Source organism: Nuphar pumila, chromosome 2 (assembly GCF_984573655.1).
Source record: "Nuphar pumila chromosome 2, dmNupPumi1.hap1.1, whole genome shotgun sequence".
Lineage (NCBI taxonomy): Eukaryota > Viridiplantae > Streptophyta > Magnoliopsida > Nymphaeales > Nymphaeaceae > Nuphar > Nuphar pumila.
The window spans coordinates 3,332,947-3,405,035 of NC_143250.1; the positions used below are offsets into that span (position 1 = coordinate 3,332,947).

At 39.1% G+C, this 72,089-nt stretch overlaps 1 protein-coding gene and 1 pseudogene across 1 annotated transcript; both read right to left on the minus strand.

The window, feature by feature from the left end:
- Nucleotides 1-14,072: 14,072 nt before the first annotated feature.
- Nucleotides 14,073-21,080, minus strand: LOC149844503 (cysteine-rich receptor-like protein kinase 10). The gene is made up of 8 exons (XM_089997179.1): nt 20,543-21,080; nt 20,261-20,353; nt 19,467-19,616; nt 16,324-16,445; nt 16,028-16,238; nt 14,906-15,146; nt 14,622-14,772; nt 14,073-14,467 (listed from the first exon to the last, which is right to left on the minus strand). The coding sequence occupies exons 1-8, from the start codon at nt 21,078-21,080 to the stop codon at nt 14,162-14,164; spliced, it is 1,812 nt and encodes a 603-aa protein (XP_089853305.1). The 3' UTR covers nt 14,073-14,161.
- A 24,116-nt stretch (nt 21,081-45,196) lies between these two features.
- LOC149844504 (aspartic proteinase nepenthesin-2 pseudogene) lies at nt 45,197-46,324 on the minus strand (annotated as a pseudogene).
- Between the last annotated feature and the right edge of the window lie 25,765 nt (nt 46,325-72,089).

A 72,089-nucleotide genomic window follows, 5' to 3' on the forward strand; every position in this document is an offset into this window, starting at 1 on the left:
CATCCGAATGGAAAATTTGTCGTGCGTACTTTAATCAGTGATCATAATCATGATTTATCTGCATCATTTATGACTCCTATGCTAAGGTCACATCGTAAAATAACTGTAGCGCATGCTGCAATGGCTGAAATAGCCGATAGCGTCGGCATTGCACCAAGGAAGACATACAATTTGTTTACCCGCATAGATGGTGGTCGCGAAAATGTGCCATTCACACCTTTGGATCTTAGAAACCACTTGAGAAGGACGAGGACAGATAACATGAAGAACGGAGAAATATGTTGTTTGGTTCATTACTTACAGAATAAATCAAGCAATGAACATGGTTTCTTTAGTGCAATGCAAGTAGACGCAGATGGATATGCTGTGAATATGTTTTGGGCAGATTCAAGGTCTAGATTAGATTATGAATGCTTCAATGATGTGCTTGTATTTGATACTACAGTAAAGATTAACACTGAACAGTGGCCATTTGCGCAGTTTGTGGGAGTGAACCATCACGCACAGAGTTGTATATTAGGCAGTGCTTTTGTGTATGACCAGACCAAGGAAACCTTTGAGTGGTTGTTCAGAGTATTTACACAGGCAATGAACGGGAAACATCCTGAAATTGTACTTACAGATGGTGATCACGCAATTGCGGCTACAGTGCTTCATGTGTGGCCAGATGCACATCATCTCCTGTGTTTGTGGCATATCTTTCAAAATGCAGCAAAGAACATAGGACACATATTTAATCAGAATACAGGGTTTGACAAACATTTTACAAGGTGTGTACTTCATAGCGTAGACGAGGTCACCTTTAAGTCAGATTGGGACAAAATGATTAAGACATACGACCTTGCTGACTGTCTGTGGTTACAAAATTTATATGCAGAAAAAAAGAAGTGGGCATTGGCATATGGAAGACAATACTTTTGTGCAGGTATGATAAGCACACAAAGAGCCGAATCTATGCATGCCACGCTGAAGAAAACCCTGTATTCATGTTTAACAATGTTTCGTTTCATGGAACAATATGAATTATTTGTAGACGGTCTAAGACAGAATGAGCTTGAACAAGACGTGAAATGCTTCAATACATGACCTCTAACTTTTGGCATGAAAATATTGATGCGACTTGCAGCTCTGTATACACTAACTGTATTTGAATGGATTAAGAAAGAGGTGTTGCATGTCATGAATTGCAAAATAGAAGAACTCATGCAAACCAAGAATATGCACAAATACCATATTTTTTGTCAGGGCGAAAAGCATAAGAAAAGGCAAGAAGCACATGTCACGTACAATGTTGACAACGAAAGGGTAGAATGTTCGTGCAAAATGTATGAATTCAAAGGTATTCTATGCTGTCATGCATTAAAGGCACTCAATCAAGAGAAGATACCAGAAATACCTGAGTCTTACGTAATGCGAAGATGGACGAGACGCGCGAAGATTGAAATGCTTGTTATGGACAATGCGAGTAAATCTGGTGTTGACGAGAAGTGCCACATAGCCTCCCGTTACCAACAACTGTGTAGGTCATTCATGCATGTTGCTGATTTGGCATCGAGAAGTGAAGAAGGCTATGCATGTGTGAGAAAAGTTGCAACGGAGTTACTTGAAAATGTGGAGTTAATTCACATTAAGTGCATTGCAGCGAATGAATACCAGCCGAAGATAATGGGATCGAACAACGTAGGTCAAAATCATGTTTCGCTTGACACTCCCGAGAAGTTGCGCCGAAGCGTAAACATTATCTTCAACAAGTCAGTAGTGAACGTTGTTGATTATGAAGGACATATTCATGAAGCGAAGGGTATCAAAAGAAAACCTACCTCTGATCGCAGTCGTCGGAGGGCAAAGGGTGCAGAATTGGTTGGCAAAAACAGGACTAAGAAACAACCAACCTTTAATAAAAAACAACAAAGCCCTTCGAATGAACAGGTATGTAAAACATTATATTGCTTCCCATTGCGTGAAGCTTGTCAAATAGCTAACTCGTGTAATGTCCATCATGCAGCAATACCCTGCATAAGTACCAGCAAACGCCCAACCTACATTCCTCCCGATCAGATTTCCGGCAACGATCGCTACAGTTTTACAAGGCTTTTGGTATGTAATCGATGTTGCGAGGAGGTATGCATTTCTTGTGAAACTTAATTCAGTGTCTAATATTTTCTCTTTCATGACAGGCTATGATGCAGTCGACAGATAGGTATGGGACACAGGAATCTCGTGTGGGCTATTAATTTAGTTGTCATGCCTCTTTGCATGACCCGATCTCCACAATGCCAGATTTGTTGCGAGTTTATAGTCGTTTGTCATTGATGACTTGCGGTCCGTGGTTGGATTTGCTCAAATCGATAGATAGCGGGTTTTTGCTTCTACAGGAAGTCGATTGATGACATCACTGTATGGCAATTTGTGGTTATCGTTGAATAGCGATATGTGGCATCACAGCGTAGTGATTTGAGGTTATTGTTGGACTGTCAATCTTAGCGTGATGCGAAGGATTGTTCAAGTAAGTTTTTTTGCGGCATTGAGCAAGGTTGCGCTTCATTTTATGATCTAAGTAAGCTATCACCAGCGCGGTTGACAACCTACTTAGATCATAAATTAAAGCGCAACCTTGATCAATGCCCCAAAAAAAATTACTTGAACAATCTTTCGCATCCCGCTTAGATTGACAATCGAACAATACCCTCAAATCACTGTGCTGCGATGCCACAAATCGCTATTCAACGATAACCACAAATCGCCATACACTTCATTTCTTCGTAGCTTACACTTCTTCGGCGCCATACCTGGACGAAGAGAGATCAACCATGGAACAAAGAAGGAATTCCGGTGAATTTACCAAGTTTAGTTGGCAAAGCTATGACATAGCGTCGATTCAACTTCTTCTTCAGCAAATCTTTCACGTTCCCGACACCTCCAATTGCCTTTTGAAATCATTATTGTTATCTTGTGAAAAGTTGTATCCATATATTATAAATAAAAGGCTACTCAATGTGTATTTTCTCTTCTTCACTTCATTTCTTAAGAGGTAAGTAAACCTCTTCATCTGGTAAAGGGGGAACTTTGTTCGCTTTAATAGTGGAAGTGCAAGTGTGAGTGGTATGCCACAATTTCTCACAATCGCTATGTAGTTCAACCTGTGGGATCTATCTAATCCGTCGGGTTTTTATCAACCAACGTTCAGTCTTGCTGCACAAGTCGTTTTCCCGCTATAACCACAACTCGCTATGCTGCGGATATGAATTCGAATTACGCGGTTCCAACGGGTACCCATAAATGTTTGAGTTGTCGTACAATATTCATTAATCATGTTGGTTGAGCAGTACATCTTTTAGGTCATAAATAGTCGCACAAGCACTGGAAGGTGTGTTTGTCTTCTACTTCGTGAACCAGCAACAACCAAACCGACGGTTCTTTCATAAACCTGGAGATCCGCCCTCGAACATAGAAAATTGTAGTTGTTGAGGCAGACGAAGACAACTACACGACCAACAATGGCGAATCATGGGTATATTGTCTACAATAGTCTACATGTTTAGCAAAATCTGTCTCTTTCATGCATTTTTTGCGATTTGTTTTTGTGTACTATATAATATAATTTAAATATCGTTCGTTGCAATGTCCGCATTCATTTCAGTCGAACATCCACCGACGAAGTTGGGTGAAAACTTAGTCAATCACTCCTGGAGGACATCAACCGAATGCGCAGTGAATTCGCACAATACAACATGATTAGTAATTTTGTTAGTATGAAACTAGTAGTAGTTGTCTATATACGTAAGCCATGTGTACGTGCGTTAATAACACCATATTTGCTGCAAACAGACTATATCCGATTTCGTCAATTATATTAAAAGCAACGCACCAAGCCAGACTGTGAGAGTCGTCAGCCCATATTTCATGGTATATCGGTTGTATTTTGTGTTGCTTTTCATTATTGATTTAGTCCAATTGATTCGTATGTTAACGTTGGTGTTAGCAATGTTTCTTTCGGTTTGCAGACTATCTTACGCCGTTTGCCATACTCCAGTGGATTTCAAGACGGCATACCTTATTGGGTTAACGGTAATCACTGCAGAGACCTTTTGTCAAGTGAAAAGGTAAGCAAACAAACCTACAGTGCAATATTACAGCGTAACAGTGCTAACAACATTTTTTTGATCTATTTGCAGATATTGATTCCTACACTCTGGCAGTCTGAAAAGCATTGGGTCTTATACGTGATGGATTTAAGCGAAAAACAACTATGGTGTTACAATTCGTTGGAAGTTGACAGTGGTTTACGGCTAGACATTTCCCATCTCGTAAGATTCCATCTATATGAGTATCGTGTCGTGTACTGGGGTCATGAATTTACTTTCGGTCGCATTATTCTCAGATCGGTTTCCTCATAGCCATTTTGGGAGTCGATGTCAGCGAGTGGATCTATCGCACGACATACCATGCTCCTTTACAAGATAATGGCATTGATTGCGGCGTATTTGTAATGAAGTACATTGAAGCGATATACAATGATGCAGAACCCTGTTTCGACGCTGTATGCCATTCCTTGGCCTCTGTTATTGGGGATTAAGGGCATGTCTATTGCTTCTACTTTACAATCTGTTTTTGCAGGTTGATATACCCGGATTCCGCGAAAAACTCTGCAAAAATTTGACATCCTTTCTAATTGCGGAGGAGAAACTGACGGAGGTGTCGCGAGGATCTAAAAGGCTTGTAATTGATAAAAGATGTGCGCTCAACCCGCGTGATTGACAGTCGCAGAGTGAGACTGCGATGTGTGCAATGAACAAAGACTTCTAATGTTCGAAACGATAATATTCAACATCGCTATGAAATGTTGTAAGCTTAAACATCGCTTTATTGCTGGCATATGAAAAAAGTGGTGAATAAGAGCCATTAATGTCGCGTTCGTATTTTACGAATAGTACAAAGCGATACGCTTGGTGGTCTAACGTCAAACTACACTGCTACGACCATGAAAACTTGTGCCAGCATTTGAAAATTGCTTGAATTTTAAACGACGGTTTCTTCAATTATGATCTTGCAGACGTATGAAAAAGGTATAGACGGATACAACAACTGCGTCGAAGCCGCCTATGTACTCGATTCAAGAACAAGTCGTTTATGCAGGAATTGTCGATTTTGTCGGTTCCTTATTCGCGAAGCAAAGTGGAACTGTGTGTTGTGTCATTCAAATATTAATGAAACGTCCTATCACTCTCCGTCAGTTTTCGAGTATATACGTCAGTTTCATTAAACCAAAAGCAAATCTTAAATAAAAATGCACTCTGCATTAATGAAATTGAATAATGTCATGCTAGAGGGCTATTCTGAATCGCAGTCAATGCGATTGGACCAAATTTTTGGGTCTCAAATAAATCCACAAGTACGTCCACACGCGTCTCAAGAAATCGCCTTAGGTGTACATTACCGTCGGTTCAGCAATACAGCGATTTCTGAGAACAAACCTTTCTTATTGATAAGTTCACGTAATGCGATATTTAGAAATATCTTTCGCCGTACATTATTCTTCATTGCTGAAGAACAACTTTACCAGCATTGGTTATGCATATACAACACAAAACTATTTCTGAATACAATTTACTTTTCATAGAACACCCGTCACCGGAACGAGATGAACACCCGTCACCGGAACGACAACTCTGCTGAGACCTCGCTAGGGAGAGGAAGAGGACGTGGTGGAGCTCCTGCTGGCCACCCTTAGCGCGACTGCACCGACTGGGTTGCTGTCGAGGAGGACAGCGAGAACGGTGATGGAGGGGCTCGTTAGGTTATACAGACAGAGCAATCGATAGGTTTCACTTTATACTATTCTGTCTGTCGTTCCTTTTAAAATCAATCAATTTTCCGCATATTTCGTTGCGTATTTCCGACATATGTTCCTGCAACAAAACAGGTAATGTGAAACCAATATATAACAGGAATACCCAATAACATCAGATACAAAGCTCATACAGCGTGGAAACAAGGTTCTTCTCCATTGTATATTGCTTCAATATGCTTCATTACGAATATGCCATAATCGACCCCATTACTTTGTAACGGAGCATCGTCAGCACAGAGCAACATCCACTCGGCAATGTCGACACCCATAAGCCCATTAAGGAATCCCACCTGTGAAAAAGGGATAATATATTACAGTCCGGTCCACCTCGGATAGCTACTTCACCTTTGAGCACAAACTTACCAAATGCATAGCATCGCGTTCTACGCCACTGTGGCAGTCCAATGAGTTGTAGCACCATAGTTGTTTTACCTAAAAATTTATCTCGTATAGGACCCAATGGTCTGGATGTTGCCAGAGTGTAGGAAGTAAAATCTGCGAATCGATAAAATAATTTTTCGTTCCAGAGACATATCGTGATGGGGATGTTACGAATAAACCTTGGAGAAGAGGTTTGTTCACTTACCTTTCCAAATTTCGAAATGTCTACGCACTCATCATCGTTGTTCCAACAAGATAGTGCATCTGTGAATCCTATGCTGTATGGCTTTCGCCGGACGTACATCTGTTGCACGAAATAGCAAGGTTTAACCACCAAGAAACGTGAGTACGTCATGAAAGCAAACAGAACAACAACGGCCCAGACATACCATGAAATACGGGCTGATGATGCGTAGTGTATTGCTCGTTGGGTTGCTCTGAATGTAATTGACAAAATCACACATTGTCTGGTTGCACAAATTTACAAACTTCAGAACATGCAAACCGATGACCTAGAAATTGATAGTGGACAAATACTTACAAAATTACTGATAGTGTTCCCATCTGCAAATTCATCTTGCATCTGCTCGATGTCATCTACGAACTCGTCAGGGCGTTGCCGCCCACCCGAGCCTGTGGATGTTGCACTGAGTGCACCATGAGCGTGGTATTCAGGATTCGACATTGAAATTATTGTCTACACTAAACAACACTAGTCCAAATACGACATGAAAAGGCAAATGTTCACTAAACCGCTCAGGCGTTTCAAAAAATATACCTCTTAAGCGCTAGTCCTGGTACTGTGGATGTGATTGTCTTCTTGTTCGGCGCCGTTACTGGCCGTTTTGCTCCCATCGTCCTCTCCATTGGCGCCGTGCCTGGTCGTTTAGCTCCCATCCTCCTATCCGTTTGCTTCGTGCCTGGTCGTTTTCTCCCCTCGTCCACTCCTGTGGCGCCGTGCCTGGTCATTTTGCTCCCATCGTCCTCTTCGTTGCCGCCGTGCCCGGTCGTAGTGCTCCCATCATCTTTGGCGTCGTGTCGGGTCGTATTGCTCCAATCGTCCTCTTCTTGGCCGCCATGGCTGGTCGTACTGCTCTGATTGCCCCCTTCTTCGGCGCCATGCCTGGACGGAGATATCGATGGCACCTTTGCAACGCAGATACTGAAACGCCGTCCTCAGTCAACTACAAAGGTAAAGTCCTTTAGCGTGCCACCATTTTTTGAAAACAGCCCACTAATTAATTGATTGCGTTTAAAAAAAATATAAATACGTCTTTTCGCATGCCGCCTTTTTTCAATAACCGCCGCCAAATTAAATGCTTGCGTTCAAAGTATTTAAAAATACGTCTTTCCAAGCCGCTCATTAAGTTTTAAATATTTAAAAATACGTCGTTTCCCAAGCCGACCTTTTTCGGAAACACCCCACAACATAAATGATTGAAATTTAAATAATTAAAATAACTCGTCGTTTGTCGGTCGCATTATACTGATCTTTCAGTGGGAGATTGACACGACCCGAACAAACCCATTTTCCAGGTGTGATTTGACAGTCGAACAATACCCACAAATCACTATGCTGCGATGCCACAGATCGTTATTCAACGATAACCACAAATCGCCATATCGTGATGTCATCAATCGACTTCCTGTAGAAGCAAAAAATCGCTAACAGCCGCTACAAATAAATCACTCTTCGACTCAAAGCACGAAGTATCCAGCGATGACAACAAATCCTTTCCTTATCTATTGATTATCTAGCATCAACCTTTTCACGATTATTGTATATGGATACAAACAACGTTCGCAACAAATCCTTTACTTATCTAGCAATTACAAACCACGTTTCGCGGTTATTATATTGATTATCATATATGGATACATCGAAATATTCATGCAACATACTTTCCTTATCTGTTTGTTAACATTAAACGTTCTTTATCGCGGTTTGAATTGAAGGTGTCCCTGCCAGATGAATAATTGCTGACCGGGAACCGTATCGTACAGTTTTTGGAGCATCAACCTTATCTTATCGCTATTGACTGTTATCATTTACGCCGTCAGAACTCGTTAAAATATTGTTCATGACTTACATCGCCAATCCTTTGTGCGATATTCTTTCAAGGCGAAGACAAATACAGCGATTGCTAAACAGAAATGTTATATCTTAGCGATGCCAAAGAGGTTAGGCAATGCCACGATTTCTGAACAAACATCTATTTTCGATTAAAGTTTATTTATTACTGAGACCCACAGACGGAAAGATGTAATAATAAAGAATTAAACAGTAAAAGAATTTCACGTTACTATAAGTCATTATACAATTACAACAAAAACCTAGCGTGATAAAAATGAAAATCTAGGATTTATTCTGAGGCACTGGACGAATCTGATGAAATTTCATAGACTTGTCTCTCACTTTTTATTGGTGGACTGTCTATCCTGCGTGGCCTCTTCGTTGCGAAACCTTTCCTAAGAAGACTGGTCATCATGTCTACCACTGCATTCAATTGAATGCCCATAGTGCTTACTTCTGTCCTTAATTTCTTATTCTCCCTCCATAAGTTCGAACCTTGCGGCAGAGACAATGTTCTCTTTTGGAGCAAGTATTCGGTCTTCCTCGGGCTTTGTTACTGAGGGACTAGTCGTATTAACCAGAGCGAGACGACGTTTTGGTTGTAGAGGCTGGGCTACAACATGAGAAGGGGCAGTTGGGAGGCATGGGTTCACAATTTTCTCAATCTTCTGATTTCGCCGCATTGGTTCCCAATACCTTTCGAAATAGAAGGGATCAAATTGTCGTCCTTCATGATCATACGATACGGCAGGGAAACCACCAGAGTTCCAATTTAATAATTCGTCCCTGTAGCGATCGCGCCAATTCACGTGCCTGCCCCCACCACTATTCATTTTCCTTCTCACCTCCAAAGGCTTATTTGGGATAGACTGCCCCAAGCCAGATTGTAGGAGAACTCGACTACCTTGCTGTAACTCGGCTTCAAAATTGCAGAATAGCCACAAATCACGGTCAGACAATCTGGCAGCCTCCGCAACAACGTCTTCATCATCGTCCTCCCCATCTTCATAAGGTCTCCACAAAACCTGTACATTGGTTATTCTTTTTAATAACGAATGACAAATATATTAAAATTTATTTACGCATGATATGACAACAACGATATGCACTACGGAAGACAATCCTGCAGCGATGTATACTTAAGAATGCTGAATATTACAACGATTTATAATACTCAATGGTAAATGCTGACGCGATTGTAAACAATTTTAGAACGTTTACCTCGTTTAATTGCAGCCCATCTAAAATGGACTTAGCATTATAAACTGCGATGTTTATTCTGGCCCAGCGACCGATCTTTGAAAAACCACAAATCGAAGGGTCACACCGTGGACGCAATGGGATAATATGTTCCAACGCCCAGGCCTACCAAAAAAAATATTATTAGCAACGCCACAGCCTGCAATGAGATTTGTCTACAAATACTAAGTATGTAATCAACAAATACCTGAACAAATGGCCAAAATCCGCCAACTGTTTTCGTACCATTACTTGCACGGTGGAGTTGACTGTACAGGTGTGCGAGCATAGCGGCACCCCAGGCATAGTTGTCGACTTCGTCTAAGTCTGCCAGGTACTGCAGTCACATGGAACTTATTCTCGAACCAGAACAATCAGAAAATAATGTAAGACCAAAAAAATATAGAAGGAAGCCGCACAACTCTTGGTCAGCTGTTTCAGATGCATAAGTAGCGGAGTGACCTTCCCATTTATTACGAAAAAATGAGACCTTCATTGATGTGGAATTGATTCCACCAGAAATACATTGACTCCATTCGTCCATCGACATTCTTAGAAGGGCCGTGCAGTTTTTCCTTGCGTTATAGTTTGAATGCCGTAATAGGACAGCACTGCCATCGCACTTAAGGCCAGTGATCCTCGCCACATCTTCTAGAGTCATGGTGATCTCAAAAGAATCAAACTGGAATGTGTTAGTCTTATCATTTCACTTATTTACCAGGTGAGTCATGGTATTCCAGCAAGTTTCAAAATATTGCTGGTCCAAAAGGCCACCGAAGTGCATATTTCGTAGTCGGTTCTTCTGATATGCACTCACTTGACCATACCAAGACAGAACTACAGGCCATTGACACCGACCTCCAAGCTTTTCACCTGGTGCTCGACCTCCATGTAACACAAAATAACATATTATTCCTACCAATTATAAATTACTTCCATTTGTACTTATAAATACTATTCTACTAACCATTATAAATAATATCGGTTGCAGACAGACTATCACAGTAATCGCTATAAATATCAATACCTAACACACTAATCGCTATACCAAAATCGCTAAACATATTATTAAATCTTTGCAGACAGGACAAATATATTTACCTTGGTCGCTATTTTCTGTTGTTCTCCCTCCAACCTGGGACTTTCTGGTGGGTCCACTGCCTCCAACTGCCTTTCAATCTCCATCTCTATCGGCTCCACCATCGCATGCCTTTCTCTCGCCTTCCTTTTATCATCCTCCTTCTGCTTCCTTTCTCTCTCTCTATTCTCCTCCTCCTCCTTCTGCTTCCTTTCTCTCTCCTTTTTCGCCTGCTCCTTTTGATTCCTTTCTCTCTCCCGTTTCTCCTCCTCCTTCTCCTTCCTTTCTCTCTCTCTTTTCTCCTCCTCCTCCTTCTGCTTTCTTTCTCTCTCCCTTTTCTCCTCCTTCTCCTCCTTCCTTTCTCTCTCCCTTTTCTCCTCCTGCATCCTTTCTCTCTCCTTTTTCGCCTCCTCCTCCTTCTTCTTCCTTTCTCTCTCCTTTATCTCCTCCTCCTTCTGCTTCCTTTCTCTCTCCCTTTTCGCCTCTTCCTCCTGCTTCTTCCTTTCCCTTTCCTGCACTTCTTTCCCCTGCTTCTTCCTTTCCCTTTCCTTTTCTTCCTCCTCATTCTCCTTCCACCGCCTTTCTTTCTCTTCCATTTCTTGTTTTCTTCTTTCCCGCAATTCTTCCTCCTGCTTCTTCCTTTCCCTTTCCTTTTCTTCCTCCTCCTTCTCCTTCCGCCGCCTTTCTTTCTCTTGCAGTTGTTGTTTCCTTCTTTCCTGCAATTCTTCCTCCTGCTTCTTCCTTTCTCTTTCCTTTTCTTCCTCCTCCTCCTTCTCCTTCCGTTGCCTTTTCTTCTTTTCCTCATTCTCCTTCTGCTGCCTTTGCATTTCCTTAGCTTCCTCGAACTCCAACTCCCTCATTCGCCTTTCCTTTTCTTCCTCAAACTGAGGAATATTCTGTTCCTTCTCTTCCTCCTCCTTATTCATTTGCCTTCGCCTCTCCTCCGCCTCCTTCGGTAGCCTTGCCTTGTTTCGCATTGCTCTATTCCTCTGAGCTTCCGCCTTAGCCTCCGCCAGCATATTGCTAACATTCTTTTCTCACTCCTCTGCCTTCTTCTTCCTCTTTTCCATCTGTTGTATGTTAATCCTCCCCTTTCTATTTATATTCTCATCAATATTTCTTGCCTTTCCCTTCTCTTCGTCATCCTTGTTCTGCATCTTTCGTTCTTCAGAGTTCTTCTTTTGGTCCGCAGCCTTGATATCTGATGGATAATCCTCTGCATAATACGATTCCAAGGCTTTTTCTCTGTCTTTATCGTTCTCAATCTTAAGTATATTTTAGTATCTTTCAAAAACTTTAGATAGATGGGACTGGCGGATCACTTCTCTAATAGACAACCCATAGAACGACGGGGTATCTCTAATCTGATGAGGCGCAGACATTGCAAACCTGCACAACACATTACACGATCATCATGATTAGAAATCGTCGGAATATTTGGGTTCATAAGTACAAATCGTTGTATAAGAAGCAATCTTCAGATTGAAGAAAGAAAACTTACACGAAACTCACTGAAACGATGGGAATTTGGATATTCCAACTGTAGAGTAAGCAACAGTAACAACTAATACGCAACAGAAGGTGGCAACGATGCTGCGACTGCGCGTAAGACGGAAACCGATGCTCTGGAAAAAAGGAAAGGATGCTCCGTCGACTCCAGATGAAAGCAAAGAATCTCCGGTAGAGTGCTTAGAGCGAGAATGGATTTTTTTGAACTATTTGAATCCTACAACATAACGCTTGCTACATACGCAAACTCTACGGAACGTTTTGGCACGATATCGATGGAGGGCAGTTTTGTCATTTTCACGAACCGACGATTCCGTTTTCTAGAAGGAGGGCATTTATGTCCGTTCGAGGAAGAGAAAGCGAATGGCGGTAAAGGTTACTTAAGTCTTTGTTGCGGCACCAAATTACGATGCAATATGATGGCGACACACATGGGGATACATGTCGGTCTGCATCTTATACGTGGCGCTATTTGGAACCCCCGAACATGAGATCTCAGTACCGGCCCTGTTCGGGGGGGGGGGGGGGAACATATAACCTGCTTTGCTTTCAGACACATTCTAATATTTGTTTATATTCCGGACTAGGGTTACCGGAAGCACCATAGGACATAGGGAAGCGTGTTTCTCTGAAGCTTGAAACGTGATGCTTTCAAAACTTGATGGAAAAGTGCACTTTTCATTTAAGGAAGCTCACTTTCCTTTTTTTTTTTTTGCATTTTCATTTTTATTTATTTAATTTTCTCTTTTTTTGCTTCTTCCTCGCTTCCTAGGTCTCTTTCGGTTAGCTTCTCTTCTCGCTTTCGAGATGATTTCTGGTTTGTTTCTAAGTTGGCTCGCGCTTTTAGCTTCACTTCCCACTTTCACTTTCTGAATTGCTTCTGTTCCTAAAATGAGAAAAAATACAAGCAACATGACATAAAACTCTGTGCCTGTCTTGTGACATCCCTTCAAGGTCGTCATGCATAATCTGATGATCATACTGCTACCGAAAATCTGAGGCTTCCTTTGGGATTCTTTCTGTTTGTTTCTTTCTCCATCTTCACATATATACAGTCTCTTGACCCAACCAATTAGCTTGGTAAAGTCCCCAATTCATACTTCAGTAAATATATACTGATAGTGAGTTACGCGTATGCCATTTTCCAATAGTACTCGTCTAAATTAAATGGATAATGATGGGTCGAATAAGATAGCTGGACCAAGCGGTGCAACGGGTTGGACCTGGTTTGAAACAAGGTGGCTTTGTAGCCAGATCTGGCGTCCAGGCGTTGGTACCAGGTCCATACTTGGCTCTAATCGGACCCACCGACAAGAAAAACTGTGCTATGGTCCTATAAGAGACACTTGAAGCAGTAATTTATTTTGGTTAATCTTAGTTAAAATTTAAAAAGCAAAGAAACTGTAAATATGAGCGATACATTTCCCAAATTTGCTACAATGCATCGTGGCAAAAGTTCAAAATGTGGCCAAATAGCAGCAGCCAAATTCTCGTAAAAATTGGAATTTTTTCTTTACACAATCTTGAGCAAAAACAAATTAATTTAAAAAAATGTGTAAGGTATATATATATATATTAAATAACATCGTTTTTTCCATTAAATAGCCAGTATAATGGTAAATATTATGATAAATTCGTGTTATTTTGAAACAATTAATAATATCATGATATTTTGAACATATTACAACATTTTTATTATATATAATCTCTCTCTCTCTCTCTCAGTTTGGAACACTAGAGCCAGGCCAAACCATATCCTACTAGTCCGTGTTCAATTAGATGCACCCACAACTTTCCCATCAATATTAGAACATTATTTTCAATATTAGAACATTATTTATGTAGTTGTTACTATTGATTGTACCAAAATCTCCAGTAGAAAGTGCATACCTACAATCTTTATCTACTCGGTCTAACCCATAGGTGCGTTTACCATCCTTTCACTAAAAACAGGCTTCACATTGAGTTGTTTTGATCCACTTAAGAAAAGAGAAATTTCTTGATTGCATCTGCAATAATCAAATGCAAACTAAAAGTATAAACTATTAGCAGAATGATCTGACCCACCCACAGCCAGATAAGGGTCACCAACAACGTCTGCTCCCCCAATCCTTTTAATAACGAAAAAGGCAGGAGAGGAAGGCAAGGGAAGGGTCATTGAGGTATAACTGAGCATCAGAACAACCGTGGACATTGTAGGTCTGGCTTCTGCATCTTCTTGAACGCATAACAAGCCCACATGGATGCACCTCAGCGCTTCGCTTGCATGCCATGATCCACCCAATGCTTCATCCATCAACTCCAGTGCTCTATTTTCCCTCCAAAGCTTCCATGCCTGCATGATGTAGATCAAGGCGTGGACACACACACACACACACACACACACACACACACACACATATATATATATATATATATATATATATATATATATATATATATATATATATAATTAAAATTGTGTAAGCATGACATCAAGTTAGACTTACGTAGCCTGAAAGGTCTTGAGGACGATCGGATTGATAGAAAGAATTGTTGCTCTGACCACTTATGATCTCCAACAGTATGACACCAAAGCTAAAAGCATCCGATCTAGTAGAGAATCGGCCTTGCATTGCGTACTCAGGCGACATATATCCACTAATGAGTGAAGAAATGCGTTGAGCATGAGATGGATATGCAGCTGATCATTGTCTAAGGCCTACTTGAAGTGCATGTATAACAATATAATTTGGCATAAACACCACATTAAATGAAAAGAAATCATGCTTACTATGTTCCTGCAATTCTGCTGGTATTGCCCCGAGTCTGGTCTACACCAAAAAACTTTGCCAGCCCAAAGTCTGAAATCTTGGGGTTCATATCTTTATCTATCAGGATGTTGCTTGCCTTCAAGTCCCTGTGAATAACCTTGGGCTGTGAGTCTTCATGAAGATACAAAAGTCCCCTTGCAATTCCTGCTATGATCTTAAAACGTGTCCCCCAGTCGAGTTGCTCACGTGTCATCGGATTCCCTTTCCACGACATACAAAGAAAGCACAAATTGTTATGGTTCAGTCAGTACAAGAACGCATTCTCTTTACAGAGATGCATATAGTTATGCCCTTCGTTTGTGTTAAACTATAAAACACTAAGGAGGCTTTTGTTGCACTCCCACTGAAAATTCTCTTTCCTTAGAAAGAGCCACTTTGGAGGGAAAGTACTTGGCCGGAGAGAGGTATGAACTCATTTTAACAGGAAAGCTGTTTTTAAGCATTTATCAGGTGGGTCTCTCCATATATTTTTTATAGACATGTTTGTTTCACCCCTTTGTAAGAAAGCTGCCCTATTTCTTATGAAAGAGTCTCTTGTAGAAAAAGGCATGAAACAAATGGCCCCTTCACTTGTTTCATGTAGTTTCCTCAAAAATTGCTTAGCTGTCATATTTTGGACTACATTTTTCCACTATGAGTTGAACATTTGGCATCATAGTGGGAAAGTGTCATGCTGACATAAGCAGGCCCAAAATTTTTCCATGAATTTTTGTTATCTGTAAATCATTTTATACCTCCTCCCATATTAAAGTACTTTCATGGTAAAGCTGAGCTAGTGATAGTTTTTAGAAATCAGTGCTCTTTTCATGAACGAACCTTCCCTGCCCGCGGGGGGGGGGCACACCTCACCAGGGCAGAAAGCCCTTTGCTGCGAAAGCAGCAAATAGGAGGAAAAGTCAGGTGCAGCTGCACGATGCACTTGTGCAATGTGATCTCACCTGATCGGGCCTCTTCCCCAGAAGGGTTGCAACTCGATTTTTAATTTCTTTTCAGCTCTTCGCCATTTAATGTGGGCCTCACAGGGTGTTTCCCACTATTTGATCTATTAGAGCAAAAGAACATGGAAAAGGGAAGTCACTTACCAAATATAAAAGCATCAAGGCTTTTGTTAGGAACATATTCATAGATGAGTATCTTTTCTTCTCCTTCCAAACAACAACCCAGTACCCTAACCAAATTCCTGTGTTGAAGTTTTGCAATCAATTGTACCTCATTCTTGAATTCAGTGACCCCTTGAGTAGAACTTCTAGAAAGCCTTTTTACTGCAATTTCTTTACCATCTGGCAGTTTTCCCTATGCAAAGTTCACATGGCAGTTATTTCCCTCATCCCAAATGAAGAAAGCCAAAACCATGATTTTATACACATTGGTGAATTACCTTGTAGACAGGACCAAATCCACCTTCTCCAAGCTTGTTTTCTTCAGCAAAATCTTGTGTAGCAGCTCTTACACTAGCCAAGTCAAAAATTTGGGACTCCACAGTTCCCTCTTCACTCTCACCTGGCCATAATTTGATATTGGTTTAGTGATAGATTAAGCTAAGTCAGTAAGGATTACCTTCCATAAGTAAGATTTATCATGCCCAAGGCTTAGGGATATAAATGTTTTGGATTCAGGTCAGATATCCTGCTGAATCCAAATCCGTTTAGTTGGATTCAGTAGCCCAAAATTAATCCATTTAGTTGGATTCAGATCAGATACACATTCCAGTATGATGCTCATTTAATCAAGAAAATTCTGATTCCACCATATGTGCAAGGTCAAGGAATAATGAAGAAATTAACATAACCATAAAGATAAGTTCCAGAGTAAGGAAATTTTTGTAGCGACTTTAATTTCAACCTAAAACTGTAGTTATAGTTCCAAAAGCATTGGCATTTTCTGAAAATGCATGGTTGCTTGTTGGAATAAAGCCATTCTTTTGTTTTGGTGTAAAACTAAAAAACATATTTTTCAAAAAGTAAAATGTAAAACATATTTTTATGTTAGAATTCAGCTTGATCCAAACTTCACTTCCTACTGAAAGAACCATGCTCGACATAGAGCTATCATGTCAAATTGATCAGACAAAGCTTTGGAGTATGGTACAACTAAGTGTGGAGAGAGAGAGAGAGAAAGAGAGAGAGAGAGAGAGAGAGAGAGAGAGAGTATTGCATGATTGTACCATCATGTGGAAAAATTGTGGCCCAATAATACTCGAGATGTGAAACTTGTCTTGTTTGGCATGCAAATAACTGGTGGATTCCTCGACACAAAATGGTGCTACTTATGCGTTGATCGTTTTACATATAATGCATTACTTGATTCGTTCACCAACTAGACACGTAGAGCTGAGCCTAAGCCTTTCCTGTTCGAGCGTGGCTTGAGCTTAAGTTGAGCTAAAGTCCAGCTGAGCCAAGCATGGGCTTAGGCTATTTGAGCTCTGCTCGGCTAAGCTTGAGCAGGCCTAAATATTAAAAGCATTCACATTATATGCAGCCAGCTGCTTGACAGCCATCTATCTTGGCATTTTTCCAGATGGGTGTGGTGTCCATCTCCAGAAATGTTAAGATGGATGGGCATCTTAAGAAATGTTTTTCAAAACACATGAAAGAGGCTTGAACCCAATGACCTCTCCTTCAAGCGGATAGAGGAAAACCAATATGATATTGCCCTTTGTTTTTCTTATATCTTGCATATATATATATGCAAGATATAAATACAAGGAAAACAAATGGCTATGTATATACAAAATAAGTGAACTTAAATTGAGCCTTAATCAATGAACTTACGTTGTGTTCAAGCTCGAATTGATCGAACTTATGTTTAAGTATGAGCTTTGGCTCGTTTTATAAGCGAGCTAGAGCTACTCGACTCGTTGTGCACCCTTTATGCTCGTCAGCCCATGTGATACTTTCTCTTGAGCCACGTATTGCCTGCCCAACCATGCCTCCTTATGTGAGGATTATTTTACATAAAATGATTTAATCTTATCCCCTCGCCCTGGTCCCTAGTAGGGGTGTCAACGATCTGGACCAGATTTTCAGGTATGGTATCGTGTTCGAACCCGAGCTTAATCAGGTCTACTATAAGAGAAATCATACACAGACCCGATAAGAACTACATGAACCAGACCCGGATCATAACAGGTAAAATAATATTTTTTATCATTTTTACATTGAAAAAATGCGGGTCTTAATTGAAACTCGTACCGGGCCCGGGTCTGGTATAAAATTTCACAAACTATACCCGGATCCATGTATTAATCAAACTTTTGGATCCGGACTCAGGTCTTAATCTGGTCTTCTTATTTTTCACATACCTGGACCCTATAGGGTTTGGTCAGGGTCGGATCCGGGTAAACCAAACCCGTTGATACCCCTAATTCCTAGCCCCCAAAATGACACACTTCTTTGCCTTATATCCATGCTGGACCCTACGATTCATGTGGGACAAAATAAGACAGGTTGTCTTTTTGTCTTTGGTACGAGCAGACCAATGCACGTTTTTTCACAGTGATTCCCAGCCAAGAGCTGATTCGTTGATGTTTTGGCTCATTTTCATCAGTATATTTACCAACAGTGCAAGCAAATGACTAATCTATGATTTCTCTTTTGCTTACTGTTTTGAGGAATCTTAGGAGACTAGGAAGTTAAATAATTACATTTTTTTCTCATCAGCTTTAAAGAATTACTGTAAAACGCCAACACAAGATTTGACATCTATATATCCTGTCCATGAGGGCTCCACTCGTCTAGGACTTCACAACTAAGGCAGGTAAACGAACCAAGCAGCTCGTGGCTCAGCTCAGTCTGTTCATGATCGTCAAGTTGGCTCGGTGAGACAAGCCATGCACAGGCTGGCTGCTTGTATAGTGTAATCAAGTCGAGCGTGAACAATGCATGTTCGTCTTAGCTCGGCTCATTTAGATGAGCTTCTATAGGATTTGTGTGATATATGTCAAAAAACATATGGAAGCTTGATTGGTGTAGTTGGGTATGTAGGCAACCAAGGTCAGGGTTTCCATTTTCACTATGGACCCTATAAAAAAATGATTTTTTTTTATTTAATGAGCCAGCTCGTCTGGCTCAGGCTCATACAAGCTCGAGCTCAGCTCAGCTTGCACGAGCCAGACAAGCCGAGCTGAGCAGTGGCTTGCTGTAAACAGGCTGAGCCCTAACAACCCTTGTTGGGCTCGTTCGGATCATTTACCAGCCCTAGTCGCAACTTTCAAACCCATGGGGCACCTCTCTTTATGGGAGGTTGAAGCCGGGTGTACTCCTTGGTGGGTAGGGGGACCTCTAGGGTTTTACCAACCAGAGGCCTACCAATGTGCAGCCGGTGATGATCCACTTTCATTACAAAAAGTGGGATGTTTCATGCCACTTATTCACAGTCTCAATAACCATGCATCAGGTGGTCTGTGTCCGAACAACATAAGTGTGTAGTGCTTAATCCTGCTGCTCCACATTGTGGCATCTTGGTAACCTTTTTCTCTTTCCAATAAAAAGAGTAGAAGAATAATATAATAGATCAGCTTACCTTGGAGCGGCTTATTTTCTGTCCTTTCAGCTCTCTTCCTCCTTAACCAAAGTATGCAAATTATACCCAACAGCAATACTATCAGCACCGAGAAAAGCACCCCAATTGCAGCAATTACTCTCGATGACACCCCTTGGGATCCTTTATTATCTAAATTTAGAAAAAAAAAGTGAGATACATTTGAACTGTAACAAGCAGAGACTGTTTATGGAAGTTTGCAAAACATGAGAAACGAAAGGTTTTTTTTGGTATATATACACCATAAACCATGGGATGGTTAATCAATTTATACTAATCCATAGCTCATGGGAAGAATTGACTCATATGAGATCAAACTGGAAATATATATGAAAAATCTTATGTAATCATAGTATGAAATCCATCAGTTGAGTCATTCAATTGTAAATGAAATATCAATAAGATGAAATCCTCATTCTAACAGTCACACGTACACACACGCACAGTGTTGTGTTACACATTCTTCTCTGTACAGATCTAGCCACCAAATGTTAGATCTCAATAAAGATGTGCTTCACATGGCTTAGTTGTTAAATAAGTAGGCTTGATCATCACCCATGTGCCATAAGATTCAAACTTTGATATAGTGACAATCAATGACTCACAAATCATGAAGATAAAGATGGTTTTAGAATGACTGAAAACATCATGTAAGAGTCAACTTTAACATATGGAAATAGATTTTATGTAAATCAAGAGCGCGCGATCATAAGTTATGGTGGTTTAGCACCAGAATAGATGTGCACGCACGCGCACAGACAAACACAAATTCTCACCGTTAGCTCCTGTGGTTGGTGGTTCAGCTCCTATTGTGGATGGTGGTTCAGCTCCTGTTGTGGATGGTGGTTCTGAAAGTAACGCTGCACGGCCTAAAAGGTATGTTTCATGCCTTACAATACAGCTTCCGCTTAAAAATCGAGCACCCAGTCTATCACTGCAACAATTTGAGAGAGAAGACATGGCTTGTGTTAAGCATGAATTGCAGGCTTGCAGTGACAAGTCTCTTGTACACTGGACTAGACCGTATATCGTCGTTGAGTCCGTATAGATTACATTACCGACAGCATACATGGGACTAGATTCGTTCGACGCAGAAGCTGATTTCGTGAGGTTGCTCAACAATGAACCAACCAGTTGATCAAACACTTTTGGGCTAGAGACGGTCTCACTGCTCACTAAAAACATTTGATTTTGGGCATCAATGGCCCCAAAGAAACTCACACTAGAGTAGCGCAAGAGGCATTGAACAAGCCATATGACAGCTGATTTCTTGCTGGCGCACACTTGCACTATTAGCGTCTTGGCAACAGCTATACAGTTTCGACAATCGTCGCGTGGGACGTCGGCTCGGCAGAGGACGAGCCCGTAGACTTGGTCAGGGGAGTCCCCCTGGGAGGTGTTGCTGAAACCATTGTTGGTGAAGGCGTCACCTGCCAAGGAGAGGAACAGATTGTCCAGGTTTGTCTTGTAGGTGCTGTTAGATGTGTAGGACGCATTGTCTGGGCACCTGTAGTATGGATCCTGGCACTTGCCATAGTGAAAAATCAGTGTTGTAAGGGGAAGGATAAAAAATATGCCCTTCCCAATCCCACCCATCACCATGAACCACAAAACATTCAAGTATTATGTAAGTTATTGGAAGCAGAAAATGAAATACAGGAAGAGTGGTGTTGAAAAAGGTAAAGCAAACACAATCCGTCCATATATTTGGGAAGATGAGCATGCCATATGAATAGGGTTCCCTATGTCCAAGTTTAAATAAGGTTGAAAACCGGTAGAATTGGCAGTGGAGGGGATTGGTCCGACCAGGGATGAAGGACATAAAACGAAGAATTGACTAAGGATGAAAGTGAAAATCAAAACCCGTATGGGGATAAAGGCTGCGATAGACCTACTCTTCCCCCCCTACCCTACTAATGAAATTATATATATATATATATATATATATATATATATATATATATATATATATATATATATATATATATATATATATATATATATATATATATATATATATATATATATATATATATATATAGGGGTGGCCATCGGGTTGGCGGGTCAGCATACCTCAACCCGAACCCGACCCGTTTATATTAAACAGGTCGGCTATGGCAAACACTAACCCGACCCATTTAATAAACGGGTAACTTGACATGACCCGCCAACCCGTTTAATAATTGGGTTGGGTCGGGAAAACGGGTTGGCGGGTAGCGGGCGAGTTGGCGGGTCGGGTTGGTGGGTGGGTTGGCGGGTTGACCCACCCGCCTAACCCGTTTATTAAACGGGTCAGCCGGGTTGGCGAGTTGGCATACCCCTAACCCGAACCCGACCCGTTTAATAAACGGGTTAGGTGGGTCGATCCGTTTATTAAACGGGTTGGCTTAAGCCCAACCCGAATCCGCCTAAGAGGTGGGCTGGCGGGTCGGGTCGTGTCAGGTTTTGCCACACCTATATATATATATATATATATATATATATATATATATATATATATATATATATATATATATATATATATATATATAACCTTAAACCCTTCCTCTTCTTATTTTCTTTTTAATCCTCTTAAAATAAGAAATAAAGTTATTTTGAGAAGGAGACAGGGACAGAGACGAAGACGGGCATAGAGATGAGGATTTTGAGACTCCAATGAAGGGTAAAATTTTGACATGAGGCAGGTGTGGAGACCTTGTCTCCCGCCCTTGACTTAATTCATTGCCATCCTTACCCTGCAGCTAATCTGCTCACAGTGTGATGATGGATGGTAGATCTGGTGCAGCAGCACAATCAAACAGTGCGATGTAATTGCACCTGATCCACCCTACCTAAAGTGGGTATTAGATTGATTTTGCAGGAGTGGTTCAGGTTACAAGCCTGGACTCGATTTGGAATAAACATATAAATCGGAATCTGAGATCGGATCTACCTCTTTTGAAACCAGATGTGAAACCCAAAAGATTTTGAGTAGTGGCAACTACCGTAATATTGAAAATATCTAGAGTTAGTTATATATAATGTCATTATACATACCCCAAACTGTCTCCTTTCTCACATTTCACAATGGAGTAAAGTTTTAGGTTGGGTCGGATATAGTTCTTATTTTTATTTATCCGGTTCCAATCCGGATCTAACTGAACCCGACAGTTTGGGGTTTGAAATTCGATGAGTTTTTAAAATGGATGGAACTCTTTTAACTGGAATCCACCAGTATTGTCTTTGGTTGGGTCCGGATCAGGCAAACACCCGAACCATTTGAAACCATAGTCCTAGCACTAAAAATACATAGCCCTGCAAACCAAGTTGAGCATCATTAGATTGGCCCACCATTAACATTTTTTTTTTCACCACCTCAATTCCATGTGATGGGCCGTACACCACCCTTATCTTGGCTTGCAAGTTGCAAGCGTCAACTGCTCCGACCCACCCACTTGTTATGAACCCAATGTGAAAAGGGGGCTTTGTCTTATCTTTTCCTTTTTTATTTATAGACCCTTGCACCCGAGGACTATGCTACTCATTGGCTTGTGCTGATCGATTGATAAAGCCTGTCTAGCAGCCAAGGCCCTACCCCACTACACCCATGAGAATCGAACCTGGCAGGAGAGGATTGTGTCTTTTCTTTCTTTTCGCAATGATTATGGCGACATGAATTGAATTTTTCAGTTTTCTAGCCTGCTTGACTTGACTAGTAGATCACCACGTTCACTATTCAAGCCTGCTTGACTTGACTCAGCTGGAGGTGATCTACTTGTGGGACCCCCTTGTCTCTCTTGAGTTTATTTTGTTATTATTAATTTATTTAATTATTTCCTTTGGGAAAACAGTTGTCTAAGAATCAAAGAATCCACAGACAAATTATTTAATTAATTAATTTGTTGAAATGTCCACATTATTCATTTTTTAATAATTTATTTTATTCCTTATGTTCACAATGACCGTTAATATATATATGTTTAGCTTTGATCTATATCATAAATCTAGATTCTGGAGAATATGGTGAGGAAATTTTCAATACCATTTGAATTTTATTTTGAAAAAATTTCTAGCAAATATGACAAAATCCCCGTAGTTTTAAAATAAGTGACATTTGAAAAATATCACTACTTTTTTTTCGGGATAATACATACGCTTTGAAAATATTAATGCTGATACTTTTCCACATGGGTTTGAAGTGTGTCCACGTGCAAATACACGTTCACACAAGCCATACATGCACTTGCACCCTAGAGCCAATGTGTCTGCACACTGGCCACCTTCTCTGTCCAAATAACAAATATTACAAGAAGAAACTCTTTATTAAAGAAAAAGTTAAGTTAACTTGAACCGTTAGATTTTTATAAATTTGATAATACACCATTGGATACGTTAACGGTCAAATTCGATAGCAGTAGGACAAGTGAGTTTGTCAACTAGCAGGGCCCCTCACTTTGGGGTTGGCTGTTTTAATTAATGAACCCTGGGGCTGAGTTGGTGAACCCTTATCTAACCACCAATCAAAAAAGGAAATGGGTCAATCCTGGCTTGCTGCAGCCTGCCTGAGTTTCCATTAAATATGAAAGAACACCTCCCTGTAGATGGGACAATGTGACACGACTGGATGGTGATGATGATTGTATAACACAATATCACCAAGTATTTTGGACTGCTTAAATGATATTTAATATTTATGAGTTCAAGGGAGATACTTGATCTAGAATTGGTTGCAATATTGGCAAGATATGTGGGGGGCCATACCACGAGATCATGGTGTGGACCCCATAAAACCATTGGGAAAGTGAGCTTTTATCTGTTTTCAACTTGCCAAGACCAAGGGATATGAACCATAGTAGTGACAAAGGTCAAAAAAAAAAAAAAACAGCAAAATCTCGGCAGCCAAAAACTCGTGAAATTAAACTAATTCTTTTTGTAAATTTTGCATTTTGTTCCGCAAAATATAATGGCAACAAAAAATAAATCAAAATATAAAAAATACATTTTTATAAAGAAATAAAAATATAAAATATTAAAAAAGCATGCTTTTTTTAAGATAAATAGCCGATAAAAACATAAATATCTTGTTCAGAATACAATATTTATGTTTCTGACAAAAAAATCACGAGAAATTACCATTTTTTAACTTTAAGATTTCTCATGATATTTTTGAGAGACTTTCATAAATCTCACGAGATTAATTTGTCACAATAGAGTATAAATGCTTGCACTTCACGCGGATTAGGTTTGGACCAAGGCTCGCTATATGGTTTCATATTGGGAAAGTCCCACTGGATCCCAAGTTTCAGCCCACAAAGCCGGACAGAAAAGTCGATTTCCTTTTTTCTATTGTTGGGGGGATGGTCAAGCTGGAGTTGGGCAGATCAAGATAAATGAAGAAGTTGACTTGTCACACTAGCTCAACCACAATTACTCATATCTTTCCTGATATATTTGGGAAGATGAACATGCCATATGAATAGGGTTTCCTATTTCTAAGTTTAATATTAGCTCACTGACCTAGATAAGGTTGAAAACAGCTAGAATTGGCAGTGGAGGGGATTGGTCCGATCAGGGATGAAGGACATAAAAGGGAGAATTGACTAAGGATGAAAGTGAAAATCAAAACCCGTACAGAGATAAAGGCGGGGATGCACCTACTCTTGCCTCCCCCAACTAATGAAATTATTAATATACTCTTATATATTATAAAATCTTTATATATATAACCTTAAACCCTTCCTCTTCTTATTTTCTTTTTAATCCTCTTAAAATAAGAAATAAAGTTATTTTGAGAAGGAGACGGACAGAGACGAAGACGGGCATAGAGACGAGGATTTTGAGACTCGAATGAAGGGTAAAATTTTGAGATGAGGCAGGTGTGGAGACCTTGTCTCCCGCCCTTGACTTAATCCATTGCCATCCTTACCCTGCACCTAATCTGCTCACAGTGTGGTGATGGATGGTAGATCTGGTGCAGCAGCACAATCAAACAGTGCGATGTAATTGCACCTGATCCACCCTACCTAAAGTGGGTATTAGATCGATTTTGCAGGAGTGGTTCAGGTTACAAGCGTGGACTCGATTTGGAATAAACATATAAATCGGAATCTGAAATCGGATCTACCTCTTGTGAAACCGGATGTGAAACCCAAAAATTTTTGAGTAGTGGCAACTACCGTAATATTGAAAATATCTGGAGTTTATATATATATATATATATATATATATATATATATATATATATATATATATATATATATATATATATATATAGAGAGAGAGAGAGAGAGAGAGAGAGAGTAATGCTCTCTTTTTGCCCACCTCATTTTGCTCCCTCAAAAATCATTGTTTTTGGCATTTTTTCTCAGATCTAACACTATAGATGTGATCTATAGATTTTGTCTAGTAGGAACCAACTTTTGTATCACCAGAATATGACCTATATATAGGTTTTTTCGGTTATTGAAAATCAATGGTCATGAAGGTACCAGTTTTTTCATCTCATAAAAACATGGTACGTATTAGATGTGAGAAAAACTAAAAAACACTACAATTTTTTATGTGGGTTAACCGGGCAGAACGAGCACATTACTATATATATATATAAAGAAAAATATTCAGATTGATATGATAAAAGATACAACGTTAAAAGAAAGGTCACGAGTTGTCACTCAAATCAGAGATGCAGTTCACAGATTATCACAGAAAATCAGGTTCGTCAATTCCCTTGAAGAAAAGTAGTAGAATCTGCTCACGCTTGACCGCTTCAATAAGTATGCAAATGTTATCCGATAGAGCCACACACGTCACCGTAAGATTAGTACGAAACAACGACACATGAACAACAGTTTGGCGCCAAATCGATACATCTGAGGTGCAATAATGACAGCTCGAAGGTTGCTTGGCGTATTACAATTAGTTGCATCACATTGGTGAAAGAACATGACCAAAAATTATGAAACGATGATCCTTCATGCATTCGGCGCTAGGCAAGCTGAAACCTCTTCTTTCGATAATATCATCAGTGAGCAGCTTATCGTTGAGGATCAACCAAGCCGTGATGAACCCTCTAATTGAAAAGGCTTAGTAGCATAGAGCCTTATCGGGCAGCCATTGAACAAGTAGGGGCCAAGCAGGATTAGTCTACGACAGCATGAACAAGGTTGAAGATGAAGTTAAAGAAGATGGACACCCTCTCACTTGACGCCCCTCGCTATCTAATTGTGTGGTTCCATATATATATATATATATATATATATATATATATATATATATATATATATATATATATATATATATATATAATGTTTAATACCCTAGATTAGTGTATGATTCGAAAAGCCTTTATGAAATGCAGGGTCTCAACTTTCAACATCAACATCTTACCCTTAAACAACGTGAGTTATGTCCTAATCCCCCCCGTCTATCGCAACACATAGGGACATGCGAGTTGAAACCAACTACCAATGTGATTGAATAATTGAGCGGTCTAAGCCAACTACTTTAGTGTACAAACATAGATATTGTTGGGAAAAAATCATGTGGGCCTACATATGTACAATCATACGTTATATATTGTCTAATGTTTAAGCCCATATTATGTATTTTAATATAGTTGGGTTATATGATATCTCATATGGTATGGTCTTATTACGTGAAGAGGCATCTTATGCCCTTATATATCAATTTTTAATTTTATGATGGGCTAAATTGAAATTAGACTATCAGGTGATAAATCATATATAGTGGCCTTATCTTCAGGCTCCCCATCATCATCAAGAGAAATCAGTCTCTCTTTCATAAGGTTTAGTGAAAGGTAAGGTCACGTATAAAGGTTCTAAAAGATCGTACATGTTAAAGATGTAATGGAGCACCAATGGATTCAAGTACGCTTCCACATCAAGATTTTGTTTTTATCCTTTTCAACAATTTAGCGTGAACAAGATTAACGATCTATTTAGTTTTTCGGTTAAATCAATTTCCAACCTCGCACTTGGCTCCCCTCACTGTCTAATAGTGTGGTTTCATATATATATATATATATATATATATATATATATATATATATATATATATATATATATATATATATATGATAATGTTTGCTACCCTAAATTTGGGAAAGGATTGGAAAGCCCTAAAGAAATGCAGGGTCTCAGCTTTCAACATCAACATCTTACCCTTAAACAATGCGAGTTATGTCCTAATCTCAACCCCCCCCCCCCCCCCCCCCCCACTCTGTCGATTGCTGCACATAGGGACACACAAGTTGGAACCAACTACCATTGTGATTGAATAATTGAGCAGCCTAGGCCAGCTGTTTTTGTGCAGAGAGATAGACAATGATCTTTATGAAAACATGGTTTAAATGGCACTCATAGCACAGTCGGACCTACACAAGAAGCATGTGACCGACCTTACCAGAGAAAAACAGTTTGCCTTTTAACTTTTCAGGGTAAAACTTTAATTTGTTTCTTTTTTTTTTTTTTTGCACATCTAACCCTCTAAATGTTATTTACATGTTTACTTTGGTAGAAACCATCTCTTAAATTATGTTTTTTCGATGTGTATGTCAGATCTTTTGGGGTTCAACAATCAATGGTGTATAATGTACCAGATTTTCGACCTTCATAAAACTCATATTTTTTTAGTATTTCGGCCATGCTGAACACATTAACGGTGACAAATTTGGTCACAATGAGCTCGCTTATGAGTTTCAATTAGAGGGTTTGGAATCCATGAGCACAACCAAATTTTTGGACACACACATGTGTAATGTACCCAATGTTGTCATTGTCAGTATATATGCTTATCGGCTGATACATATAGTATCGGTAGAAAATTGATACGCTTCACTCTTGAGTCAACTATTTTTAATAAATATAAAAAATATTTAAATTAATTTAATATTATTTAATATGTGCCATATGTAATACTTTTTTAAATTGTTTTTTGGCCAGTTCAAAATGAATCACCTGAATCATTGGCCAAACGATACAACCGATATTGATACTAACAACATTGGTCTGACCTATCAACCATGTTTCAACGCCATTCATAAGAGGATGTTTTTGGCAACTCTATCCTCAAGAGCATAGTTGCATAGGAACCATATTTTGCCCTAAGTATCTCATTTTAGACATGTCTGGTATTGGTACAAATCTTTCATAAACACCAAAAAAATCATTTCCTAAGTATAAGAAAGTAGTTTCTTATTTAAGTGAAACCAATACTAAACTTGCTTTCTTCTATAAAAGCATATGAAACTAGTTTCTTATATAAGTCAAACTAGAACCAAACTTGGTTTCATATATGGTGGTGTTGTAACCCTCTCAAACAAGGTAAGACATATGATAATAGGACCTTGATAACCATGTCTTATACCTTTCTTATATGTGTAAATCTAGCTTACTTTCATTAAAACCATTAACCTACTTCTTTCACTTATTTTTTTTAATCTAAATATAATTTTTGTACTTTTTATATCAATTTCATGATTAAGATTTGAAAAGACAGGCAAAAGATCATGTACTTTTTATAAATTCTTGTAAAAAGGCAAACCTTACATCATTAGCTTGAGATTATTTTATGTTTTTTCTTTATTTAGTTATTGTCTTACAATGTTCTCTTTTTATACATTGAGACATTGGCCCACTGCCATAGCTATAGTGAAATTAGGTGATGTTTTTATTTTTAGTGCTTTTGCTTTTCTTATCAAATCTTTTGCCAATATATATATATATATATAATGCTATTATTCTTATAACATAAATGATGAAACGTAATTTTTAAAAACTCTTACTATCATTAAGGAAACCACATACCAAAATCTCGTATCAATGCCTACTAGAAATGCGTACAAAACTTTTTAGATATATATTTCAATAAAAGAGTACCCGAAACTTTTGAGGACCTTCCCTCACCCGTATCTCATACCCATACCTGACAACTATATATGCTCAAGACTATATTTTGGCAACATAACAAAATAGATTGGATGCCATTGGTTGGTGGTTCCAAACAAAAGCTGGTTAGGATACACAACCAGACTTTCGGTTCCAATTTTGGATCCAGGGTTGGGTCAAGCAAGAACCAACCCATATTTGATCCATTTTGTGTCCCTAGTTGGTGAAGGAGAGAATCAGTTCAACTTATGTTGAGCATCATGGGGAGGGCATGACCTTTGTTTGATGTTAGTTCTTGATGAAAAGGGATCTGATGTATCCGTGGGATGGACCCCTTTCTCATACATAGCTTTAACATGAAAGATAGAATCTCTTTTTAACCATGCAAACCCAGTTTTAAACTAGATTTTATATTAGATTCATCATTTTAAAAGAACAAAAATAATGTTTTTAAGGAAAATCAATATAGCATAGGGAGGAGTAGACTTACCTTGGATCGGCTGCAATGAAGGGAGAACTTGCAAGTGGTAGCTGGAGGTGGTTTGCTGCACCGGTGTTGGTTGAAGCCTGCTGTGGTGAAGGAGGTAAATGGCTGCAACAATGGGAGGTTTGGAATCATGGCTGGAACAAGGTGGAATGTACTGCAGTGATGGAAACTGGGCATCAAGGGAAGAAAATGGTGGCATCGATGGAAGTCTGTTGCCTTGGAGGTAATGCTCTTGCTTGGCTGGAATGGATGCCAAGATGATGATGGTGGTTGGACCTGCTGGACCGATGGAGGTAGCTATGGTAGAGAGGTTGCAACACAGTTGGTTGCTGCCTTGGTTGAAGGAAGCTGGAAGGTTGAAGGTGCTGTTGTGCTGCCAAGGAGGGTTGGAGATTGGAAGGGGCTGAAGGTGGCAAGTAGAGAGGGAGTTGGAGAGAGGATGAGAGAGCCCAATGAGTGCTTGTTGTGTTTTTTTTTTTATTAAAAGAAAAGAAACTTAGGTTTTAATGAAAATAGAACTAAGGTTAAGAAGGGCTAATGAGAAGGGGGGAAAGAGGCGTGAATGAGAGGACAAGGGGATGCTCCAGCCGTATGTGGTTGGGATTTAGAAAGGGAATAAGAAAGAAAGGGGAAAGAAAGAAGGGAAGAAAAAGGAAAGAAGAGGAGAAGAAGGAAAAGGAAAGAAGAGGAAGAAAAAAAGAAAAAAGGAGAGGGTTGTATGTGAATGAGAAGGAGAGGGAGGAAAGAGAAGGAAGAAAAAGAAAGAAAGGAAGGAAGGAAGGGAAAAGGAAAGAAGAAAAGGAGGGAAAAAGAAAATCTGTTTTTTTATTTATTTTTCTTTTTTTTTTATATATATATTTTTTTACATGTGGTGCCACCTTGGAGTGGGCCCACATGGTTTTTCAAAAGGGGTTTCAAAGTGGGTGTCACCTTGGAGTGGGCCCACACAATTTCTAAAAAAGGAAATTTTTAAAACCCGAAAATGTTTTAGTGTGACGTCACTTAGAGTGGGTCCCACTTATGAAAAAAAAAAGGTAAAAAATGATTTTGTGAAATTCTTCAGAAAGATTTTTGGCTATTTTTGACAGTTTTTGAAATAAACTCGAAATTTAAAGTTTTGTACCCCGTTGCGAAGCAAATCCAGTTTAGAATTTGAAAAACCAAGTTTGAAAAGAATCCAGATTGTTTTCTCGGGAAAATATTTCCAAATTTAGAATCCTGGGGGTAAAAATGTTAATTTTGAAAACCTAGGGTTTGAAATTGATTTTTGAAGATTTTAAAACTCGAATCTGAATTAAAATTTATAAAACTGGAGTTCTGGATCTCGAAAATGAAATGAAATGTGATGAAATGTTATGAAATGATGGAAAATAATCAGAAATGATATGAAATGCCATGCGAAATGCTAACCCTGAATGAAGAAATTTGGATATTGGACCCCAATTGACAGTTGTACCAGTTCAGAAAATGGTAAAATTGGTAAAAATGGGCAAAATGGTAAAAGAGATGATTTTTGGGTTCTAACACGCCAGAGTGACACTAAAAATTAAGGTTTGAGCTGGATTGAACTGAAATAAACTCGATTGAGCTGGGTTCTAGGGTTTCAAAACTCAACTGGACTGACAAGACACTGACTCAACTAAACTCCCAGACTGAATTGTCAATAAAAGCTTCCAATTTTAGAGAAATGGTTAATGAAGTGAAGTAAATTATGAACTCGAACTGGGTTTGAGATGGAACAAAGGTCAGTAATACTGAGATAAACTAAAATCAAAGCTTAAACACTAGCTCAACTGACTAGACTCAGCTCAATTTCAGTTAAAAGAGCTGAAATAGGCTAAAATGGGCTATTAGACACTTGAAAGTGGTTTTGAACTTAAACGGGAGCACTTGAACTCCTGGTGAGCTCAAGCTGGACTCAGAGGAATAGGATTGACTGAGAATGACTGACTCAGAGACAATTGGCTTGGATTTAAGTGAGAAATGAGCTCATTTCTGAAGAAATTATCCCATTTTGGCAGGAATGATCAGAAATGAACATGGCATGTTCACTGTGAGCTCAGGTGAGCTTGAAATGACTGATATTCTAACTATTCTGAGCTTACAAATGAGCTTGGTTGACTCTGACTGACCAGGGTCTGGGATGACCTAGGGGTAAAATGATAATTTTCCTAATGAAAGTGGGTAAATTGGTAATTTTCTAAGACAAACTGAGGGTTGGACTCCTATACTGACCTACCAGGGTTGGCATCCACACAAGGGGGGTGTCTGAGAATGGATGAGGTAAATTTTGGGTGTTTACAATTCGTCATATCCATGATGAAGTCGTTGATTCCTATATATAAAAAGTTAGTTTATTTGCTCTAGTCTCATGAGACTTTTAAAACTCACTAGACTCCTGATCAAGATTCTCGTCCTAATCAAAATGTTTTTTTCATAAGCCAACGTCAAGATAAAATCAAAACAATAAGAGAGGAGGTTTTCAAAACCATTTTTTGTCTCGAGGTCCTGTTTTTTCTAAAATGAAAAATCAATCTTTTCCCCAAATGAATCAACAGTTCTAAAATAATCAAAACCGCCAAAACAAGCAAGAAAATCAGCAGAAGGATAAGCATGTAGTCTGCCAAATTTGTTCAAAACTAAATCACACTGCGTTGAAGTGTTATCACGAGTTTATTCAAATATACTAAGTCGACGATATTCCCCAAGCATTGGCGGCTATGACAATTTCAAATAATCAAGATCATGCTTAGTTTCCTGACATGGGTGCAAGTTTTCATGTCACCACCAACTCAAGTATGCCTCATAAGCTTAATCCTTACTTCGATTGTGAAAAAACAATGATGAAAAATGGAGAGAAACTCCCGATTACCCATGTATTATATACATTGCGATATTTGGGGGGCCTGCACCCAAGGTTTCTCACCAAGGTTTCAAGTATTATATCATTATGGTCGACGACTTCTCTAAATATGTTTGGCTATACCCATTGAAATTGTAGATTTTATGAGTTTCATAAATTGATTTTGAACAGATTCAATGCCTCTATTAAAATTTTCCAATCTGATGGTGGCGAAGAGTTCATGGGACATAGATTTCAACAATACTTAAGAGAAAATAGAATTCGCCATAATGTTTTTTGTCCTCACACGCCCAAACAAAATGGACAAGCGAAAAGGAAACATTGTAGTATTATTGAACTGAACCTTGCCATGATATTTTATACTTCTTTGCCTACAAAGTTTTGGGTTGAAGCTTTTCTCACAGCCGTTTGGTTAGTCAATCGCTTACCCAGCTTCGTATTAAAAATGGCCTCCTCATATGAGAAGTTATTTCGCAAATGGTCTGAGTATGTATATCCAATAGGGGACGTTAAGTGCATCCATGGAGGTGATTGAGGATAGGTCCTTCATCAGACTCATCCATTGCTCAAACACGTATGGTGATGAGCACCCAATATAAGGATGGGGGCACATCTTTGAGACATCTCACCCTTACCCAAGCATCTTTCCAAAATCTTGTGTTTTGGTAGGTTCCAATTTTGATGTGAATAGCTTCAATGAAAATGGGTAGTAATTTCACTCAACCCTTCCATATACCCCAACCACCTATCCCCAAGGCCAGTCATGCAAACAATAATTTTGCTTTAAAACCATTGTCCATTGCTTATCTTGTGAGATAATCAACCATAGTCATTTTATTAGTAGGGATTTATTCCATCTCTTTACTTCCTGAATGCCCAAGCCACCTTTATCTTTACTTGAACTAGTGATATTTCAAGATATTACATGCATTTTTTTCTTTTGATTTTTGTTGGACTAAGTGAAGGTCTGAAATGCACTATTTATCTTATTTCTTTTCTTGTTGGGGATTTAAAAATTGTGTATAAAGTGCAAAAGAAAGTGTGTGAGGATATTATTGGTGAAAACAACATGGATAACGCTACTTACCAAAAGCAGCCATCATCGGTTCGGTTGAAGCTTGTGTATATGTGGGTGGTCGGTGTTCTGCTCAATCTATCGATGCTCTCGATGAGCCTAGACAGTCATGTCAAAAGGTGAGCAGGATTCTTAAACCCAATGTTAGAAAGAGATCACCCTTTGGTTGCACCCATCAAGCTACCAAGGACCTCTTTATATAGGGGAGAAGATGTGGGGGGTTACATACATGATATTCATGCATGTGAACCCTTCACATTCGTAACAACCTTTCCCCACTTTATTTATCCGTTTGTGTGCCTTGTATCAAATAGGTCACCTTCGGTTGGACCCGATCTGAAATACCCAACATTCTCCCAGTTAACCCATTGACATAGAAATGTATAATTGAGGTTTTTTACTGTTATCTCGATTCAATTTTTATGTAGGTTCACATGCTATCATGTATCACAAGAATAAATCATATGAATCATGGAGATGAATACCTCTATACGAGATGTCATATTTTCATGCACCACAATATTATTTTTTTTCAATGTTTTAGCATGTTAAGATTATCTTTATAAAGAAGTTGATCTTTAACCCATTCTATTGGTTATTTTTAATATTGTTATGCTGCTATTCTCTCTACTCAAATAAGAGATACTTTACACAAAATCAATAATGCATAAAACCATAGAGAATCAGTTTAGTTTCATAAATGTGATCACATATAATCATAATGTATTATCATATATCAGAAGGAATCAAATAGGCCCATCCATATTACATATTGAGAATGTAATCCTGGTGCTAGCCCTTTAGTAAAGAGATCCACAATCATTTTCTTTCTACTGATTGTATCAATACATACTAAATTATTCTCAGTTCTTTCTTTAACAATAAAGTACTTTAACTCTATTATTCGACAAAAGGTTGAACTTTTGTTGTTATTCAAAATGAATACGATAGCTTCATTATCACAAAAAATCTTTAGTGGTCTCTCAATAGAGTCCACAATCCCTAGATCCATAATAAAGTTTTTTATCCAAATGACCTGAGTTAAAGTCTCGTATAGAGCAATAAATTTTGTCTCCATAGTAGGAGCTGCAGTTGTAGATTGTTTTTAGCTTCTTCATAAAACGACATTGTCGGCTAGTAGAAAAACTATCTAGTAGTAGACTTTTTACTATCGGGATATCTTCCTAAGTCTACATCAGAGTATCTAAAGACCTTTAGGTGGTTAACATTTTTGTAGGTCAACAAAAAATCGTTTGTTCCTTGCAAATAATGCATGACCTTATTCATTGTCTTCTAATGTACAATGCTTGGATTAGACTAATATCTACTAAGTATTTCAACAACAAATGTCATATCTAGTTGTGTGCAAGTCTGCGTGTATTGCAAATTCCTAAGCATCAAACATACGAAACAATTGACATCTAAGCCTTTTTATTATCATCCTTAAAACAGTCTTTTAGGCTCAATTTATCCCATTTTACTATAGGTGCTGATCCAAGAGAATAATTCTCCATCCTATATCTTTTAAGAACTGTAAGGATATAAGATTTTTGAGAAAGGCTAAGGACACCCTTTGTTCTATCACGACGGATCTCAATTTTAAGAAAATATACAACCTCACCCATGTCTTTCATATTAAAATGAGAGAAAATAAAATCTTTTATCTCATATAACGTACTTAAATAATTAGTTGCAAGAAGAATATCATTAACATACAAAACCAAAATTATGGACTTACTCTTAATAGTTTTAAGGTATATTCTCTAATCAACAATGTTTTCAGTGATTCCAAAGTTCAAAATCACCTAATTAAACTTTTTATGCTATTAATAGCAAGTTTGTTTAAGTCTATAGATTGATTTTTTCAATTTACAAACTAAATTGAGTCCTTAGTTGAGATAAGAAAAAAAGTCACATTATTATCAATACTCTTTATCTGTGTGAATCTCTTTACAACGAGTCTAACCTTGTACCTCTTCACTCATCCTTTGGAGTTTATTTTGGTCTTAAAGACCCACTTATAACCAACAGGTCTTACTTCATCAAGTCGAGGTACAAGTCTCACACTTATTCTTTGCCATAAAGTCAAACTCTTCTTTCATGACATTGATCCAATATATCAATTTTTCACTTTCATTGGCTTCTACAAATGTTAAGAGATCATCATTAATATCTATGAAATCATTGAGCTCTTGTAAATACACCACATAGTCTGAATGAATAGTAGATTTTATGGTATTTGAAGACCTCCACACAGGTATTACATGCAATTTAGTAGGTAGGAAGAGAGAGAAGAACTAAGAAGAAGTAGGTTTAACATGGTTTGACTCCTCTAAACCTATGTCCAGGATCCCAAAAGCTTTCTTCTCTTTTTCCTAAAGAACTCATGTTTGGCATTCGCATTTTAGGTCAAGTATCATCCATGGATGTGCTTCTCTTTTCCTAATGGTGCAACAAGACATTTTTCTCAGTTGGTGTTCCTTGGTTTTTTGTATAAAACTAATGTTGTATCAGCATCAGCCCCTGAATCGTTTGGCCTTCGATTCAGCTATATTAGACGATACCAATACTCAACTGACTCATTCTGTATCAACCCAAAAATAATAAACGCTTATTACATTCCAATTATAAGGTGACATGTGTTAAAACCATTAAAATAATTTTAAAAAAATATTAAATTTTATTTTTGGTATTTTTTATATTTATTAAAAATAGCTGATTCAGGCTTGCAGTGTATCGAATTTTTGCCGATACTGTAGGTATGAGCTGATACACCGATACTAATAACATTGGATAAAACTATTGGATACCCTTGCTTTCCTGTAACTGGGGCTTTCTTAGTTCTATGACATGAATATGATGCTTAATTCCTTAATTGCTTTAGTTCTCGCTCTCTTGGTTTATGTGAAATTAAGTTTGTCAATGGTGCTTGGGTTGGTTTACTTATTTTTCTATTTATTGAATTATGAAGTTCAACTCCGCCTATGTATAACTGTTTAGTTATCCACTGCCGGTCCCAAGCCCAGTATAAGGAGGAGGGTTGCGGTAGGCCTGTGACAGCCAGCATAAAAACTTAGTCATACCCTATGAATATGAACCAATATGAGAATTTCGTTGGGGCGTTCACTACTGAGCGACGCGTTGTACTCTATAGCACCGGAGGCAGTGATAAATGGGCAAGGGTTGCTAGGTCGTCGCCGAAAGCGACGCGTCACACCAGCGCCCGGGTGTGGTGTCAAATAGGCAAGGGTTCCCTCACTTTATTGGATGGGTGGGGGTAAAGAAGTTAGTCCAAGACCATAAAATTAGGTTAGCCACTTGGAACATAGGATCTTTAACTGGTAAGTTGGTAGAGTTAGTAGATGTTATGTGTAGGAGAAAGATTGATATTTTATGTTTACAAGAGACCAAATGGGTAGGTGAGAAAGCAAAAGTGATAGAACCTTGGGGATATAAGATTTGGTATACAAGAATAAATAGGAATAGAAATGGAGTAGGGATTGTTATGAGTTGTGAGTTTATAGATAATGTAGTTGAGGTCCATAGGAAGGGTGATAGGATTTTACTTATTAAATTAGTATTAGGTTCGGAGATTATTAATATTATTAGTGTTTATGCACCTCAAGTAGGTTTAGATGATTCCATTAAGCATCAATTTTGGGAAGATTTAAATGAAGTAGTACAAGGGATATCTTATGGAGAAAGGCTTTTCATCGGCGGTGACCTTAATGGGCATGTAGGCATTAGTAGGGATGGATTTGAGAGTATCCATGGAGGCTATGGTATAGGAGAAAGAAACGAAAGTGGAGAAATGATTTTAGATTTTGGTTTGTCCTATGATATGATCTTAGCAAACACTTGGTTTAGGAAGAGATAGTCTCACCTAGTAACATTTAAAAGTGAGATTAATACGAGTCAGATAGATTTTTTTCTACTTAGAAAGAGAGATAGGGGTTGTTGCATCGATTGTAAGGTTATACCGGGAGAAAGTGTAGCTACACAACATAGAGTCTTAATTTTAGATCTTAGAATTAGACAATGCCACAAAAGGGATAGACATAGGATAGATCCTAGAATTAAGTGGTGAGCTCTGAAAGGAGCTAAACAAGAAATGTTTGTTATAGAGCAGGTAGTTAAGGAAGTTGATTGGTGTCTCGAGGAGGATTCAGAATCAATGTGGAATAAGATGGCGGGTGGCATGAGAAAGGTGGCTAAGGAGGTATTGGGTGAGTCTAAAGGCAGTGCACCGCTAGGTAAGGATACATCGTGGTGGAATGAGGATGTCAAATTAGCTATTAAGGTTAAAAGAGAGTATTATAGAAATCTAAGTAAGAGTCGTGATAATGGGAATTTGAAGAAGTATATGATAGCAAAGAAGGAACTAAAAAAGTAGTTCGAAACGCGAGGGATAAGGTATATAAGGAGGTTTATGACAAGTTGGATACCAAAGAGAGCGAGAAAGATATTTATAGGCTTGCAAAGATGAGAGATAGGAAATCAAGAGATCTGGGTATGGTTAGATGTATCAAAGATGAAACGCAAAAGGTTTTAGTCAAAGATGAGAAGATTAAGGAGAGATGGAAAGATTATTTTGATAAGCTATTTAATGAAAGTCATGCTCAAGATCTTGAAGACTTGTCCATTCCTTTTCATGAGATGAATTGTGACTTCATGCTCAAGATTTAAAAGAAAGAAATTGCAGAGGCTTTGAAGAAAATGAAATCAAGAAGAGCAGTTGACCCAGATGGTATACCTATTGAGGCTTGGAAATGCTTGGGAGAGAAAAGTTTAGAATGGTTGACAAATCTTTTTAACAAGATTTGGCGGACAAATAAGATGTCGAATGAGTGGAGGAAGAGTACTTTGGTGCCTCTATATAAGAATAAGGGTGATATACAAGATTGCACAAACTATCGTGGTATAAAACTCATGAGTCATACTATGAAACTTTGCGAGAGGGTGATTGAGTCTAGGTTGAGGAAGATTGTTATGATATCAGAGAATCAATTTGGTTTTATGCCTGGAAGATCAACTATGAAAGCTATACATCTTCTTAGACAACTTATTGAGAGAAATAGAGAGAGGAACAAAGATTTGCATATGGTTTTTATTGATTTGGAGAAGGCATACGATAGAGTACCTAGGGACGTTCTCTAGTGGACAATGATGAAGAAAGGTGTTTCTCTCAAGTACATTAGTATAATTAAGGATATGTATGAAGGAGTAGTAACCAATGTCCGCACTTGTGGAGGGGTAACAACCAATTTTCCTATAACAGTTGGGTTACATCAAGGATCTGCTTTAAGCCCTTTCATATTTTCTATAGTGATGGATGAGCTTACGAGATCAATTCAAGAAAATGTGTCGTAGTATGTTGTTTGCTGATGATATTGTTTTGATTGATGAGTCTAGAACTGGGGTTAATGCTAAGTTAGAATTATGGAGACAGACATTGGAAGCAAGAGGTTGTAAGTTGAGTAAGAGTAAGACAGAATACATGGAATGTCGGTTTAATAAGCAACGCAGTAGTGATGGGAGTGTGGTAAAGCTTGGTGAGCAAGAAATACCGGTGGATGATTGTTTCAAATATTTGGGATCTATCATTCAAAAGTATGGAGAAATTGATGGAGATGTAAATCATAGGATAAAGGTTGGGTGGATGAAATGGAAAAGTGCAACTGGAGTATATATTGTGCGATCGTAGAATGCCATTGCGGTTGAGGGAAAAGTTTTATAGGATGACTATTAGGCCCGCTTTACTATATGGTACGGAATGTTGGGCTGCCAAGAGACATCATATTCAAAAAATGAGTGTAGTTGAGATGTGTATGCTGAGATGGATGTGTGAAAATACAATAAAAGATAAGATTCGGAACTAGGAGATACGTAAGAAGGTAGGCGTTGCACCCATTGAAAATAAGATGAGAGAGAATCGTTTACGCTGGTTTGGACATATTCGGCGAAGGCCTAATGATGCTTCAGTTAGAAGGATGGAGAAATGGGAAAATATATTAGTTAAAAGAGGTCGGGGTAGGCCTAGGAAGACATGGATGGAGGTGATAGGAAAGGATATGAATGCTTTGAACCTCACCGAGGACATGACATTGGATAGAAATGATTGGAGGAGAAGGATTCATGTGGAAGACCCAGAATGATTTTCTTTTTTGGTTCATATCGCCGACCCCAATTGTTTTTAGATGAAGGCATAGTTGTTGTTGTTGTTTGTATTGAATTATGAAGTTCACACATCTTTTTTTTTTTCAGTGAAAGAATATTTTGATGATTTTTTTTATAAAAGATAATGTTTTTTTTTATGAAAACGTTTTTTTTTTATGATTAGGAAACGATGCTAACTTGACTCTTGAGTTCCACTTGCGCCACCTTTATCGCTACTATGGCGCATTTAACAGCAAGCTGAACGCCACCATGTTCTTTTTGAAAATATGGCAAACCTATGGAAGAATTCGCTAGACTACATGAGAGAAGGTACTTAGAATATTCTCAGGCATACAATAAGTGGTTGCTTATCCCAAGCGAATGCATAAATCGAGAACATCCCAAAACTAGCTATATATTCATTTCCATTAGAACGAAAGAGGTAAGAGGTGGCTAGTATTTATTCCATTCCACAAAAAGATATAGTGCAATATAAAGGGAACATGGTATATGCAGGCATAGAAATAGTATAAACCTTTTGCCATAATTTGCTGTTTGGAAGAAACAAAATGAATGCAAACATCATTCCCAAGGGCGACTCCAACGATTCCAAACGCATGGCGAGTCATATATATGTCATGAAAATGAGAAGAATTTACGGAAGATTATTTGATGCATAATTATACAGTTATAAAAGAAAAGTTTCTTTCTTGGTAGGTGCAACTTGGATAACAATCGATGCATGAAAGCTAGTATAAATAGGAAGCAATGGTTTGAGGGAGAGCATAGAGTGAAGATAATGAGGGCTCGGATTCTCTTGTGCATTCTTGTTGCTTCCTTGATGGTATTGTCATCCATGGCTGTTCCCTCAGCCTTGCTTGACTCAATACCTGCTGGTCAAGATGTTCCAAAGGTTTCAGAGGATGGCCCGTTTGCTCCAGGTTCTCTCTCTCTCTCTCTCTCTCTCTCTCTCTCTCTCTCTCTCTCTCTATATATATATATATATATATATATATATATATATATATATATATATATATATATATATATATATATATATATATATATATATATACTCGGGTCAAGTTGGGTACCTGGCAAAAAAAAACAGGTCAGGTCGGGTACCCAAGCAAAAATCATGACACAAACTTGGCCTGCATATTGCTCGGGTTGGGTTCAGGTCGACGTCAGCACTTTCCATACAAACTGGACCCAGTGACAGCCTTAGAAATACTGTCTTGGCATTGGGACTTTGACATTACGTGAATACTTTTCTTGTTGTAAGTGTAATTTTATTGTGGCATGTGGCGTTACTATTACTGATTTCTTTTGTTGTTTTGAATGCTTTGTTGTGGTAATTATATAAGGGGATTGCAACTACAGATGTAAATGTTGCTGGTGCTGGCGATATGGCCGGAAAACGCCCATCTGCTTGCTTTGCTGTGCCAACTGATCAGAGGAAAGAGAGAAAGAGGGCCTTGATTGCAAAAATGTGTATGTGGTGTGAAATGTTATTAAATAAAAATATCAAATCATCAAATGATTATTGGTTTCATTTGAAAGAAAAGAACAGAATTTCCTACTTGGAAATTGCCATCAACATGAGAATGAAGTGGGTGTCCACGCATGTGCCAATTCGGGTGTGCATGCCGATTCATCTATACTAGGTCTGTCAATGGATCAAGTTTGACCTGGATTCGACCCTTATTGAATCATATGTCGTCAGGGTTTGGTAATAAAGGAGGCCTGATTAGAATCCGGTTTGGACACAGAATCTGATTAGTATATGGAGCAGGGTATAGTTTGTGAAGTTTTATACTGGACCTGGGTTCGACTTATAGGATCTGCAATTTTTCAATGTAAAAAAATAATTATTTTAACAGGTATGCTTTGTATCTGGCTCATGCAATCATTATAGGATCCGGATCAGTTTTTTTTATGATGGGTCCTGCTGGACCTGGGTTGAGACCCAGTACCAACACCTCAAGGTCGGATCTGGGTATGAATCCACCTGAATCCTAATGAGGTCTTATCCGTTCACACCTCTAATCTATACATTGTCGTCTTGTTTTTTTTTTAAAGGCAATCTGGGGTTAGGTGAACCCCTACCAGAACAACAGCCGCCCCATGTGGCAGAGGGATTCGATCTTGGTCCTTCAGCTTGACACAGGACCCCACTTACTAATCTATGCATTGTCTTCTTGTTTTTATTAAAGGCACCCCTACCAGAACAACAGCCGTCCCATGTGGCAGAGGGATTCGATCCTGGTCCTTCAGCTTGATACAAGACCCCACTTACTAATCTATACAATGTCTTATAATATCTATCTGGGCATCTAGGAGTAAAGCACCTTATCATTTTAGGCCGCTAAATGGCATTTACCTTTATGAGCTGATTTGAGTTTATTTTTGTGAAAATAAGATTCAAATCAAGCAGAGTATAGCACTTCCTCAAGAGTAAGGATCCCATCATTTGACATATGGCTAGGATTAGTTCACATTTTAGTTGGACAGCTACGATCAACAGAGGATCTTTTTGGCTTCCTCAAATTTGGCTTGTTGACAAGCTCTTGTATAAGTGTGTCTGGTTGGATACGAGCCATTTTCATTAGCCTGAACTCATTCATTATCAATCCAGCCCGAGCTGACTTGGTTTCAAGCAGGTCGAGTGACGAGCCAAACATTGTTTGCAGTTTTTATGTCTCGGTCAGGTATTTCCTTGAATGGCATTGCAAAAGGAACCCGAAGGTCCGATTAATACATGGACCTGGGTATAGTTCGTGGAATTTTATACCAGACCCAGTTCTGACCTGAGTTTTGAATTAGACCCGCAAATTTTCAATGTAAAAATGATAACAAATATTATTTTACCGGGTCTGGTTCATGTAGTTCTTATCAAGTCTGGGTATAGTTTTTCTTATAATAGATCTGATTAAACTCAGATCCAAACCCGATACCATACCCAAAAATCTGATCAAGTTCCACCTGGTCCGAACCGTGATAAAGCAACAGCAGACCTCCATGCACAAGCGGGATTCGATCCTAGGCGGTCAACATATCATCTCCAATCTTGGCCAATGTCCCAAATTCAGATTGAAGTTCCCATCTCGAAGTCCACCATATAAATTTGGAAAGGATTGCCGACATCATAATTTTTGACTTATTTTCTCAAAATTAATATATATATATATATATATATATATATATATATATATATATATATATATATATATATATATATATATATATATATATATATATATATATATATTGGCTTTAAAAGTAAAAAAAAAACATGGTAGCACTATAAGAAAAAAAAACTTTCACAGTTTATCACATTGCGTAGGTGTGAAGGTGATCAACCTCTTCCCAAGATCATAGAGGACATGGTAGTTCTGCTGCATGATTACTCCAAAAATGGAGAACCCCATGTCAGAGGGCACCACCATCAAGCAGGACGAGCCTTGATCTGCATCATCCACAAAGTAGTTGTCCCTCTCAAAGTGCAGATCGCCCCCCTCCAAATGAAAGGTCAGGCTCGGGATGGCCGACCTTGGCAACGATTTGTAGCAGAGATCCAACTCCATGGACGAGTCATTCACAACTGGCTGGTGGATCGCCTCCACGAATGCCCTCCTCACTTGCCTGCCACGAGCAAACCCCATGATGGTTTGTTAGAACCTGCCTAGATGAATTTGCCTACCTAGAACACTACTAAGTATGATTTGTTCAATCTGACCACATAGATGTGTTTAGCAAGGTTTGTTTGCTAAGGATCAAGCCTTGGATGGTATTATTTCTATCCAAAAATATGATTTTTTGAGTAGACTTTTCAATTTTTGAAGCCCTTAAGAAACATGCTTACGTGTCACAATCATATGATCCAAAACTCATTTCCCACTAAACAAACAATGTAGATCACATTCATAAAATTTTAATTTATAAAAAAAACTAAGGCGTATGGTTTTCAGCTCAATAGTTTCATATAATTTGCTTGAACGTGCCAAATATTAACCCATATTTATATATGGGGTAAATATTAGCTACTAATGAAGGTATGAAACTAATACGCTAGAAATCATAGGTGAAAGTTATATGACTCAATCTAACTACATAGATGTGTTCAATATAGTTTGTTTGCTAATGATCAAGCTTTGGATCGTGCTTTTCTGATGTAAAATATGATCTTTTGAGCTGTGAAATTTTGGCACAATGTGGGCCGTTGATTTTTGAGCCCCTTTAAAAACTTAATTATTTATCATAATTACATAATTCAAAACAGGTTAATTTCCTACTAAACAAACCTTGTAAATCACATTTGCAACATTTGATCTACAAAAATTATGAAATTTTTGAAAAAAATAGTGATTTCTACTTGTTAGTTGTGTACCTTCTGTAGCCAATATTAATCCATATATATATATATATAGGGTAACTGAGATATGTTTACCAACCAAATATGTCTACTGGTATGAACCAAGATTTTCATAGGGTTTTTTTTTCAAAAATTTTACCATACAAATGTAATCTAAAAGTTTGGTTTTATAGAAATAGACTCTTGGATCATCCAGTTACATTGTATAAGAAGGATCTTTTAAAGGTTCAAAATTAATAGCTTAGAATTTTTATGAATATTTAAGAATAAAAATTGCATTTGTTAAACCGATTACGATAATCCAACAATCAATTCCTAGCAAATGGACCATGCAGATTTGCAAAAGAACATGAAAATCTCGATTCATACTAGAAAACATATTTGGTTGGTAATCATATTTGGTTCATACCATCAAACACACACACACACACACACACACACATATATATATATATATATATATATATATATATATATATATATATATATATATATATATATATATATATATATATATATATATCACAACGAATTAGTTTTAATGCTTCCAGATGACGGAATTGGGAGTTGGGACACCACCATGACAGTATATTGCACGATCCTATACCATAATTCATCTTTATAAACTAGGATGCAATGGTGAGTCTGCAGATGAACTTTTGCTTTGGTCACTGTGGGATGATCAGTCATAGCTGAGAATCCAAAGCAGTGATAGTTGGTCATAAGGTGAATCATATGGCCAACTTTCTCAAGATTCAATTGAGGACAATATTCTAAAGTGAATCAAAATCACAGCTTACACTTTCTCATGTTTCACTAAGCTTGAGAAAGTACTGTGATTGTGATGTGCAACCACAGGAAGCTGAGAAAATTCAAGAAGCATATGGCTTTGGAAACGTGCCTGAAAAGTTTAAGAAAGAAAAGAAGAGGCAGATTTCATACGTGTAGGCCACAGGGTCTATATACGTAAGCGCTGAGCCCGTGTCCACGATGATGCCACCAGATCCATCCTTATTGATCTGAAAAGCCGATCTCAGAATCTGCAGGCGATTTCCTCCCACACTGATGCCCTCCAAGTTGACATAGTAGTAACATTGCGGTGGGGTGATCACCAATGGCGTTGTCACTGCTGCCATCGAGCTGCTAGAGGATGCAATGGGGTCGAAAACGAGACGACTCGGTTTAGAGACCGAATCGTTAAATGGAGTCAAGCAATAAGAGAATCGGTTATGGATCGATGAACCTAGTTGAGAGACGAGTGACAAAGAACTCCAGCCAAGGCCAACTAGGCCAGCACCCTCATTATCAAACCCTTGGTTGTTATTGCCACAGCCAAAACCGATATTCTTAGCTGATACGATTCTGTCCCCCGAGCCGAAGGTGAATGTCTCGGAGGCAAGGTATCCACGAGTGAAAGAGCCATCCTCATACCCATATGAGTAGTCACATATACAACTGGTGTGGTTCAATCTGTCGTCAATAAGGGCTGCACACAGTGGACTCGAGTATGGAAGCAGGTGAAAGGAGGAGGACTTGCACGGACTGAAAATTGGCGAGATTTGGTTGAAGCAACTGATGCATGGGTTGCACTGAGTCCATAGAAGGTCACTACCAGTATCGATAATCGCAGAGAAGGACAGTGGGGGAGTTCCTATCGCCATATTCATCAAAAACTCACCAAAACCGGCTTCAACGGGAACTTCAATGTTGGTATCGTTATGTTGTTGCAGCTTCATCTGTTGATCAATTCGCCATCGTAGTGATCGCAATCGATGCTTCCCCCGCTGTACAGATCTTTGTAATCGCTCTGAGAAGGTGATATTCCAGTGTGCATCAACATGGACTAAATCGACTTGAACGTCAAGAGCCGTCGCACCAGTGCTTTTGGCGATGAAGGAAAAGTGATAAAGGAGGTTGGTGGTGAAGGTCAAGAGGAGAAGGATGAGGAAGATCAGGAGGAAGAAGAGAGACAGGCAACGACATGGCCGTGAAATAGCCATAGTTGGTCGTGTTGTATGAGTCGGATTAGATATAGCAATTGTGCACATAATCGTGGGTATTAATAGCCTGAGAAGAGTAATTTATGAGGAGATTTAAGGATTTGCTCTTGTTTGAGAGACCTGGTCCAACTAATTAATATGGTCTCAGGGAGTCCAACACAAAGAAGGAAGGTGATCAGGCATCTCAACATAAGAAAATACAAAGATTTTACAATTTTACCTAGCAGTATTTTTCGGTAAGTCCAGCCTTTATGGCTTCTTTGAAAAAAAAAAACTATCCAATTTAAAACGGAACCAGCAGGGAAAACGTATGAGACGTAAGAAAGAATCCAACCTTTTGTTTCTCCTTAAAATTAGGGTAGAGAGAGAATAATGATAGGGTGCTCTAGAAGTACCAAAATCCACCTCATATAACCCAGGGGTGTAAGCTACGGGAGAAAATCCAGTGTTTGGGGCTAGGGTTGTCAAAGGGTCGGGTTTGGTTTGGAATCACGAGAAACCAGACTTGGACTAGATTTTTGGGTATGGTATCGGGTCCAGACCCCAGTTTAATTGGGTCCATTATAAGAAAAAATATACCCGGATCCCATAAGAACTACATGAACCAAACCTAGACCATACCTAGTAAAACCATATTTTTATCATTTTTACATTGAAAATTTGTTAGTCTTAATCGGAACTTTGGGTCAGGTCTGAGTCTGGTATAAAATTTCAAAAACTATACCCGGGTCCATGTATTAATAGGACCTTTAGGTCTGGACCCAGCTGGTCTTAATTGAGTTTTCTTATGTATTAATCGGACCTATAGGGTTTGGTTCGGGTCAGGTCCAGGTAAACCAAGTCCATTGACACTCCTATTCGGGGTTAGGGGGCTGTAAAACGAAAGGGGAGCCCACTATTAAAGGGGGGGGGGGGGGGGGGGGGGACTCAATGTACCGCTCCCTACGCTGAACACAGAACCACGCCTTGTAAGCTATATCTTCTCAATTAGATCTCATAGACATATTCAACACAATCTGATGGGAACCATATCTTGGGTCATGTTTTTGGATGTAAATGTGTGATCATTCGTAAATTCATAAAAAAAAAATTGAAGGAAATAAATAATATGTAACAATAATCCAGATGGGAAGAATTACATCCAAATCTAAGTGATGAGGTATCACCAAGGAAGAGAAAGAGAAAGGCATTACATAAGAATCATAGAGCGCTAGACTCAAACCACCCCAGATCGGCTTATGCGGCATTGGGCGATCCATCTGATGTCAAGGCCTGGCAACTTCAGTTCAACTCCCTCTTGAAGCTCTTCTCGAATTCTGCTAATTAAGGCCGGGACTGATGAGTGGAAGCTTCTAAATATTTTGGTGTTCCTTTCAAGCTAGATGCATCTCCAAACAATCAAGATCCATCATCACCAAACATACTTCCTTCTACTCCCCAGGAATCGAATTTCTGCCGCCACAATTAGCTTCTGCAGCAGTGTGTTGAGAGTCCATGGAAACTTCATGTCCCTCCAAGCCCGTGACTACAGCGTTTGCATAAGCTAGCATTCGCAAAATAAATGGTTCGTGGACTACATTCACCAAACATATATAAATTGCACCACAACTCACCTTTTTAAATTGTTTTTCGTTTGGATTTTATCCCACAAAATAAGCCAAATTGTGAATGAACCTCTAATCGGAAGACAAAATGCCCCCACAATGCCTTTAGTAGCAGCCATAGAACTGAGAGAGAACAAAGTAATTTGTAGCATGAGGCAATGGTGAACCCTTCATCTGGGCAGGTCGTCCATACAATCCTATCCGGGTTGTCCAATAACACACGAAGAGAGCTTTTGTATGAGGTCCAGCCACCAATGAAACACCTCTTGAGATGGGTTCCTGCCTAGGACCACTTTCCCCAGTTGTGTCTGACTAACATTCATTAGTGACACACTCCTTGTAGCATACCGCAAGGTATAGAGTAGGGTGTGCATTACTCAATTCAATTGTCCTTCCAAAAAAGAGTGTTACAATCATTTTACACCTGAACTTATTTTGGATAAAAACATCTAGGATCTTACACCCATCCTTAAATTTCATTTTTGGCTTTTATAACATCAGTTAGGGATAGCACTGGACCGGGGCAGGTGCGGGAGAAAGGTCTCCACCCCTGCCCCGTTTCAAAATTTTGCCCTTCATCCCGACATGGGTTTTGATTTTAACCTCCATTCCTGGTCAATTTCCAGTTTTATGTCCTCCATCCCCGATCTAAATGGGGTGAGGCATGGCGGGGCCTTGTTTTCCAGATCCTTCTGCCGCATTCTTTCGTTAAAGGAAGGAGAGGAGAGGAGAGGAGAGGAGAGAAATAGGAGCTCATGCGACTCGTTAAAAGAAAGAGAGGAAAGATTCGAGAAAGGGTAAGAATATATATATATATATATATATATATATATATATATATATATATATATATATATATAAAGATTTTATAATATGTATAATAATAATTTTCTTAAAGGGGATCAAGGACGGGGCGGGGCAGAGACAAGAGTAAGTCCATCACAACTTTCATCTTTGCACGGGTTTTGATTTTAACCACCATTCCCGATTCATTTCCCGTTTCTTGTCCTCCATCCCTGGTCCAAACTGTGTGAGGCAAGGCAGGGCTCAGTTTCCACGTGTCCACTGCCATCCCTAACATGAGTCCAAGGTTTCTTCTCATTACGAAATCTCCATTTAAGAAAGAACGTTGAGTTTAGCCTTTTTATGTCCCTCACTCCCCTTGATCAAGTGGAGTAGTCATTATGTCCCAATTGACTAAGTGAGGCTTGTTTTGCTGACCACCTCCACACCAAACAAATCTTTTGAGTGCCATAATTATATGTTTTTCAACTCTTCTTCGAATGGCAAAGATTTGAAGAGCATGTGATATGATTAGAATAAGAACCCGAGAAGCCATCAATATTTATCCTGGCCATGTTTTCAATGGGTTACCAATGCACACCCCTTGAGACTCCAAACATGTAGCGGTGTTGCTCATTCCCCCATGACTTCATTAGATCAGCCAAACCCTCTACACAACCACTAAAGCTGGAATTTAAAATATTTTGACTGCGCCGACCATCCTTCACTCCACCACAGAGAAATCGTGAAGTGGTCCAAAATCGTGCGTGGGTCCATACAAGCTAAAATATCATGGTGATTGTTGATGAAAGAGATGGATGAGATGAATCTATCAAGCTTTAGGAGACAAGGTGGGTGCCTCTTAGACCAAGTAAATTGTCCACCACTAAGCGTAATGTCTAATGATACTCATCAATAAGTTCACCAAACTTGTGGATGCTCCTGTTGAGAGATTGAATGTGGTTGACATCCTCCAAATTGAGGATGGTGTTGAAATCGCCTCCCAAAGTACCAACGAAGAGGAATTCGAATAGGGAATGGAGCTCTCTCCAAAACACCTTTTTGTTGTCAGTTGTAACGGTGCCATAAACCACTGTCATGCAAAATGGGTGATCAATTTTCGCACTGGAGAAATTTATAGAGATCATGAACAACTTCAAAAATATGTTGTTTGCCTCAATTTGATCACTCCACATGACTAGCATCTCACCTGAACGGCCGCGGAGGGAAGAAAGGTAAAGTTACAGCCCCTCCAAAGTGAGAGGGAGAGTTGTAACGTCTCCCATTCCATTTCCTTGTACAGTAGCATTCTCCCCTTACTTTTTTGGGACTCACAACTACCTCTTCATTCACTCAATCAGAATCCTCCCTACTTGGAAATTCAATGATTGTCATAATGGGATTCTTGTTGGAAAACCAAACTTTATGTGTTGGCCCCCTCAGCCCATGGTTGATCATCATTTTGACGGAAAGCCTTCTTTCTAGTGATCGAAATATGCATTTTCCGATGACACCAATAACAGAAAAACTCAAGTAAGATGTGTTGTGTTACCTATCATCCCTCAAGCAGGCGGGCCCCCATGTTCAGCTTCATCTAAAGAGGCCACATGCACAGTTGCACCCTTCTTGATGGGGGATCCGATCAGAATGTCCCTCCTCTCCTTCGATGTGAAAACTATTTTTCTGTAGGGAACTGTAAAATCACTCCCACCCCCCACGAAATCGTTGAAGGGGATAAAAAAAAACAAGAGAAACGGTTACCCATTTGAGAAAACCGCCACCGGGGGGTTGAGGATAAACCTCACCCCCCTCACCCTCCGTGAGGGCTTTCCCCCTTCACCACTTATCAAGCAAGCGACAGAGGGAGAGACAAAGGCGTGGAAGGGAAGAAAAAAAATTAGCAGAGGAGCTTACCGGATTTTTTTGGCTACATAGGTAATCTTCATCTCCTCCTCCTTTCTTTTTTTTTTCGATGCGGACGGGTTGCAAAGAACCGCTAACAACAAGCCAGCAGTCATGGCTGACGGCCTTGCTATATATATATATATATATATATATATATATATATATATATATATATATATATATATATATATATATAGAGAGAGAGAGAGAGAGAGAGAGAGAGAGAGAGATTGGTTGGCACCAGTGGCCGGCTCCTCTGCCACAGAGAGATGGAGAGAGGGTGGTGTATGTTCACCCCCGATGATTCACTGAATCCCACGTCTGTGTTCGAGGGGATGAATGAGCGCCACGTATTTATGCACATGGGGCTCGTATTCCCGTCTATGTTGACATAACTTTGCATCGGACTCTGGTGTTGTTGCAAACACTTAAGTACCCTTTCTTGCTATTCTTCTCATAAAGTGATGGTTTGAGAAAATGACAAAAATGCTCTTCATTCAAAAAATAAAAAACAAACAATTCAAAAAAAGGACAAACATGTCCTCCATCCAGAAAGTCGAGGATGATGTTGACTCTTCAAAGTCTTCTTCTTCTTTCTTCGTAAAACACTGTAAAACCCCCTCTCTCTCTCTCTCTAGAGAAGAAATCAAAGGAGGCAAAGAGTTCTCCCTGGAGAAGGCCATGAACATCAACCCTCTCACTCTCTCTCTCTACTTATGTGCACATCCAACAGGCGATCCTACATTGCTCCATCAAACACCGACTGACATGCACACTGACTATAGCATCGTTAAACTTGATGAGTTGTGGGACCTGATTCATAGTTTTTGCCCTTACAGGAGGGGGTTTGGGGGCTCCTCCCAGCGTAGGTAACATCATTCAACTTGATGAGTTGTGGAGCCTGATTTAGAGTTTTTGCCCTTACAAGAGGGGGGTCCGGGGGCTCCCCCCCCCCGCGGATCCCGCTGCGCGGTCAACGGGCGAGGGTCCAGGGAGGGCCACCCCTGGCGGGGGCAGCGCCCTCCGGACCAAATTTTTTTGGGGCCTTTCAACAGCGATTTATAGTATTATCGGGCTTGCCTACAGCGATTTGTAGTATTTTTGGGTCTCCAACGAGCCCCACAACGATTTATAGTGTTATCCGGCTTTTCAACAGCGATTTGTAGTGTCTTCCGCAAATCACTATAGCGATTTATAGTGTTTTTGGGTCTCCAACGAGCCCCACAACGATTTATAGTGTTATCTGAATTTTCAACAGTGACTTATAGTGTTTTGGGGGTCTCCAACGAGCCCCACAACGATTTATAGTGTTATCCGGTTTTTCAACAACGATTTGTAGTGTCTTCCGCAAATCACTATAGCGATTTATAGTGTTATCCGGCTTTTCAACAGCGATTTGTAGTGTCTTCCGTAAATCACTATAGCGATTTATAGTGTTTTGGGGTCTCCAACGAGCCCCACAATGATTTATAGTGTTATTCAACTTTTCAGCAGCAATTTGTAGTGTCTTTCGCAAATCACTATAGTGATTTATAGTGTTACCCGACTTTTCAACAGCGATTTGTAGTGTCTTACGCAAATCACTATAGAGATTTATAGTGTTTTGGGGTCTCCAACGAGCCCCACAATGATTTATAGAGTTATCCAGCTTTTCAGCAGCGATTTGTAGTGTCTTTCGCAAATCACTATAGCGATTTATAGTGTTATCCGACTTTTCAACAGTGATTTGTAGTGTCTTCCGCAAATCACTATAGCGATTTATAATGTTTTGGGGTCGCCAACAAGCCCCACAGCGATTTATAATGTTGTTGGATATTATTTTATGTTATTTGAGTTGCACAACACCATTCTCGCTTGACATCCACATCTTGATTCTGGCATGCTCCTTGTTGGATTTTACATTGATTTCTTCCAACCTTGCTTAAAACAAACATATGTCTTTCTCACCATGACACCCTGTGCATTTTTTGACCACGACACCCAGGACCCGTGCCGGGAGGAGCCCCCAAACCCTCATCATGTAAGGGCAAAAACTCTAAATCAGGCTCTACAACGAATCAAGTTGAACGATGCTACCCACGCTGGGAGGAGCCCTCAGACCCCCCTCTTGTAAGGGTAAAAACTCTGAATCAAGATCTACAACTCATTTATTTGAATGATGCTACCCACGCTGGCAGGAGCCCCCAAACCCTCCTCCTGTAAGGGTAAAAACTCTGAATCAGGCTCCACAACAGTCAATGTGCAGGTCAGTCGGTGCTTGATAGAGCAATGTAGGATCTTCTGCTGGATGTGCACAAAAGCAGAAAGAGAAGGGAGAGAGAGAGAGTGAGAGGGTTGATGTTCATGGCCTCCTCCAGGGGAGATTTCTTTCTCGGATAATCCTGTAGTACAGAGACTGGGTCTTAAATAATCATCTTCGGGGCACTTAAGTCTTTACAACCACTCCTTTTCAAGAATCATCATTTTTTTTTGCACCAATGAAGGAGAGGGTACTTAAGTCTTTGCAATCGCATCAAACTCCAACGCTAATTAATGCTGACAAACATGGGGATACGAGACACACATACTTACATACGTGGTGCTATTTGGAACCCCCGAACATGAGATGTAGCTAACTGCCTTGTTCAGGGGGAAACATATAACCTGCTTTGTGGAGAGAGGGTCAGCTCAAAGGTCGGACCCCTCTATGCCTACAAAAATGGAAGGGGCAGAGTCCCTTCCGCACGGGTTCTTTAAAAAGAACTTGATTGGGTTGGTCTGGGTGCAATCCAAACAAGGCAAGTTAAAAAAAATTATGGGTCAATCTAGTTCAGACCAAACTGGTTTAGGCTAAACTGGTTCAGTTTGAATCGACCCATAATCGAACCGATATGAAGCAAACCTGTTCAGACCGAATCAGTTTAGACATACTCAGATAAACCGAACTGGTCTGTGTGTGAACCAGATCGAGTCAGGTCTGATTGGGTCTCATTTTTCAGTTTGAATCTGGTCGGATTTAGATCAGACCGATTCTAAATCGAGTCACTTTGAACTAATCCAAATGAAACTAGATCGAGAGAGATATAAGTCTAGATTCGATTTGACTGTTCTATATCCAGAATAAAACAGGATCTGGTTTGCATCAGTATTGAATATAGATCAAAATTGTATCTTTATCTAACCAAATGGATCAGTTCTGAATTCATATCAGAATTGGTTCTAGATCCAGTCCGACAATTTTGGATCCAAATCCAACTCATAACTGAAGCGACCAGTTCTGGATCCAGATCATAAATGTATTTGGATCTACTCAGATAGATTTTGATCCAAATTAGAAATGAATCTAGATCTAGTTTGTGATTAAATTTTGAAAGTAATTATCGAAATGACCAAAGTACCCTTATATGTACCTAAGATTTGTTTTGGTAAAATGGGCATAACTTTGCACTTTGAACTTGAAATTGAGTGAGGTTTAGTGCATTGTGCTCATATTGTAGATGAGAATCCTTGTGTCCTTTGATTTTGGTCAAATAAGGGGCAAAAAAAATTTGAGGTCTCACAAATCCATTCTAGAGGTATTTTGGTAATTTTGTTAAAACATAAGAAGTTATGTGTATTAATACAAATATGCTTGTGTAATGACCAGATCCTACTATTAGATCATCTTGAGACTTGATTTTGATTAGAGAGCAGTATTTGTATTCGAAGTAAGGGATATTATAAGTAATTTTAGTTGTGAATAAACTTTTTTGTGTTGCATGTTATCATAATATTATGAATTAGCATGATTAGAAAGCTTTTTTGTGTGAATATGATGTGCATAAAATGATATGTTATGCATATTAGAAAGCGATTATTTTATGATAGCATATTTGTGTGATAAATTACAAATAACATGCATCATGATAAAATTGTGATTAGACTTGATTTTTTATATTCTATTCATGTTATGTGAATGGATATATTAAGGTTAGCATGCCTAACCTCTTAAATTTCGGAAGTAACTACATGTGGTAAAGGCTACCACTATAAGAAAAATATGGATTAGTGACAGACGCTATCCGTCGTTGAACTATTTAGTGATGGATAGCGTTCGTTGTAATTTCTTGGTGGCTAATTAAAGATAGGATTGATATGGTTCTATTTTTGTCGCTAATTTATGATGGATTAGCGACAACTATGTTAGCGACAGATTAGCGATAGATTAGCAAAACCAAATATTAATGTTGGATAATATATGTCGCTAATCCATCACAAAATTTAAAAATAAAATAAAATAATTTTGTCTTATTCTGAATGACTGTGATCGATGGGTCCACTTTGGGGCACTGCTTGCAGCAAAACTGGCACCCTGAGGAACGAGTGGCTATCGGGGTGCACCTCATGGAGGAGTGCCTACTGGCATGAACCTGATGGTCGGACGATGGTAGGTAGTCTGGTTGAAGTCAGCTTTCTTATCACTAAACAAACTGTCAGTGAAGATCATAGTCTGAGTTGAGGCATGTGCGCAAGAGGGGCCGATGGGTTATTGCTACATGTGACACCCTACACGAGATGGGCTGACAGGCCAGCTATGCATGCAATAGTTGTGTGCTCTCAGAAAACTGTCGACCACTTTGGGCATCGTCTATTGAGAATTCTAGCTGAGTCACCAGCACAATTGGGGCAAAAAAATAGAGTATGAACCTTTCCGGAATAGGGACCGATTTAGCACCTGAATACCGGCAATCAATAATTGGCGGTGTCACAGAGCATCCTAAAATCACGACGGCAATGGAAACTTTGCGAGTTGTAGAGGTGCGTCAGGAAATGGGAAATTCTGGATATCACCGTGAATACGTAGCACATCGAGAGGAAGTGATGCAATGCTACGATGGACTCGGTACACACCGATCCAAGATCCAAATGCACGCGGAAACTGAAATGATATAGAGTCCAGACAGAACTCTGGAAAACTGATTTTCAGGATCCGTGCGCTGTGTTTCGACAGAGAAGATCCAAATAAAAGTTGTGCATGATTTGCACAGCTTTCCAACGAATCCAAAAATACTAAATTTGGAGCAAGAACGACCACTCCACGGACTCGACACCGGGACTGCTAAACAAGTCCAACACAGATTATCAAAATTCAGGGGTAGACTGTTTGAAGGGAATTTTGACCCTTCAAACTTTAGAGTTTGGACAAACTCACAACTGAAGAAATGAAGGTCAGATTTGGACCTTTCCATAACACTAAAAATCGTAATTTTTAGAATTTTTTACAGTCCTCTATGAATTTTTGAATTTCAGAATGATATGAGTTATTGTTTCAGAAAATAAAATTAAAAGATTCGACAGTAGTAGAAAAGATCAATATCTTTGAGGCAACTAAGCAACGATTCAATCAAAACCAAAAACATGAAAGTTGTAGGTCTAGATTATAACTTTCCACATAATCAAAAAAATTAAAATTTCATTTAGGGAATCTCCAGATAATCAGAAAATACCAAACACTATTAAGTTGGTTCTGTAGCAGAAATGTAACAGGGGACTTCTGCCAGTCCGACATCTTGACATACAATTTCAGAGGTTCAAACGGACAAATATCAGAAACCTTTCAACTAAAAAGTTGTAGGAAATCTTCTTAGCTTTACAGGAAGCTAAAGAACACGAAAATCCGCTCAGTATTGAGTCTGATACGAATGTTTTATCAGGGACTTCTCTGTTATCTCGTAACAGCGATTTGGTCCTTTTGAAAGAACCCGAGTTCATTCACACACATCAACAACCCGAAATAACTTAAGATCAAATGAGACAAGTTTTAACATGAAAAACTACTTCTAACATGCCTTCGCAACTCTTTAATGGTCTAATATAATTTAGCAACATCAAATCATGAACAATCGCAACAAATATGAATAAAAGTAGCTAAAGAAATAGAACGAAGAACCGATAGAGATATCCGGGCTGAAATCGATAATGGTCGTCGTTGGAAAGCAACTAATGTCACAAGAGAGATACGAACAGTAGGGATGGATGCGCAACCACCATGAACAAACTTAGAACAGCTACCACGAATAGAACCTCTTCACAAGAGCACCTTCCACACAAAAACGAAGTTCGTTTTTTCTTTCACACCAAGATAGCTTTCTTTTTAGCACCAACCACACCAAAAACTTGATTTTTCTCACTCTAGAAGCAGCCACACTACCAATTTCGAAATTGAACAAGACCCCCCACCCCTTGAACTACCTCCCTAGTTAAGGGCTTAGGTTGCTTGGGAAGAGCCACAATAAAGAAACCTTGGCCTTCCCAAGCTTTGCACCAAAAACGAGTGTGCAAGCCTAGATTTTGTCAAATGCTAATAACTCCACCAACAGTCCATTTTTGACTTTGGGCTGGTCAATATGAATTCAAATGAGGTCCAAGATGGACCATACTAAAGTGGTGCCACCTAGGACCCCCCTCATGAAGAAGGATCAAGATCCGGATCCAAATAGGATGTGAATTGGATCCTGCACCAACACCAAGAGAGAAGCGAATTTGCGAAAAAATAAAAACTACCCTTGGACCCCATACACCCTCTAGTACCACACAAAGATCCTACAGGGTACCAGAACTATCCAGATTCGTAGAATCCGGCTCCTAAAAAAAATTACATGAAATAACTATTGATGAAGCAAAATCTAAAAATATGATTCCGTAATAGAATCAAAGCAATAAAAGGATCACGATGAGCATCAACTAACTGGGAGATCCACTAGGACCACAGATGTCCTGCAAGCGTGTGGATCGCCTAGGGTAGCGATGTCCGGAACGGGTCTGGATATTTGGATTGGGATCCAAATCCGCTTCTATTTCTGGATGCTCTGTATCAGGAAGGTTAAGAGGTCGCAGAGAAAGCACCAGAGGTGCTCTATTGTCGATCTCACCGCAAATGAGGATCACGGCTCGTGGGTTGGCAATATGCCTAATGGGGTCGAGGGGGAGCAGGTTGTGACGGGATGGCCTTCTTGGCTCACAGCGGTGGCAGGGGAAGCTATCAAAGATTGGGTTCCACGTCGGGCTGATTCGTTCAAGAAATTAGACAAGGTTAACCAATTTCTTCACTTCGTGTACTTATATAGGTTTGAAGTGCACGGTTGTGCTCTGATTGGTAGAACGTTGCCACACATGGATTGCCAATGTGGCAACCAATATGAATTTTTTACTATAAATTTGTTACGGTGTAGCGACAAAAAAAAAATCTGTCCCTAATTAGCGATGGATTTTGGGACAAAATTCTTCCATCGTGAATCTATCATTAATTAGCGACGGATTTTGAGAGCGAATTTTTTTGTCATGAATTCTTCGCTAATTAGCGATGGATTTTAAGATAAAAAAAATCGTTGCTAAATCCGCAACTAATTCTAATTTTAGGGATGACTAGTTTTCTCGAGCTAATCCATCACAAATTTCCATCACTAATTAACATTTTTCTTGTAGTGCTTGGTTCACAGCCAGAGTGCAACCATCATGGAAAGTGGGTCACTAGTGATTTAACGATGTGAAAACTCTATATCGTTGCGTACTTAGTATAAGATAAGTGTGAATCCTAATATCATCCTGAGATTAAAGTGTGAGATCCATTGTGATCATTTCATGTTATCACTCATGAGATAACGAGTGAAATGTGAACTTGATAATGTAGTTCAATGTGATAAACTTAATTTATGACTTAGGGTTATACTCACACAATGTTTGGGACTCTAGACAACCATGAATGGTTGAGAACCATTATGGTTAGGATATAGTATGAAATATGTCGAGATTAAGATTGATCTTGACCTCCTAGCTAGCTATCGGTAGGGTCTTCTTTTTATTTCACTGCACTGCCTGGTGGTCTGGGGATCATTGAGAGTGTATGGTTTATAGTCTAGCCAATATGTAGAATTGGGTATTCTACGCAGGTAGATGGCTATGACAAGTATAACCAACATAGGGTTAGTTTGGTGTGACAGAGTGTTTAAGAGAGTTAATGAAAGAATAATTAAAACATACAAACTTGTGTGGTGTGTGAAAAACTAAACTCAGACTAATGGCTTAGAACCCACTATAGTTGTAAGTTAAAGTATTTATTTGCTTATAATTATTCTTTACTGGGTTGTAGACTCACTCTCTTGTATAATTATAATTGTAGTTTTCAGGTACATTAGCATAGGCAGGACGCGATCGACTACATTTTCGATAGAGCACTTGGTAGTTTTTATTTTTCTTGTCATTGAACATTTATTTACTTGTTATTTTTTCATGTTATGAACGATGAACATTGTGAAAGAAAGTGAGTTATTGGAAAAAAAATTAGCCATATTTTCTTTATGTGAACTCTATATTTTTTTCTATAGAAAATAATACTAACTGAACTTGGACTCTCGAGGTCCTAGATTGGGGTGTTACAGAAATGACCTAACCCCTTGAAAGATAGGAATGAAGCCAATAAATACTAAATCAGGCGTTCGCCTAAGCCCTATCGGATTCTCCCATCCCTTGGATGATGTGGTTGAATGATAATATTTCTGAGTTGATATCCCTTTAGGATTCCTATTATGTGAACCCTCCATAACTAATTTACCATGATTCATCCTACGAACAAGAGGTATGCCCTTGTTAGACCAAAATGAAGAATAACAGATCACTAGATTTGGTTTGTTTTGAGACCAAGGGTTGTTGCAAGACCTACACATCTTCCTTTGTCTGAAATTCAAAAACGAACATCTCTGAGTCAGTCGCCCAACCATGCTCCTTTGTTCATATACCCCATCTAAGCCTTCTTTAGTTTGTTAAATCTCTTTGAATGCATGTATGTCCATTCTCTATTGTCAGTTTGATTGTTAAACTCAGGTTCAATGATCTTTGATTTCATAAAAAATGGTGGGCAGAGGTTAAAAGAAACAAAAAAGAATAACAAGCAATTTATGTGGTTCGGTCAGAGACCTACATCCACATACTAAAGAAAGCTCTTTTTATTTTTTGATGTCTATACACTAAAATACAAGAGACTTATATAGACATGAAGATATGTCAAGGTGCAAAAGGAGGGGTACGCGAGTCCTTGATTGATGCCATTTCCAAATTTTGAGTCTGATGCAAAATTGCCTTAGATGACCCTCATAATGTTGGCCTCTTTTGTTAAGAAATCTTTATTCCTTTCATATGCTGCAATTTCTTTGAGAAACTTACTTTTGTTCGATAATTTTTTGTTTCCTTGAATTACCTTATTATTAAGCATGACAAAATCAATCTCACTTTGATTGAAATTCTATGTCTTTGTTGACCATATCTTAATTGGCTTTCCTAGAAACATGTAGTCAAGTTGCATCTTTACTTTCACATTGAGATGTCTAATGTTGTAGATGATTAGACTTTCCTTGAATGGCAGATTCTTTCTTAATAAGGTTCACATCAACTTAATGTGCCACTAACTAGCCATGCTTGAGAGATATGATGAAATATTCAATCTCCTAGTAATGAAGAGCCCCCTCCATCCAACACTCATTCAGTGTGCCAAAAAAGATCCATGAAAGATAAAGTGGGCAGAATCTCGTTCTGCCCTTTTCGAATAAAATCCCTCTCCCAAACATAAAATCCTTCAAGTCCTTGAGATAAAGAACATGCACAGATCTGGAGTTGTGGGTACTCAAACCCCATTATTTATTGTGCCTACTGACTTCCTCTCCATCGACAAAGCTAAAAACATCTTTGAGATTTGCTTCCTAAGATTGACCACAGCTTACCACCTTAGCTCCCTTGCATCTTCTCGCCATTGTCTCTCCCGTTAACTCCAAGACCGATACAGGGAAATTTTTGCTTTTGTATTATTCATAAAATTTTGGTGGCCACTTTTTTAAGATCTTAAAAAACTGATGAGGTCACAATCAGATTGTCCAAGGTTTTTTTATTAAGATAGTATGTAGATCATATTTGGAAAGTTTGAGAAAGTTGAGAAATTTAAAAAATTTGATGGTTTTTATAAGGAAAATATAGGTACACCCAGAACACCCTATCACTCATGCATCTGAGTGTGTGAATATGAAAGGTTTTATCAATAAAAAAATTAAAACATTATGAAAGTTATGGTTCTAGTAGGTCAGCGCACCTTATCAATTTTGTGTGTGTGTGTGTGTATATATATATATATATATATATATATATATATATATATATATATATATATATATATATATATATATATATATATATATATATATATATATATATATATAGAGAGAGAGAGAGAGAGAGAGAGAGAGATAGATATATATATATAGAGAGAGAGAGAGAGCATGCTTGATACTCATTTATATTAAATCTTTTTTATCTAATATAAAAAAACAATGTTATACCAATGGGGGTCGGTAGGAGCTGTTAGTGCATGTCGCCATGTGTTGGGATGTTGCAAGTTCAAAACCTAATGGTATGTTGTAAGTTCAAAACACAATGGTATGTTGTGTAACTGGTTGGGGTCTGACTAACCCCAGCTTGCCTTTAAAAAAAAAACACTATGGTTCATCCATCCCATGTGGGCCGAGAGGTGTCACGGAGTTGGTGTCCCCACTTTATATATACAAAATCTTATAAAGAATTTTTCTTAAGAGGCATTTTTTTCATGTCCTTTCCTATGAAGGAAGGCCTCTTTTATAAGAAATAGGGTCTCTTCCATACAAATGGGTGAAACAAACATGTTTATGAGAAATATGAAGTGAGACTCACATTGTCACGGGCCTATTTCTTTCAGAGGCTAGTGTGGCACGACGGTCCTTCATTACCGCTGCAAGCCATCCGGTCGCTCACTCACAACTAATTTGTCCCAGGCATAGAATGCTTTGTAAACCCGTAATGTGTTAAACTGCCCAATTTGGCCAGCATAATGGCCAAAGGCCATGTATCAACACATTTTCATGTGTTGAATAATTTTCATTAGTCCTGTGCGTAGCTGCCGAGTGGAAGTTGATCAAGCGCATTTTCAAATGTGAATTTCATCTAGTCCATGTCACTTAGTGTATAGTCGTCTCATACCAGTTATCACTTTAAAAAAGAGTACAAATTTGCCTTAGCCTTGTGTGTCACGGAGCATATTATGACTCCATGTGCATATCACAGTAAAACTTCACCACTGAAGGAACAAGATCTTGCGGCCCTCAGTCAGAAGACTAGTTGATGATTGAACGCCATAACGAAGTGCACCATCCAGATTCATTCGCCAGCACCTAGGCATTCACTCACCTAGCATCGAGTCGCCATACTCGGTTGAAATCACCTAATGTGATTCTTGGAAGAATTAGCCCTAACTCACATGCAACCCCGTGCGTCCAAATGCTACACGTGGGACAACCTGCAAGCTGAGAGGTCCTTAACCAAATATCTAAAGGCAACATCCTTTGATCCACTGACACTACTTAACCAAACAACGCTCCACGTTTGTGCCATCACACAGCGATGCACTAACAATGGTATTGATGTTTATCGTGTGTCATGCTATCATTGTACGTCACCGATCAAGCCAACGCATGTTGTGCATTCCTACACTCTATACATTTTGCACTCAGTATTGCAATGCACATGCCCTATTTCGAAAGCTCGGTCCAGAACACACATAATATATGTCAAAAAAATAACTTCACTCAAGATGGGTTCATACCTCCCTTGTTCGCGATGCACTTTCCTTCCAAAGTGGTTGAGTGGGAGTCTAACAAACATCCCTTAAGTGAATTACAAGATAATGCTCAACTTAATTACCACCAACTTTACCTATACTACAACTTATCACCTTCAAAGCCCAAGGGAAGATCTAACACTAAAGCTAGACAGATCAGCTGCAATCACATTGCACACTTTTAGTATGCCACCACGCCTGACTATCTTCCATATTTGAGATACAGCCTATCATCTGTGGGGCCTAACAACAGACAGCGCAATCAGGTGCAACCGCACACTGAAGTGTGCAATGTGATTGCACCTGATCCGCGGCTGTGAAAGCTGGATGAGAGCCCCGGCATCTTCATTTTGTACAACTGGCGACACGATGAAAACTCTCGTTTGCAAAATTTTCCTTCACAAAAGAATTGGCAGCCACCTGAAACACCACCAATTAAGTTATCTTTAAAATGCCGAACCTATGGAGAAACGGCCATCTTCATTTATCTGACTGCATAAGAAGGTGCCTTGAATATTTTGAGCATCATTCAAGCACACAATACATAAGTGCATCTTTTATCTCAAGGGAGTGCGTAGAAATAGGACTTTTTCACAAGTATCCAGTACTACTTTCCCTTAAACTATAGTGAGTAAGAAATGGGCTGGTATCTATTCCATTCCATATAAAGTTTAGTAGCGTGGAGTGACAATCTTTTACTGCAAATGGAGGGAGAACAAGGTATATCCAGTCATACAAATGGTATAATCCTCTGGACATACCTTTGTTTGGAAGCAACAACTTAAATGCAAATAGCTTTCCCAGGAGTGATGCCAACGAATCCAAACGCATGGTGAGGCATCTGTCATGAGACTCAGACTAGTTAACTGTAAAGCTATTCGAGAGGGCTAATTTGTATAGTTAAACAAGAAAAGTTTCTTTCTTAGTAGGTGCAACGTGGATGATCGTCGGTGCATCAAAACTGGTATAAATGGCGGTGGGGAGAGCAATGGTTTGAGGGTGGGCTTTCAGTTGAGGCCATGAGTGCTCGGATTCTGCTGTGCGTTCTCGTTGTTTCCATGATGGTGGTGTCATCCATGGCTGTCCCATCAGCTATGCTTGACTCGGTACGTGCTGGTCAAGATGTTGCAAAGGATTCAGTGAATGGACCCTTTGCTCCAGGTTCTCTCTCTCTCTCTCTCTCTCTCTCTCTCTCTCTCTCTATATATATATATATATATATATATATATATATATATATATATATATATATATATATATATATATATATATATATTAATGGTGAAGTTTTTCGCGGAAGCCTGAATTAATTAATCTTTGGGTGAGGCCACAGACACTCAAGCCCATACCCGATGGACATCAAACCTGGGACGATGAGGTCAGCACTTCTCCCCTGGTCCACTACCACTTGGACGACCCGGGCAGGTGTCTCTACGTTATTGGAACACAGATCCCATCATTTGAAATAGGATGGGTTCTGTCATACTTTCAATCTTAGCCATCCAATCAACGGTTCTGCTGGATGGCTAGGATTGAATGTATGATGGATCAGTGTTCACATTATTGTTACAAACTTCTAATGAAAACTCTTATTAAATTGTCTTTATGTCTACCTGGTTATTCTTTCTTAAGACTAGATGCCCAGCTTTACTTTTATTTTATGTTTCCTAATAACTCCGGCAGAGCACAAACCCGCATTGAAGGATGCATGAACTGATATAACTGTTATCTTGGCATGATGACTTTGATATTTTCGAAAAAACTTTCACACGTTTGCTTATTGTAAAATTTATCAGATTTTGATTATTGTAAGTATGCTTTTGTTATGACCAACGGGGGCTCCCCTTATCTGGTAGGAGCAACTAGTGCACGTCACCTTGTATTGGGACGTTGCAGGTTCAAAACCCATTGGTATAGTTGTATAACTGGTAGGGGTCTGCCTAACTCCAGCTTGCCTTTAAAAAAAAAAGTATGCTTTTGCTATGTGGATTTGCTGATGCTTTTGTCTATGCTTTTCTGCGGTGAAGGGGATTGCAATTATAAGTGCAAATGTTGCTACTGCTGGCGCTATGGGCGGAAGAAACCGGTCTGCTTGATCTGCTGTGCCAACTGATCAAGTGTCGTTTCACTTGACACTGTGAAAGAGGGGAAAGAGGGCCTTGACTGCAAAATTATGTTTGTGGTGTGAAATTTGATTGAATAAAAAGAACAGTTGATTAAACATGGTATCATGATTTGAAAGGAAATAGCAAACCACCTACTTCTTGTGTGCAGGCATGCACATGCATGTGATTTTTTTGGCCAAGCTGAAGGGACATCACATCGATACCTATGAATGCATGTCTCTTGCGGTGAGGCCGAAGTTGTGTACTCCCTGGTGTGCAAGGGGGACATGAGGTTTTTACATCAATAAGCTCGCTAGTGAGTGAGGTGGTTTTTCCAGATTATCTAAAAAGACAGAGTAAAGAGGATTATGTGACACGGTGACAAGAGTCACACCAAGTAAAATGACAACTGACTACATGAGTAAGAACCGTTAAGGCTATCTGATATTTGAATCCACTATTAAAAACAGAGCAGAAAAACAGAGTCCCCTCAAATGCATGTGTGGATTTGTGTCTGCATGTCTAGAAAATTAGGTTATACTATAGGTGTTTGAATTCATTGAATTTAGTGGAATTGGATTCTAATTCTGGTAAATTTCTCTAAATTGTTTTGTTATTATACTGTAAAGTATAAAGTAAGCTAATATCAATTGTTATGAGATTAAGTTTGCCTGATCACAAGCTTGAGGACAACCATCCAGGTGTGTATTGGATTCCATTCGCCCCACTTGGGAACTGGTGATTAGTTTGTTCTACAAATATTTTCGATTTGTTCAGAATCAGAAAATTAAATCTGGTCTCAGATTTTACTTTTCTGGTCATTCCAGATACAATTTTGAAGTATTTGAATCTTTCATTATTTGAATACTGTATCTCTTTCACTTGTAATGATTTATCATGAACTGATTTAATCTGACAGCATAAAGAAAATTGTTAACATCATTTTGTATATAAAATAAAATCTTATGCATTCTTTATACTTTTACTCATTACTCGTCCACGAGATTAGATTGCTTTTATACTCTATACAATGTCGGAATCGTGAATAGGCCCACCTACTTTATTGTAGAAATTTCATGATCAATGATTTGACCATGCAAAAAATAGAAATATTTTTTCTTGGTAAAGGAACAAATGACTTGCGACAGAAAATGCACCATTGTGGGCTTCGAGCTCGATATCCAATTAGTAATCACATTCAGATTCAGTTTAGGATTTAATGTGTTCCACCAACCTTGTGAAAAAGGATTTCAGAAAAGAGATCTCAAGCCTAAAGGCACGTTCTTAAGATCGCTATCTTTAGAACTTCAATCGCCCCACTCCGGGAAGACCGAAGATGCGAAAAGGGGTTTGATGCGATTGAGTTCCCAAGATACAACTAGGCTTGAACCTCCAGAGAGTCACTGCTTCGCAAGGACAGATGATCTCTACCACACTTGTACTCTGCAAGCCAAATCGAGAAGAAGGAAGAAGAAGATTTTGGAGAGTCGTAAAATTCTTGTGTACTCAAAAGACGAAAATAGAAGATATTTATAGACTTTTAGAGATGCCAAAACGTTTTGCAATAAATGAAATTAATGGCCATAAATCTGACGGTTTGAAAATAGGACGAAAAAGTACATGAACAGTCACCCACCTTTGATTGTCAATCAAAGGCCTCCAAAACCGCCCAACAGTCACAATGCAACATTAACTCGATATGCATGCAACTTAAAGCTTTTCAAACGGCCAGATAACTCAAACCGAAAAGCAAAACGGATATTTACACCTCGCACCGCTGCGAGCTGCAAAGTGCAAAGTGCGCCATCAAAACACCACATTGCGCCTCAAGCGCCCTTGCGCACGTGCGCAGCAACGTCCGCAATCCACCTAAAGAATCAAGGCTTACCAAAGTAAATAATAGATAACAAGCTCTCTATTTAAACTTCTTGAAAAACTTTTCTCTCTTAGATATGGGACTAAACTTTTTCAAAACTCTTTTGGTAGTAATATTTTAAAACTTTCCTAACATAATGACCTAATCCAAATCCCATGGACATCTAAATCCGATTACATGTATTTTTTTGGATTTGGTATTATCTTTTTCCTATCCAAATCTGAATCTGAATCCTTGTCTAGTTAGTAACTATCTGATTTATCGGATATAATATTTGGCTACTACTGATCCAAATCCAAACTGTTTACATTCCTTTCTGTGAGCACCAAGTACCACCACTGTTTTGTTGGTAGAAAGGACCCAAAGGTTAGACCCATATTCAGATGGATTGGGTTGTCAGGGAACGATGTTATGGATCGAAGAAACAAATACAAAAAAAATAAAAAGAGAAAAAATGGCGACACATGAAGACAAGAATTTTACGTAGTTCAACGAGAATTGCCTACATCCACCCACATTGAGCCTTTTTCTTTATTGATTGGGATACATAATAAAGAGAAAGAGAAGGATGTTCCCTTAAATATGACCCGTCTATGAAATTTTACATATATTCTACTAGTGTTGTTGGATACAATAAAATTACATAACTACCCTTCCAAAAAATTCGTCTCGGGGGCTAATGCCCAACAAACCCCCACCTTAGGAGCAGGGGGCAACCCTCCTACAACCCCTTGCCAACTTATTGCAAAGTTGGATCCACAGAAATTATAAATATATATTCAGGTAGAAAACAGGCTCAACAATCCTTCAACATGGACCTGTTCAATTGTCACAGATTCAATCTCTAAATGATATCCAATTAGTAATCAGATTCATATTCAGATTCAGTCTAAATGATATCCAATTTTTCTTTATATTTTGATGTTTATCTGAATCCAATTATATGTATTCTTTTGGATTTGGTAGTAGCTTTTTCCAATCCAAATCTGAATCAGAATCCTAGTTTCATTATCCATTATCTATTTTATCAGATATGGTATTTGGCTACATCCAACCCAAATCCGAACTGTTTACATCCCTACCTGTGAACACCAACCACCCTGTTTTGATTTTAGAAAGGACCCATTAGGTTAGACCCATATTCAGATGGATTGGACATGTTCAATGGCCATAGATCCGATCTCCAAATGACAATTCAAAATATCTAAGAAATGCAATCGAGAAATCCCCAATGGTTCCAAGTTCCAACTGGTTCATTGGTAATCTCTATTTGATATTTACTACAGTGGAGAGCCCCACAGAACCTCTCGTGAATTGTGGGAGTTGATCATTTGGACCCAAATCTGAATCCAGCGGCTGAAGAATATCCAAAAATTTATGTATCTGACAGCCATTTAAGCTTGTCGGATCTGGATTCGGCATATTCTTCTGTTTCCTACTCTGATTAGGCAATATCCAGTTAAGTCGGTTCAGTAATGGCTATATCTGAAACAAATCTGACACATTTACATCCCTACTTGAAAGGTATACCCTCAGGGGTAAACACAGGGCTGGGTAGCCCGCGGGCTGTCGGGTACCCGACCTGGTTCGGGCTTGGGCTTGGGCTCGGGCTGCATTTTGCTGCCTGGGCCAAATTGATCTCAGGCCAGGGCTGGCTCGATTATGTAATCAGGTCCGATTCGGGTTGGTCCCATGTGCAAATGCACAGGGCCCGACAGGCCTGGCCTGTTAATTGGGTCGAGCTTAAAGGGCCTGCCCGAGCCTGGGCCCGATTATAACTGTGTCAGGCTGGGCTCGGGCTTGTCGGGCCCTAATGGCGCCGGCCTGTTGTCCACCCTATATACCCAAATTGTTACAAAGATTTTTTTTTCAAACCTTTTGGCTCTGTTTTTATTCAAATACATGCATTATGAACTGATGCAGAAAAGCCAAGATTAAAACAATATTTATTAACAATGACCACGAGGACTCTGCTCATCTGGTAGAGGCAACTCGTGAATGCCAATGGAACATCATGACTTCGAATCCCACTGATCGATGCAATGAGAAGCCAAGGGGGGGCATGAGGTTTTACTCTTCTGAATTTAGTGAGCAAAGAGGTTTTTCTTGGTTATTAAAAAATATTTGTCAACAATGGAAAGGAAGCACTTCAAAAAGAGACAAAAGAAAGTACGAATGAAGCCCATCAAACATTTCAAGAATATTTCTAGTAATGCCAAGTGTTGTTAAGTATTACAATGGCCAATGTTGTGTTAAAATTATTTGGCTATTTTAAAATTAAGCATTTATAGTGGAAGACAAATTATCTGAGGGCGATGTATATAATGGTAAAGTTTAGTTATTGAAAGACGTCTTTTTAATGGAAATGTGACTACTTTGTTTTCATCTTTGTATTGCATTACAAGACAGACAACAATGTAACTACCGGTGGGACCTTAAATTTTGGATCTATTTTGAAGGCTCTTGACCTTTAGTTAGGTCCTTAGAAATCAAATGCGTGGAACGGATATTGTAAATATAGACTTGTGTAGTGTGCGCTAGTGATTTGCTCCACTATTCCCTACACTGTTACAAGTCCAATAGGTGTTTCTTCTAGCCTTAGGCTAGCTTACAAGCTCATATATGATTGTATCATCAATCATACAACACAATATAAAAGTGGATTCATTAGCTGCTATTGCAGTATTGCATTAAGACATAAACTCTATTATCATGCTTACGCTGGATGTATAGCACTAAGGTAGATTAGCAGCAATAGAAGTAGCAATGAGCTAATCGGCTCTTGCTGCAATGATCTGTCACATAGGGAGGTTATGCGGTTGAAGCGTGCGTTGTGCGTGACACAACAATTGCTCTGTCAGGCGGTAGTGCATAGCGTGCTACTCAGCGTTCGCTGCGAAAAGCGATGTTGTGCAGTGTCAGGCGCTGCCGAAGTGCTTTGTTGCTTGCTGCGCAGGTGAATATGCAGCTACGTGTGTGGTACTTGATGTCTTGCGCACAGGCAGAGTGCATCAAGTATGGATTGATCTACTCAATCTTGAGCCTGTGGAAAACCTCCATGCGACTGTTGCACGGTGATGCTGAAGACGCTAGGCCTTCACTACACTAAGCGTTAAGGTAGTCCTCTAACCAAGAAACCTCCCTGCGCTTAGGAGAGATTCAGAAAGGTCTCCTGCATTGGCAGAAGCTCTCCTCGTGTGTGGTAGCCATCATTGCTCATTCGAATCGACACAACACATGTGAATATCATAGAATTAATGTATGCGCCAGATGAATTATAAATGCAACTATGAAAAGGTCAAGCATTCACCTTTAGTATAAGGTCAGCGCTGCACTCTTGACATCTTCACTTCAATGTTGTAATTGAGAAGATCTGTAAGTTGTCGGATGTGCGCTTGATCTAAGCATGAAGCACTTGATCTCACTCTAATCCAATTCGGATAGCTTTAAACTAACTGATATTGGTCGAAAGGAAGATGCATACACATAATCCTTCAATATCTTCTGAAAGAAGATCTCAATGCCTTAAGGCACCAAGAGAGAAACTCTCTTCCAAAAAACCAAAGTCAATTCTATTTAAAAATTCAAAAGTTTTCAAAAATGAGAGCAGAGTCACCTATTTATAGGCTATTATAAAACTAGAAACTGGCTCAAAGCAAAACCAACTGGTTTCAGCCTAACTGCCCAAGGCCACTTGCGCAGGTGGTCCCTAAGGTAGACGCTCCCATGTTGAACCTTGACATCCCTATTGACACATTCTGTTAGATGCATTGGTGACTGCCCTATCACACGCTCAGTTGACTGTGCGCTGAGCTAACCCACTGTGCTTGCTAAACTGGCCCGCTGAATTAGTTTTGTTGCATGTGCACTTATGTTGGCGCTTTGCTTACACTGACGTGTGAGCCTGATGTGGGGGAGTCTCATTGGCTGCAGCTTCACTTGGCCATTGCATTTTACCTTGGGTCGCATCATTCCACCACTGCTTCCATTACCTTTGTCCTCAAAGATAAAAGCCTAGAAATCTTTTTTTCCCTTACCATCTAGGCGGTGTCATTCTTCCTCACAACGTCTTTCAGCATCTATCTCTTCTATGGATACACACGGCTACAACTGAATCTTCACCAACTGTATCTTCCCTAAAAGACCTCCTCCATGACTGACAGCAATGTAAGTGAAAAAGCTTCACTCTCTGGTGCATGATACCTGATTCTGAGTCAATGCTCGCCGATCTACTCTGCTCATGGTGATCACCGTATGCGGATGCCGACAAAGAACATTGTGCAGTCTTCATGTATTGATGTTATGCACCATCTGGCATGCTGTAGTGCATAAGCGTGAGGGGTGCAGCATAGACTATCTCCTGCATTGATCGACGTTGTCTAGCAAATAAGTGTGTTGCACTGTCTTGCGCATAAACATGCACACAAAATGAGGGTGGTGCGCTTGGAGCTAAATCTCACTGTGGTAATGTACGTGAGGCTAAGTCTTACTTCTCCAGTTCATTGATTTATTTAGCTCTGTTATTCTTAAAACTATTATACTACCAGTAGCCCACACACCTTGTATGTCCTCTTTTCAACCTCCTGGATCAAAAGGGAACTTATCCCATTCATCGATCTTTTTCTTGATTTCTCTTTTGTTTGGTCGCCTCTTCTTAGCCGACAACTATGGGTCTAATGGTGGCCACCGGTTAAGCACATATGGGACCTCGGTTCTTTGAACCTTTCCATTCTCATAATGGTGCCTCCTAGCACTGATATCTAGCTCATAGGATATAGCTTTTGCTACGTTATAGTTTTCTGCCTTACATTTGTAAAAGGTGTCTCTTCATTTTAGTTTAGACATTTTCTGTCCATAACTCTCACTTCTAAGAGTTAATGCATCAAAAGGTTGTGTAGCTTTGGTATTTTTCCTGCTGACTATTCCTTCTTGAGTAGTTGATCTATATGTGTCAGCTTCATTAGTTTTGACACCCTGGTTAGACTTTCTTTTGAAGAAGTCTTTGGGAATTTGCTTCACTAACTCAACATTGTGATGAAGCTCACTATCGCTCCAAAGGTTGGCTTGTACAACCAGTTGTGTGTGATGGGTGTGATTCATTCTTCTCTTCTTGGAAGAATGTAGCTAGGTCTGTATTCTCTATTAGATCCTCGTCAAATTTTAATGAACACTTGAATTTGCACAACTAGCTGCATTGTGATGTCACCCATTCTCTTTCATAAGTAGTCGCCATCTTTATCAACCTTTTGCAGTTATATGTAAATATTTAGATCCCCAATTTTATCTCAAAAATTGTCACTTCAGTCAGCTCTCAATGAAGCTTCTCTAGCGCTTTCTCAATGTCTCTTAGGCATAGGTATTCATACGAATTGATTACACCTTCTAGTTGATTTTTCATAATCTCGTAGAGAAATTGGATTCTTTTATATAAGTCGGTCACTTGTCGCATGCTTGGGCTTTTGTTTGATTCACACATGCTTTCCATCATGCGAACACATTGTAGTACTAATTCCAGAATTTTAGAATCAAGTGCTTGGCATTCTTCCACTCGTTCGGCTTTTGCTCTACTTAACTGGGCAGAAAATTGAACCCATTCATCCATTTCTTTATCATGCACTTGCCAGAATCTATAGCACATTTTTTTAGCTTCTTTACTTGGTTTTTCATCAATCTCATTGCAACTGTTGACTCCATGAAGACTGGTTGTTCAGTTTGCGCACAGTAGAATCAGTCAACAACTTGTGATTGAATGCCATTATTCGGACCGCTCTATAGATCTGCATGTAGATGCTCTTTCGAAAGTAATAGGTGTGTTCGGTGCACCATATGGAAGTATGTCAAT

Bases quoted from the DNA above. Each gene is read 5' to 3' on its own strand.
- LOC149844503 (XM_089997179.1), bottom strand. From the start codon at position 21,080: ATGGGTGGGATTGGGAAGGGCATATTTTTTATCCTTCCCCTTACAACA. The intron at 20,354-20,542 runs GTAATGTAATCT...CATACCTTTTAG, and splicing joins TAGTCCCATGTATGCTGTCG to GCCGTGCAGCGTTACTTTCA. The intron at 16,239-16,323 runs GTAATTCACCAA...AACTTTGCATAG, and splicing joins GATTTGGTCCTGTCTACAAG to GGAAAACTGCCAGATGGTAA.